At 29.0% G+C, this 71,253-nt stretch overlaps 2 protein-coding genes across 3 annotated transcripts in view; both read left to right on the forward strand.

Moving 5' to 3' along the window:
• LOC129976406 (alpha-tocopherol transfer protein-like) overlaps nucleotides 1-14,369 on the forward strand; it is a 21,532-nt gene extending 7,163 nt beyond the window's left edge. Inside the window, exons 3-6 of the mRNA XM_056089952.1 lie at nucleotides 2,540-2,782; nucleotides 4,766-4,959; nucleotides 12,947-13,057; nucleotides 14,149-14,369. Coding sequence (XP_055945927.1) covers nucleotides 2,540-2,782; nucleotides 4,766-4,959; nucleotides 12,947-13,057; nucleotides 14,149-14,316 — 716 coding nt within the window. The 3' untranslated portion in view covers nucleotides 14,317-14,369. The remainder of the gene's footprint in view (nucleotides 1-2,539; nucleotides 2,783-4,765; nucleotides 4,960-12,946; nucleotides 13,058-14,148) is intronic.
• A 15,465-nt stretch (nucleotides 14,370-29,834) lies between these two features.
• On the forward strand, nucleotides 29,835-60,537 carry LOC129975903 (alpha-tocopherol transfer protein-like). Of its 2 annotated transcripts, none has more exons than XM_056089184.1 (6): nucleotides 29,835-29,870; nucleotides 37,527-37,733; nucleotides 39,230-39,472; nucleotides 48,800-48,993; nucleotides 54,177-54,287; nucleotides 60,233-60,537. In XM_056089184.1, exons 2-6 carry the CDS (start codon nucleotides 37,568-37,570, stop codon nucleotides 60,398-60,400), a joined length of 882 nt encoding a protein of 293 aa, XP_055945159.1. In that variant the 5' UTR covers nucleotides 29,835-29,870; nucleotides 37,527-37,567; the 3' UTR covers nucleotides 60,401-60,537. The 2 variants fall into 2 exon arrangements, with proteins under 2 accessions (XP_055945159.1, XP_055945158.1); XM_056089183.1 differs by lacking the exon at nucleotides 29,835-29,870 and adding an exon at nucleotides 35,145-35,208.
• The last annotated feature ends 10,716 nt before the right edge of the window (nucleotides 60,538-71,253 follow it).

A 71,253-nucleotide genomic window follows, 5' to 3' on the forward strand; every position in this document is an offset into this window, starting at 1 on the left:
TATTCACTTGACGCAGCAGCACAAAGCCTTCAGACTCACTTGACGCAACAGCGACCACTCACCCATACACCCTCTCCATAACGCTTGGCGCTTCTCAAATGGGTACAGGCGCATTAGAATCAACAGCTAATACATCACCACTCAACAGCCATATCGTTCGTCTCACCTCCAACCCACTGGAGGGAGAGTACTGTGGTGAAAGCTTATAAGCCAGATAACAGCTACGAGCCATGAGTATTACTTTTATCTTGTGGTCTTGTTACTCGGCTGCTAACCACAAGGTCCCAAGTTCTATCCTAGCTCATACCAATCCGCTACAAGGCAAATTAATGAAATGTTGTACAAATTAACAATAAAGCATAATTTATTTAAAAATTGTACAAAATACAATGTATTTATAGATACAGAATATAATTATATCAAAAGAATGAGAGAGATGTTTTCTGAACAAAGAGAAATATGCATGTCTCACCAAGAAAGACTAACACGTCGTCTTTATTAAAAGATTAAAGATGTGCGCTATAAGACTGTCAGTACGATATTTGGTGAATGATTGATCATAAATTATCAGTGCTATCAGAGATATTTCTTGCTCTTATATGAGTTGCTATATGTCAAAGTGCGTGAAATATTGCAACCTGTTGATCCAGAATATCACTTGCATGGTCAAAGATTCTGTGGTGAAAAGTTTATAAGCCAGTTAACAGCTACGCTACATGAGCAATTGCTTTTGTATTGTGGTCATGTTGCTCGGCTGCGAACCACAAGGGCCCAGGTTTTATCCTCGATCATTTCAATTCGCCACATTGGTGACCTCGCATGATGAAACTTCAACCTTCGTACAGCTGTTGTGGTGCCATCTGCCTATATCAAACCTAAGTCGTCAGATTCACTTGACGCAGCAACACAAAATCGCCAGACTCACTTGGCGCAACAGCAACACTCATACACATGCTCACCAACTCAAATGGGTACAGGCGCATTAGACTCAACAGCTAAATACATCACCACTCAACAGCTATATCGTCCAACTCACTGGAGGGAAAGTCTGCCTTGAAAAGCTTATAAGCCAGTTAACAGCTACGCTACACGAGCAATTGCTTTTGTATTGTGGTCGTGTTACTCGGCTTCGAACACAAGGGTCCCGGTTCTATACTCTCGCCCATATCAATCCACCACAATTCACATCGGGAACAATAAATGCTACTTCAATAAGTTGATTTCCACTTCATTAAAGAATTTCGTTCAAAATCGTTTCAAGGCAAGGAATGGTTCTTCATGAACTTGAACTCGAAGCCAGTTACACTTCTGAACAAACGGAATGGTTCATGGTTCCGGGTAGAATACAAACATATCTTTGAGAATTCACGGTAGTGAGTCCTATTAGAAAAAGGCAGTGGACAATAATTCTATGATTCAGTTAGGTATTTTGAACACCATAAAATATTTTGAAGATATGGGTATCTGATATTTTCTGAACAAAAAGAAAAATCCATATCTCTCCAAGTAAATCTGTCTAACACTTCATCAGGTTTTTAAAAAATTATATATGTGTGTTACAAGACGATCATCAAAATGTTTCAGAATGCTTAGCAGTACATTATCAGAGGTATTTCTTGCTCTTGGGAAGTACTTTTTAAAGCTCTGGTATCTAGGAAGTGAGTGAAATATTGCAACCGGTTTGATCCAAAATGTACCTTGTATGCTCAAAGATTCAAATCAGAAAGAAAGACAGCATGATTTCCATAACAGGATGATTATCTTCGAGGAATCGCGCTCAAGATCTTTGCAAGGAATGGTTCTTCATAAAGATGAAATCGAATGTTTTTGCACTTCTGGAAAAACATAATGGTATCCAAATAAATCGAATTAATCAAGGTTTCGCTACTAAATATCAGCCTGAAATTTGGTATATATTTAGTTTATAATATTTGCTGAATGAAATAAATTGTATGATCAATGATTTAACATTGTAAAGTTTTGCATCTTTTAAACTTTAATAAAACATCAAAATTTGAAAAAAAAAATATTATTTCCAACTAAAATTTTTGTAATTTTTAAGGATTTTGAACTATTTTTTTAAACGTTTGCTATAGTTTCTGGTCATAGATTGTATATACGTCATAGATTGTATGCACACTTGATCTCAGCCAAAAGACAGAGAAGCGATAGATGGTATATACCAAAGTATCTATCATTCCAATCATTTGATTTTAATCGATTGTCTTTGAAATAAAAGGCAGATTTGAGGCAACAGAAAAAAAAATCTAAATCTTAACAAATATTTCAAATAATAATAAAATTAAAAAATATTTTTATTCTAAATAATTTTTTTACATAAAAGTCTTTTGAAAATAGAAAATGACTGCTTCAAATGTCATTATTCAGTAGAAAAAAAATCTCCGAAATAGTTGGACGCTTTAGAACACAGGCTGTAATTGCGGTTAGAAAAATTTTCTCAGCTTTCAGAGACGAAATATTTAATATCAAATTTCTATGAAGGTATTAACTATGATTTTCTCCTTATATTTTCAAGCAGAAGAGGAAGTATCCAGAGGCATAGAATTCGAGGACGACTTCTTAAGATTATATCTCATTTGTAACAATTACAAAATCGACAGAGCATTCTCCATGATTCTGAACTGTCTGCATTTGAGAAAAAACCACGACTACCTGTTCCGTAATATAAGTTTTGACTTTACACAAAATCCAGCCTACAAATTTATCAGTGTTCTGCCTCAACGACGAAAGGACGGCTCTGTAACAGTGGTTTTTAAAGTGGGTAAGTCGATTCTAGATAATCCCCTGGATTTAAAGTAATGCCAGTGAATATTTGTAAAATAATATTTTAGATTATATTGGTTCGAATTCCATTTGCTCAAATATATATATATATATATATATATATATATATATAAACATATGATTTCTGTGTATATAATTATATAATTTCTTTCGTGGCCGAAGAGAGAGAAGACACTTTCGAATTTTAAACTCCGCTTTATTCCATCCCGGAAGGTATTATTTACGTACAAGCAGAAGCGACTAGACATGTCAACACAGAACGACACAAGAGCGAAAAGGGAAAAAGCGAATCAAATATTTATCCCCATAAGTATATAGTATGAGATTTTCATAGGGATTCCTTTGCACGTGTCGATTTAAAATAGGAAATCTTGGTATCTTTTAAAAAGAATTCGCTAAGCTTGACAATTTATTATCCCTTCATTTGAAGCGTGGAAACCGCTGACTTAAGCAATTTTTTTAAAGAAATTATCCAACAGTCATCTTTTATTTTAATTAATTTTCTTATTTGAAAGCAGGTGACTTTCCTGTAAGTCTTTCATGGGAAATTATTTAACTGTCATCTTTCACTTGGATTAATTATCTTATCTGAAAACTGCAGACCTTTTTGTAAGTCTTTCATGGGAAATTATCCAATAGTCGTCTTTCACTTGGATTAATTATTTTATTTGAAAACCGGAAACTTTCCTGTAAGTCTTTCATGGGAAATTATCCAATAGTCGTCTTTCACTTGAATTAATTATCTTATTTGAAAACTGAAAACCTTCCTGTAAACCTTTCATGGGAAATTATCCAACATTCCTCTTTCACATGGATTTAATGATTGATTAGAAAACAGGTAGCCTTATTTGTAGAATTTCAATGAAAATTAATGAACGGTAATCTTTTACTTGAATTTATTCAAAAAGATTAAAGTTTTTATTGGATAGTTTCTTTGAGGTGGATCTCGTAATTGCCAGCCATTGTCTGAAGACAAGACGCCTGAGTTTGTTTTTTCCTATGACACGTTCTCACCACATAATAGCAAGTTTAATACTAGAAATAGAAGTCAGAATTATCTTGTACTGAACCCACAGACATTACAAATGTTCTGTAGAATCAAATTTCAAACATGAAGTGAAAAAAGCAATATCTTTTTGATAACTTTCGAGGTACACCATTAGAAATTGCATAAACATTACAGTAGACTTGATGTTATCAAAGGATGTTACAGGTTTGATTGAGTTATATATATGCCTTGGATTGAAATAAAGAGTAAAACTACCTTTTTCCTCTTTTGAAAAATATTTCTTACAAAAATGATCCAACCTGTTTTGATTGTATTAAGGTATACTGCAAATATCTGTGGTGTAGTCAACACAGACGTGAGACACGTTTAACAGATTCCTTTAGGCATGGCACGTGCTTTAGTTCTAGGTACCATCTGCCGCGTGCAAAGTGTTATCGTGGTTAAAGTAAATCAAGTAGAAAATTTGTGAAAGACAATAGAATGTCATTTCTGTTGTTTCTCTCTTGTTATCGCTGATTGCGTTTCATGCTATAAGTACTGTTCCAAAGCTATTTAGAGATTTTTTTCTATGGGAAACACATTCCAGTAAAAAAAAGTTGGTATTGCCATTAGAAAATCTTAAAATTCTGTCACTGAAACTGTAACTGTTAGAGCTTAACTGTTGTTTCTCAGATGATTCTTGAGTCCATATCCCAAAATACATTGAAAAGAAATTTTCTTCAGTTCCTGTCAACGGTATGATAGTTGCCGAAAGTTACCGAAGAATGAAGGTTTTGAAGTTTGAAGCCAAGTACCAAATATAAGCGAATTAAGATAAAAACTTTATTTTGTAATAATTCAATTAAAAATGCTGAATTATCATTATAAAAGAATTAAAATTTACTCTAAAAATTTGGCCTGCTTACTTATAGTCATGTTTCCTGTTATTGAAAGACTTTTTTCATGTTTCAGCGAAATGGAATCCGGACGAAGTTCCATTTGAGCATCTGAAACTAATAATGTTCATGATACCCATGCAGCAATTGCGTAATCCTGTGACTCAAGCGAGCGGTTTCAACTTAATTTATGACTTCGCGGAGGCTGGAATTCGATACATGAGGTACGGCACGCCTCAGAATGTGTATCTATTTCACCACGTGTCATTCGTAAGTGTCTTCCTATTTTGATTGTTCTGAGACGCTTTAACATGAACCAGGAAAATTATGATTGCACCATTCTTACTTTAAATTTGTCATTTACATTAAACTTCTGATTTATCATTTCCTCGAATGATATTTACTAATTTCTCATAAATTAATTGCTTATTTAACAATAGAGAAATAATTAAATAAGGTTTTTTTTCATTAAAAGCTTAACTGTTTTGCTCCTATGCCATATGTGCATTGATTTATCAACCTTTGATAGTTGTAAGAAAAAAATAAAATTTTCATAACGACTATAATTCAATATTAAAATTACATCGAATATATAGATAAGTCAAGTATTTAATGGATTTCCATTTGAATCAAAATAAGAAAATATTCCCAAAATAGAATGTGCCATCTTATTTTATAGTAAAGTAAATAAAACAGTTAAATGGTTGATTCTGAAACAACCGCTTCAAATTATTCAGATTATAACGGTTGTTCCTGAACTTTCTAAATTGGTGTTGACTTTGATAAAAAAAAAAAGATCTTTTAAATCCTAAGAATGATGTTAATTAACTATTCACAAGAAAATTGGATAAGCCAACAATGAAAAAAAGAACTAGACAAAAAGAACAATACAATGGTTTTTCATTAAATAAGAAACAACTACTCATTTCTTTAATCAGAGTAGAACGATTGTTTCTAGAAGTTCTATCCTATCTGTGGTCTTAAGAAAAGCAGATTTTTTTTTTTAATTTCTTGGAAAGATTTTTATTTATTTCTCTCAGGAAATGCGACTGATTCATAATTGAAAATCATTATATAAGGAAGAATGCAATGATTTTTCCTTACTTAGAAAATAATCACTTGTTATTTTCATCGGGATAGAGAGCTACTAATAAATACTTTATACTGCTTGAAGAAAAAAAAATACTGCTTTTATTTCTTAAAATGAATTGTATTAATTCCCCACAAGAGATGCGGTTGATTCGAACTTGAAAATTGTTAGATAAGGAAGAAGGCAATGATTTGTTCATTACTTAAAAAAGGACCACTTGTTATTTTCATAAGAGTAGAACGGTTATTTCTAAACGTTTTCTCCTGCCTTAAGAAAAACAAATATTGTTTTTATTTCTTAGAATGAGGCTTATTAATTTCCCACAAGACATGCGGTTAATTCCAACGTGAAAATTAGTAGATAAGGAAGAATGCAATGACTTTTCATTACTTAGAAAATAACAACTTGTTATTTTCATCAGAGTAGTGAGACTATTCCTAAACATTTTCTTCCGTCTTAAGAAAAGCATATATTGTTTCTAATTCTTAGAATGACTATTGATTCCCCATAAGAAATATGACTGACTTATATTTGAAAATTATTAAATAAGTAAGAATGCAATGCTTTTTCATTACTTAGAAAATAACCACTTGCTATTTTCATCAGAGTAGTGAGACTGTTCCTAAACGTTTTCTTCCGCCTTAAGAAAAGAATATATTGTTTCCATTTCTAGAATGATGTTTATTGATTTCCCACAAGAGATGCGGCTGATTAGCACTTGAAAATTATTAGATAAGAAAGAATGCAATGATTTTTTCATTACTTAAGAAATGACCACTTGTAATTTTCCTAAGAAAAGAACGGCTATTATTAAATGTTTCCTCCTGCCTTAAGAAAAACAAACATTGTTTTTATTTCTTAGAATGATGCTTATTAATTTCCCACAAGAGATGCGGTTAATTCCAACGTGAAAATTAGTAGATAAGGAAGAATGCAATGACTTTTCATTACTTAGAAAATAACAACTTGTTATTTTCATCAGAGTAGTGAGACTATTCCTAAACGTTTTCTTCCGTCTTAAGAAAAGCATATATTGTTTCTAATTCTTAGAATGACTATTGATTCCCCATAAGAAATATGGCTGACTTATATTTGAAAATTATTAAATAAGTAAGAATGCAATGCTTTTTCATTACTTAGAAAATAACCACTTGCTATTTTCATCAGAGTAGTGAGACTGTTAATAGACGTTTTTTTCCGCCTTAAGAAAAGAATATATTGTTTCCATTTCTAGAATGATGTTTATTGATTCCCCACAAGAGATGCGGCTGATTAGCACTTGAAAATTATTAGATAAGCAAGAATGCAATGATTTTTTCATTACTTAAGAAATGACCACTTGTAATTTTCCTAAGAAAAGAACGGCTATTATTAAATGTTTCCTCCGGCCTTAAGAAAAACAAACATTGTTTTTATTTCTTAGAATGATGCTTATTAATTTCCCACAAGAGATGCGGTTAATTCCAACGTGAAAATTTGTAGATAAGGAAGAATGCAATGATTTTTGTAACATGTTATTTGAGAAGAAAGTGTATATTCCAACGCATTTAATTTTTTCAATGATAATATATTTTGAAAAATTTCTAAAACATACAGTGGCTCAAAAAATTGAGAATACACCTTCTTTTACTTGATAAATCCGACTTTCAATATAAATAACAGATTACCGGGAAGTGCAAACGTGTTTTTATTTTTACCCATAAGAAATGGTTTAATTTAGAGTAAAAATAAAGAAAAATCAACGAAACACTTCTAAATTGAAAAGTTTCAGAAGCATTTTAAATAAACATACGCAGAATTTTGCTTGAAAAAAATTCAGAATACACCAATGAATTTTTTATAATATCACGCATAGAAACAAACTGTCATTATTAAGTTGCATGTCTTTTGGCTCTTATAAGGGCATCTAAACGTCGTGGTACCGTTCAACCTTTTGGTGGTATCTGAAGATATTTTACCCCATTCTTCATGCAAAATTTGTTTTAAAATGGGTTTTGTTTCTAATTTTGTATTTTTGGACCACTTTTTGGAGTGTGGCCCACAGATATTCAATGGTATTGATGTCGGTGTACTGTTGTGGTGTGTGTGTAATTGCTGTTTACAATGAAAAATACACCATATTTTGATGTTACGTCCAATCTATTTGGGATCATTGTCCTGCTGGAAAATGGAATTTCCGTCTAAACCCAAATTTTTAACCCTTTCCTTTAGATTGCTGTGACTTTATAGTTCATCCAACTTGTTTCAGATATTTTTCAAATCATAGGCTGAATCGTAAGTGCTGAAACTGTGCGAAATGCTATTAGACAAGCTGGATATAAAAGTCGCATTGTTAGAGAGAAACCGTTCACCAGCTTGCAAATTCAGAAAAACCATTTAAAGTTTGCAAAAACTCATCAATTGAAGACAAATAAACTTTGAGAGAAAGCTGTATTTAGTAATGGAAGAAAATTCAACCTTTTTGGCAGTGACAGCCATCGCACTGTATGGAGAAAGCCCAATGCTACTTTGGATCCAAAAAATGTACGTCCTACAGTTAAACATGATGGTGATTCCGTCATGATTTGAGGTTGCATGGCTTCATCCGGAGTAGGAAATTTAATTTTTATAGATGGCATTATAAACGATATGGTTTACTTGGATATACTTCGCAGTAATCTAAAGGAAAGTGCTAAAAATTTGGGTTTAGATGGAAATTCCATTTTCCAGCAGGACAATGATCCCAAACAGAATGTACGTAACGTCAAAATATGGTGTATTTTTCATTGTAAACAGCAGTTACACACACACCACAACAGTACACCGACATCAATACCATTGAATATCTGTGGGCCACACTCCAAAAAGTGGTCCAAAAATACAAAATTAGAAACAAAACCCATTTAAAGCAAGTGTTGCAAGAAGAATGGGATGAAATATCTTCAGATACCATCAAAAATTGGTTGAATCGGATTCACGATGTTAAGATGCCATTATAAGAGCCAAAAGACATGCAACTTAATAGTGACACTTTGTTTCTGTGCGTGATATAGCAAAAATTTCATTGGTGTATTCTCAATTTTTTTAGGCAAAATTCTGAGTATGTTTATTTAAAATGCTTCTAAAAGTTTTCAATTTAGAAGTTTTTTGTTGAGTTTTCTTTATTTCTATTCTAAATTTTACCATTTGTTATGCTATTATTTGTTTGTTAAAGACCGATTTATCAAGTAAAAGTAAGGTGTACTCTCAATTTTTTGAGCTACTGTATCTATATATTAAGAAAAATATCTGCAAAATATATTGGAAGTTTTTCATACTAATACATTCATTAGAAAATTTAATTTGAGTGTAAATGAAATGTGGTCTCATAGACCGCACCTCCCCTGTTAAGTTCTAAAATTTCAACTCCCAAATTAAGGGTTAAAATCATGACAATGTTTAATTTTTTTTATTTCAATAAATATAAATTATTTATAATAATTTAACGAAGCTTTGTTTATATCGGAAATGAAAGAGAGCAGCTGAAATAAATAAAATTATATCCGCAAATATTCAAAATGTTAATAATCAAAAATTAAAAGTAGAAAGCAGGTGTTAAGTAATGGAATGCATAGATAGATGATTCAAAATCTTTAGTAACAAACGATTTTCCTTTCGCGATTTTCTGAAGATAAATAAACATTTTTTAAAAGGAAATGATTTTTTTATTTACAAATTTGTTCAAGGTTTCTCTTGTGAATAATCAGTCTGGTTTGATATGTTTTTACGATAACTGCCATTCTGGCTCTTGCATGTAATAAAAAATTAATGAAATATTTTTATGATGTCAGTAATTCAATTAACATTTATCTTTATTTAAGTTATGTTTGTAACTATTCTTCCTGCTTAAAAATAAAATTATAATTTAAGTATTAAGTGAATAAATATTAATTTTTGATGGAAATTTATTTTTTTTAAATTCATTTTTGATTGATAAAAGGGTTAAATATTAATTAAAACTGTCTGCAATTTTATTTGAATACATTTTTAAAAGAAAAATGCTTTCATGACTTAATTTTCTTTAAATTATAATTCAAGTACTAAGAGAAAATGCATTTATTTTTCCATATAAAAATTAATATCATATAATTTGATACCGTATTTAGAATGTTAATTTCATTTAAGTAATTCTGATTATTTAAAAATTTGCATTCATTATTGTAATTATTTTTCTTCTAAAAAATAAATTTTAATCTAAGAACTAGGAGAACAAATATTTATTTTTCGATAAACAAACGAAAAACATATTAATTAAAGCTGTTTGTAAATTGTTAAATTAGTTTGAAATAAATTAGTTAAAAAGCAATGAAAAATATTACCCCAGAATTGAACCCTAGTCTCCTGAATGCTTCGCCAGAATCTTAGCCACCATACTATACACGTCTTGGTGACAGTGGCGCATTGTTAGTATATAAACCATGCAGAAAGTTTGAGGACCATTTTCTCGAAAATGAATGGCCATTGCGCTTTCATATTGTTACGAATCTGTGATGGCGATTATTTAACGACTTGGCGACGAACTTGGCGATTATATAACGACTTGGCGACGAACTTGGTGATTATTTGGCTACTTGGCGACGAATTTGGCGAATTTGGCGCCAAAATAGATTATACCCGAAACATCGGCAATTTTCCCGATCCGTCCATTGGGAACCGAGATACGCCTCGAAAGTTCCTGATTGTTTGAGAGGCTTCTAGCCCCGCCACCTGAAACCTATAAAAGGAGACAGTCTGCAGCTGCCGGAGGAGTAGTCGGAATCGACGGTGAAGAACGAGTCTTTCAGAGTATAGCAGAGCAGCGACGGAGTCAAGCTAGTGCTGAACTAAGCTGTGCGCTACTGTCTGCAGTAGAGTCTTGTAGTGTGCACGTCTCGGCTGAAGATAATTGTCTTCTCTATAGTGTATATAGTTGCCGTCCTTGTGCTGTCCTGTGTGTCTTCGTGTAAATAAACGTCGTTGTTTTATTTTCTACTGCCGACTGCTGATTGAGCGTTCTCCACACCATATAACTTCCACTATCCAAACGAACCCGGAAATTCCGTAGCAATATTTTAGTATATGAACGGTCGAAATGTATACTAACATTACGCTAAATCTCATACTGAACTGAATTTTCAACCTTGTACCCTCCCCTTGTAAGAAGAAATAAACAAATTTGACATTTTATTAGAGAACACAACGATGCGCTTACCTTCCAGAAGGTATGGAAGCTTCATCCGGAATGCCTTTCGTGTAAGACTAGTCACACATCTCCTTCTGACATTCTTGCTTGTTTAGGTCACCAAAGACGACGTTTTAAAGGACCCTATTTTATTCATTGACTTCCTGAAGGTTTAAAGAATAGAGGAGAATTTGAGGTTCTAATACAACTAGACCATCTAGGGTTAATAACATCAACATAAATACAAAACACCAATTTCATTGGTTTAAATTGCTGAAAAAACTATCTGAAACAGGCCTCTAATTTTTTAAAGCTCTAAGTATAAACTGCTTGCGTCCCTATAAGTATAACATAAGGCTTACAAATGTAACCTTAACCATTTATTCCGATCCACCCGAACAACACGGAAAAATCTAAATGACCGGCCGCCGCGCCAGGAACACTAGTGGGAACTATGGTTAAATCCAAAGGACTATCAGCGGTCACAATACAACTCTTCCCGTGAGAAGTCCGTCCTTCCATCGATAGGAGGTAAGCGACTCCTCATCATTTTTGCACCCACCAGAGCGGAGAGAACCAACCACCATACCGAAGGCTTCTCCTCATTTCTGAGATGCCCCCGGGTGGGAAAACTTACTAACTAAGTCAATACTCATCCGATAGCGGAAGGAAGTTTCAAATGTGGGGGAAATATAGGCACAAATGCAAATTAAAAAAACACAAATATAAAAATATATGCTCGCTTCTTGGGAAGTTAAGTGGAATTTCAAAAAATGTGACTGTATTTATAAGAAATGAAATAATTTTTCGAAATTTGATTTTAAGCAAATTAAATTATCATAATATTCGATAGCTCATTTTATAGATATTCATAATATTTAATTATTTTTATCCTTATTCGCACAAGATATTAATTGTAAGATATCTCCACAATATTGTCCGATATTCTGAATGCTTGTCAATATCGTGAACATTATTTTTGGTGAATTTTTTTTAAAACATTTAGTCGCTTTTAAATAAATAACTATCAATATAGAAAAGAAATGTTTCAACTAAAATTTTATAATATTAAAAATATATATAAAATGGGTATGGGTAAACATTATAATGGATTTATTATGCAAAGAATAATTTTTTTTAAAATTAAAAAATGATAAATGCTCTAAAAGTATGATTCTATGATTTCAAATAATATTATAATTATCGATTTTCAAAGAAAATGGTTGAAAATTTAATCTGAATTAGAAAACAGGAGGCTCTTGTTTGCTTTGTGGTAATTGATTGTTAAAAAAATCATTAACGAAAAGCGGAAAATGAATTCAGACTAAAAATTTAGGGCAAAATTTCAATTTAAAATTCGATTTTCATTATCTTTTAATATTGACCATTACACTTCTATTTGAAATTGTAAAATTGCACTATCAAAAAAGTATTATTTTTTAATTGAAAAAAATCCGGTTGAGAGAAAAATATTTTTATAGGAATTTTTCAACTACTCTTTTTTTTTTACAATGAATTTTGTACAGATAACAGTAAAATCAGTACAGATAAAGAATCGAAAACAGTACACATAAAACAGTACAGATAAAAGATCTATAAATTTTACCAATTATTTCCCTCTACATAATACATATTTAAGTTATTTTATAAGTGTTGTTGTTTAACATTCTTGTTTATAAGTTAACAGTTATAAAATTGTTTATAAAAAATTAAATGATTTTTTGAAATTTGCTTTTAACCAAATTAAATTACCATAATATTTGATAGTTCATTTTATATGCCTTCACAATACTTACAACCGTTTTGATCCTTCTTCATACAAGGTATTGTGCATTATCTTCACGACGTTTTTCGATATTCTGAGTACTAATCAATATCGTGAAGGTTATTTTAAGGTCATAATTTTATTTTCATTTTTAATAAAGTACTGCTTAAAGTATTAATACTATCACTCCAAAATCATTCAATAAATAAATGTGTACCTATAGGAAGTACTGCCAATGAGATTTCTTGGGTATCATCTAGTCAATGTCAACTTTATTGGAAATTTCCTGGTGTCACTGATAAGACCATTTTTGCCAAAAGACATTGAAAAAGTCGTAAGTATAAGCAAAAAACAGCTATTCCATTTCTTCAAAACATTTAATTTTTTCAAAATTGTTCTTTAAAAAAATTAAATGTTTTGAAGAAATGGAATAGCTGTTATAAGTTTTTATTTGTTTGTATGTTCAAAAGAAAAATTAAAATAGAAATTGAAGTTGTATTTAAATAATAATAAAGACATTATGGAGATTGATCAGTAAAAAAGACATTAAGAAAACTAAATCGGTTTTATAACAAAATAAAATAAGTGAAATAATCAATTTTATAACAAAATAAAATAAATGAAATAATTGAGTTTATAACAAAATGAAATAAGTGAAATAATTAATTTTATAACAAAATAAAATAAATGTAATAATCAATTTTATAATAAAATAAAATAAGTGAAATAATCGATTTTATAACAAAATGAAATAGAGAAATAATCGATTTTATACCAAAATGAAATAAATGAAATAATCGATTTTATAACGAAATAAAATATTGAAATGCGAATATAATCAACGCTTTTAAAATTTAGTTGTATAGATGTTGCTAATAAAACAATAATAAAAAAATTGTTTTTAATAAAAGAACTAAAAAATGAGAAAGAGAAAATAAAACATAGATGATTTTAAAAAAATTTATAAATTAAAAAATATTTCCAAAACAATAATAACTCATAACATAAATAACTGAAAACTTTTAAACTAAATTTTACATAAAATTCAATTTGCAAACGATTTTTTTAAGATATCTCGAGTTGCAAAGTTAGTTATAAAATGAATCTAAAATTACGACTTTTCAATGTTTTTCATCTTTGTTTTAGTCGAAGTAGAGTAAATCATTTTTGTTTTAAATGATAGAATGTCGAGAATTTATTACTAACTATGATTCATTGAAACAATGGTATATAAAAATTACCTTAACTTTATGAGTTATAGATTTATTCAAAAAATATATAAGATAATTTCATTTAAAACATTTTTAATTTGAATTATATATTTATTTCATGGTTCCGAAGTTAGCCACAGGACATTAAGATATAATATTTTCATATTTTCTTTCAAATTTTGTCTTTTAATGACTTTTTCTTTAATTATTTCAGTTTTACACGCATTCATCACTGAAAGAACTACTTGATTACTTCCCCAAATCAATGCTACCTGTAGAATACGGGGGAAGTTTAGAAGATTATTATACGGATGATTGGCTCAGGAAAGCAAATAAGGAACATGGAAACTTTCCGGCAGGCGGCTTAAAGAATATTTTCTGATGTAATTGTTTGTAATTTATAGCTCGAAATAAAATAATATCTTTTGACACTCATCTCCATGAAAATAAGAATATATTTTATTCGAAAATGTATATTAAATTATTAAATGATCGGTAATAAACAGTGAAAATTTTCAATTTTTGGAAGATCATTTAATCTCTAAAACAAGCAGGGTCACAGAAAAATGAAAAATAAATACTTAAATTAAATTTAAACTATTTTTGAAATAATTTTTGTGCAAAAAATTTTATTTAAAAATTAAAAACTTATCCTAAAATTTTCATAAATGAAACATTCTTGAATTTTTCATTTGCAAAAGATGAGTAAGCAGAGATTAAATAAATGTAGGAAAACTCTGTTTTTTATAATTCGTTTTTAATGACATAATTTATTTCAAAACTGAAGAAATTGTTTAAAATTCAATACATTGTAATATTGCTGAAATTATACAAAATTATTAATTTATTTAGTACAATTTTCTCATTTGAAGTTAAAAAATTATTTCACTTTAGGAGGAATGATCAAACTGCAAGTACAATGCTTGGCCCAAAAAGCAGTACTCTAAACTTTTCCTTTTACTTTGATTAGAGATGTTTTACTACTTTGACAGCGAGGGTTTTATAGTAGAGAAATACCAGCTGACCAATTGACAATAAGCAGAAGAATCTGCCATTACAATACTATAATATGAAAATTGGAAGGAATTCTAATTGGAACAGAAAGTCAACGCAACATGATAATATAAATTTTATCTTAAAATGCATTGCGATATTAAATATATTTATATTAATATTAAATTATTGATATATTTATATTAAATTATTGATTTGTTTGAAAGAATTTCTTATTTGAAGTGAAAGAGCTTCAAGCCCTGAAAAATAGTTAAGCTATGTGTACAATGCTTGGTCAAAAATGCACCCGAAAACATTTATTTTTACTTCAGCCAGAGATATTTTGCTGCTTTGATGGCGAGCGTTTTAGAGTAGAGAAATATCAACTGACCAATTAACAATAAGCAGAAGAAATCACCATCACAATATCATATAATGAAAATTTGAAGGAATTGTAATTGGGTCAGAAATTCAAAGCAACATGATAATATAAATTTTACCTTAAAATACATTGTGAAATTATGTAAAATTATTGATTTGATTGGGGAAATTTCTCATTTGAAGTGAAAAATGCAAGTCCTGAGCACTTTTCTAACTATGTGTACAATGCTTGGAAGAAAAAACACTATACATTTTTCTTTTGCTTTAATCAGAGATATTTTGATACTTTGATAGATAAAGTTTTAGATTATTGAAATATCAGCTAACCGAATTAAGAATCTGCCATTTTAATACAATATATTAAAATCTGAAGGAATTATAATTGTCAATTGATATAATTAACTTTGCGACAGAAATTGATAGTATAAACTTTGACCTTTATAATTATGGACAACCTGATAATATAAACCTTATGCTTTATAATTATGAACAACTTGGTAATATAAACTTTTATCTTTATAATTATGAACAACCTGATAGTATAAACTTTGACCTTTATAATTATGGACAACCTGATAATATAAACCTTATGCTTTATAATTATGAACAACTTGGTAATATAAACTTTTATCTTTATAATTATGAACAACCTGATAGTATAAACTTTGACCTTTATAATTATGGACAACCTGATAATATAAACCTTATGATTTATAATTATGAACAACTTGGAAATATAAACTTTTATCTTTATAATTATGAACAACCTGATAGTATAAACTTTGACCTTTATAATTATGGACAACCTGATAATATAAACCTTATGCTTTATAATTATGGACAACTTGGTAATATAAACTTTTATCTTTATAATTATGAACAACCTGATAGTATAAACTTTGACATTTATAATTATGGACAACCTGATAATATAAACCTTATGCTTTATAATTAGGAACAACTTGGTAATATAAACTTTTATCTTTATAATTATGAACAACCTGATAGTATAAACTTTGACCTTTATAATTATGGACAACCTGATAATATAAACCTTATGCTTTATAATTATGAACAACTTGGTAATATAAACTTTTATCTTTATAATTATGAACAACCTGATAGTATAAACTTTGACCTTTATAATTATGGGCAACCTGATAATATAAACCTTATGCTTTATAATTATGGACAACTTGGTAATATAAACTTTTATCTTTATAATTATGAACAACCTGATAGTATAAACTTTGACCTTTATAATTATGGACAACCTGATTATATAAACCTTATGCTTTATAATTATGGACAACTTGGTAATATAAACTTTTATCTTTATAATTATGAACAACCTGATAGTATAAACTTTGACATTTATAATTATGGACAACCTGATAATATAAACCTTATGCTTTATAATTATGAACAACTTGGTAATATAAACTTTTATCTTTATAATTATGAACAACCTGATAGTATAAACTTTGACCTTTATAATTATGGACAACCTGATAATATAAACCTTATGCTTTATAATTATGAACAACTTGGTAATATAAACTTTTATCTTTATAATTATGAACAACCTGATAGTATAAACTTTGACCTTTATAATTATGGACAACCTGATAATATAAACCTTATGCTTTATAATTATGAACAACTTGGTAATATAAACTTTTATCTTTATAATTATGAACAACCTGATAGTATAAACTTTTAGATTTATAATTTATATTCAACGGGATGAATTACAGAATATTTTACAAACTCTTCTACATTTAGGGAAAATGTTTTATATCAGTGAAATACAGACTGATCCATTAGAAACTGACTTAAGAATCTGCCATCCCACCAAATTCTAAATGTGTGAAGACACTTATCCCCGACAGAAAATTAAACAAGCATGACGAAATTAAAATCTGATCTATATCCTTGCGACGAAATTACTGCACTAAAGAACTGAATTATCAATTATATTCACAGAATATAATACAAAATTTAATGGGGGTACAAAAAATAATTTACAGGTCAGTATCATTTTATGAAAATAAAGAGCTTCCCTTACCTTTTCCTTAATGTCAATCTATACTTATATAAAGCTCAATGTGCGTGTGTGTGTTGGCGCTCTACAGGCCCGACCGTTTGACCTACAACTACCAAATTTGGTACATGTATACCTTGGAGGTCGGGAATGAGCACCTGTGGTCCCTTTTTTTGAATTTTTAATTAGAATTTTAATTATTAATTAAAAACTAACTTTCCCGCTAAAAAAATCTTCCATCTTCCCCACTCCAAATGAGCACGGCTTCAGTTAATTTTTTCTTCCCACGCTAAAGAGGATAGGCTTAAGAAATTTTCGGCATATTATTTCAAAGGATTCTGTTTATTTTTTTAAGGTTTGATACATTTAAAGTTAAACATTGTTAATTAATCGATCTTTCAGATTCATTCTGAAGTACTTTTGAATTAAAATAAAACAGAATGAAGGAAATAAAAAATTTCTAATCTGCATAGCGTTACCCCAACTGGAGTAGAAAAATTCACTCATATGCGTTACCGTAACTGGCGATGCAAATTCACGCATGCGCATTGTGTTCTGATTGTTTACAACTATTATCAGCCGATGCGGATTTGATTTAAATTATTTTTAGGTTAGTTGCATGCGTTTCTAATTAAATTGTATTTATGTTAGTTATATATTTTTTGTATATGATTATAATTTTATGTACATTGTTTTTTAAGTAGTTTTTTTCAACCAATTATTTTAAACGATTCGTTTTATCTTCTTATTGCTTGATGCATTTCAAATTAAACATTGTTAATGAATCGATCTGCTCATGATGAATTTGAGACAATTTTGTTGATAAATTCTTGAGATATTACACAAATTAAGAAAGATATTCTTTAGTACCGCTAAAGTTTAAACGCTCAGTGACTCTGTTTTTTCAGTAATCATATTATAAAAAAAGGCTTTGTTTCAGTAAAAAATATTATTATATAAAATGCAGATTAATCCTTTCCACTTTAATTTGAGGCATAAATTCTACGGGAGCTAACAGAAAATTAGAGATATTCATATTACGTTATGACTGAAGGCCTTTATAATGTTATAAATGAATTATATGACAATCAAAATTTGAAGTTTCAATATATTTTGATGAAGAAGCTATTAATGTAGGAATTGCGTAAAATATTTAATTATTAAAATTTTTACGAACATTAAGATAGGGGAACCGGATGGTCGCTAAAGGCGGCTAGTAGAATAATAAGTGAACATTTAGAGATTGAAGAAACAACAAAGGAAATATTTATATAACGTAGAAATTTTTTTATATAAACCCTTGTATGAAATGCAAATAATTTTTTCGTTTAAATACTTTGCTTATATTCTTATATGAATTATGCAAAAATGAATCAATTCTTATCTAAGCATCACATGATTTTTCTAAAATATAGAAAATTTCTGTAATCTCAATAAATGAACCAACATCATGAGGGGAAAATATTTCTTGTTATTAATTTTAGCTCAATATTTCCCCAAAAAATTAATTCAATATAAAATTGCAGCTAAAATAAAAGCTATATCAAAATATTTTAAACTGGAAGTCACAAACATTTTTCACTCATATGCATATTACTCAAGCATTTCTTTAAAAAAATTCTCCTTTCCGCGAATCGTTTACTTTTTATTTCATAAATAGCAATGTAACCAAAAACAAAAATTTTAAAAATTGTTAATTGCTATCTTCAATTTTTGAATTATTTCATTTCATTATCAAACATAAAGACTCGAAATTCTAAGGAGAAAAACTTTTTCTTAATTATTTAAAAATGATCAAAAATAGTATAATACAAAATGTTAATGGATTTGTAAATACTACACTATTTCAAATTCAAATTACATTTCAATATAAACAATATTTCCGTTAATTTAATCCATTAAAATATCATATTAAGACTAGTTTATGAATTCAAGAAATTTATGAGAAATGCATTTATATGTGACAGTTGAAAAGTAAATTTAAATTATTTAAATAGGCAATTTAACAGAAGCAACTTTAATTAATTATCTAAAAAGTTTATTAAAAATTAAAAACTTAATTAAATTCATTACTGGAATTCAGCAGAATTGATTCCATTAAGTTTTAAATCAATTAAATAAAGAGCGATATAAAGAAGAATTTATATGCATCCATTAAATTTATATTTCGTGTAAAAATCAAAAGAAATCACTATCCATTTTTTAAAATTTCCGATAATGTTATTTGTCATTTTTAATATTATAGATTTAATTTATTCTTCCATAAACAAGTATATATCAATAATTGGAATATATTCTAAATATATTTACACATATTTTAATTTTATCAAGAACTTCTTGAGAGAAAAGATACTAACATTAAAATCTCACAAAAAATTATTTAAAAAAATTTTATTACTATTTATAGATTTGTATTTCCCAGCATTAAATCTTATCGAAGTCAAAATAAAATGCTTAAACTACAGGAAAAGTTCTTTTAAAAATTAACAGAACTAAATTTTATGAAAAAAATCTTAATAAATTTGTTGCTTGATTGCTTTCCATTTGAAATTTAAATTTATAATTTCTTTTAAAATTAAATAAATTAATAAATTTTGTATAATAGATATTCTACACAATTTGTTGGTTATTTTACAACTTAATCTGGTGTTGCGCTTTTGCCGTTATAGAAATTAGTCGCTTGTCTGAGAGTTAAATTTTCTTTGTCTTTTAATCTATACTTATATATAAAGCTCAATGTATGTGTGTCTGTTGGCGCTCTACAGGAAAGACCATTTGACCTACAGCTACCAAATTTGGTACGTCTATACGTTGGAGGTCGGGAATCTGCACCTGAGGTCCCTTTTTTTTGAAATTTTAATTAGAATTTTAATTATTAATTAAAAACTAACTTTCCCGCCAAAAAAGTCCTTTCATTTTCCCCACCGCCAAATGAGTAAAGTTTCAGCTTTTTTTCCAACAGCAATGAGGCTAGGGCTAACATTTTTTGGCCGATTATTTCAAACGATTCTGCTTATTTTCTTAAAGTTTGATGCATTTAAAATTAAACATTGTTAATTAATCGATCTTTCAGATACATTCTGAAGTACTTTTGAATTAAAATAAAACAGAATAAAGGAATATAAAAATTTCTGATCTACATAGCGTTACCCCAACTGGCGTAGACGAATTCACGCATTTGCGTTACAGTAACTGGCGTTGAAAATTCACTCATGCGCATTGTATTCTGATTGTTTACCTTTCAACGGAATCGGACTCAATTTAAATTATTTTTAGGTTAGTTGTATGCTTTTGTAATTAAATTGTATTTATGTTAGTTTAAGTTCATCGTTTTTTAAGTAATTTTTTAATCTGTTTTCGACCGATTATTTTAAATGATTCTGTTTATTTTCTTAGCGTTTGATGCATTTAAAATGAAACATTGTTAATTAATGTACCTGCTCAAGATGAATCTGAAAAAATTTTGTTGACAAATTCTTGAGATATTACATAAATAAAGAAAGATATTCTTTAGTGTCCATACAGTTTAAATGCTCAGAGACTCTGTTTTCAGTAATCATATAACAAAAAAAAAATGCTTTGTTTCATTAAAAAGTATTATTATAATAATTGCAGATTAATCATTTCCACTTTAATCTAAAGCATAAATTCTACGGGAGCTAACAGAAAATTGGAGAGATACAGATTACGTCATGACTGAAGCCCTTTATAATATTCTGAGTGAATTGAAATTTGAAGTTTTAAAATATTTTAATGAAGATGCTATTAAAGTAGGAATTACATAAGATAGTTAATTATTAAAATTTTAACGAGCATTAAGATTGGCGAACCGGTTTTTCTCCAAAGGCGGCTAGTTATAAATAAAACTTCTCTCTTACCCCTCCCATTTGTCACCAAAATATTTTTTGTATCAAATGCCAAAATGTGTACATTACATTTGGTGATTTTGAAAGTATCCATTTGAAATTAAAGCAATTTCCAATTTTAATTGTAAAATAATGGTACATTATCACATATTAATGAAAAAGAGATATAAACTAGTTAAGTGTTTCAGAAAAGTTAAAAAATGAATATATACTTAATATAGCATCCATTATGTTTCATTGTTAATTCGTCGAGAGAGAAAAATTATTCAATCATATAAAAAATAATCTGCAATAAAACTTTTATATCAAGCATTCCAAAAATATTTTTATCGTCTGCTTTAAAATCTCATTTTCAGATAAAAAGTTTATTTCTGTATTTAATAAAGTAAAATTCATTTAAATATTATCATAATTTAAAAGAATTGTAGTTTAAATTCTTTGTTGTTTTTAACTATCAAAAGCACTTTAATGTAAATGGATAAAAGTAGTAACAAAGAAGTTAAGATTCTTTTATGGAGAACAAATTTGCAACATTTAAATAAAAAATTATAGCAAATAACAATAAACGTTAGAAAATCATACAAATCTTTTTTTGTGATTTCAAAGCATATAATAATATCTAATGAATCCTTTGATGTCTCATTTTTTTTTAAATTTAAAAGAATATCATTCTTTTCTAAACATAATGTTTCTAAACATAATTTTTTAAACATAATTGAGGCGAAATAAAAACGGTTAATGGTAAAAATATTATAAAACTCAAATTGTGCATGCAAGAAATGCCATGAATATATAAAACAAAATCCAAATTTGATTTTTTTCAATGACTTTGCAATCATTCTTTAAATTGTTGAATGTTAAAAAAATGAAACATCTTACGAACATTAAAGATATTTCCGGGAGTTCTCTTTTTCTGTTGTTCTTGTTCAGTTTTCGCTTTGTTTTAAGCGCTGCAAATTTTTATTATATGTTAATTCCAGTTTTTTATTTTTTATGTTAGCAATTTTACTTTTTTCTTTCTTCAGGTTTAGTTATCCCATTAATTTATTCTGCGATAATTGAAGTTTGTGTCAAATGTTGTTTTTGTACAATTATTGTTGTAAACAACAGTTGTAAAGTGCAACTATTAAAATTATAAGGACTATTACACTAACAACAAAAGTACAAGACAAACGATTGTTAATAAATTCTATTAAAACACTGATATTGAAACAATATTTCGAAAAACAATTTTATATTCGTATCTTATGTAATTAGAAGCAATCAGATTAGAACATTATTAAAAGTTAAACTAAAAAAAATTATTCATTCAGTTGTATGCTAGGACGCCTTTTTTCATCGAAACTTAAAAGCTTAGAGAATTCGAAATTACCTTTGAAATTAAAAACCTACTGTCATATGATTTTATATATAAGTCAAACGACTTAATTAGTGGCGATATGTAGTCGAATTTTTAGTTATTTTAGAATTTACTTTTTAATTATAGCCTATAAAAGATTGTTCGAAGAATGAATTCTTCTTTAAAAATTTTTCAAAGATATTTTCTGGAGATTTATTTTGCACATAAACGATATTTTACACACATATTAGAGTAATTCTTATAATAAAGAAGTGTTTTAATTTGCAATAAAAGGGATTTAATTTTTTAAGTCAATTGTTCTTTCTTTAAGGAAATTAAAGGATTATTTAACTTCTTAAGGATTATTTAAGTTCTTATCTTTAAGTCAATTGTTCTTTCTTTAAGGAAATTAAAGGATTATTTATTATGTTTCTCTTGGTTTGTAATTCCAGGTTAAAATAATTTTCCTTTCGTTCCAACTGGACAAAAAATATTTCCTTTTAAATCAAATAAAATTTTGAAAGAAAAAGCCTTTTTTCCATATTTTTTTTTCTTATCGCATAGGATAAATAAAAAAAAAATAATAAGTTTAAAAGAAAAAAAAACTGAAGAATAAAACATGACACTTTTGAGTCGAATTTTACAAAGCAAGAACATTTAATAGTGAATGATTTTTTGAACTTTAATAAATTTTCCTCTAAAATCTAATGAAATTAATTTTACCACTCACTAACTAACTAAGAATATTTTTGGAAATAGTTTATAAAGAATTCGAAACAACCTTTTTATAAATGACATGCAATTTTTATTGAACTGAATTTGATTATCTGGAATTTCATATTAAGATATCGTCTGACTATTAAAATGAACATAATAAAATAATTAAATTTATCAAAGTTCGTTCAATTTCTTTAATATTACTTAATCTACTTTATTTTACTACTTCAGAGTCTATGAAACATTTCTCTTACATTTATAAATTTAATTATACGTTAATTTCAATTTTTTTTCTACCGATATTTGATAAAGAATTATAATCATCGATTTTTTGCATATGTTATAAAGATATTTCTCCATTTTCAAAATAAATTTGAGATTAATCTTGTGATTTAAAATAAATAATATTTAAAAATGACTTACTAAATGCTGGAAGAATGTATATTCTATAAATTTAAATGTCTCTAATGATTCTGAAGTACTTAATAAAAAACACGAATCTATTCAGTCCCTTCAAATGGAAGCAACTTGTAATCAGATGTAAATTTATAGAACAAACAGTGAAATTTTAAAGAATATGACTTTATTAAAATGTCTATCATAACAAAAACTGCTAATCCTTTTCCACAATTGTCATTTCAAAGTTTTTTTTTTTATATTATTGGGAAATACAATACTATATGTTCTTTGATAATTAGAAAAGATATTCGTTTATTTATAAATCCACATGCCAACAAGGTATAATCTAAATCCATCAAAAGCGATAATTATAAGAATTCATATAAATCCAGCTGGAATGATTCCCCGAAATCTTTCTCGCATACTTTGTAATGAAGTTGCCCCCCTCCTCCCTTCCAATCATAAAATTATGGACCTTATAATTCAGGACTTCATAAAATTATCGACCTTATAAAATTATAAAAATTGCGAAATATAGAGCTTTTAATTGAATCTAGCTTTTTTTATTGACTTTAGAGTGTGGTACAAAAGAATCAGGAAGCGTCTGAAATTAAATATATACACATGAGAGGTTGCATTTTATATTCCAATCCTGACACCAATTGACACCAAAATTTGACATAGGACCAGAATTATATTCACAAGATCACATGCAAATTCCATTTGTTGAAAATCAATTCAGTTTTAAATTATTGCGTTTTCATGCATGACAAAGTACAGAATTACAGACGATCTACCCTTTCACAGATTTGGTTAAAAATTTTTTAAAAATCTACTTTTTAGTTTCTAAACATGTGTACCAAATTTTATCTTGATGCCTCTTTATGTTATATAGCTGTTGAATGACCTTGTATTCAAATAGCCGGGCAGTCAGATTTCCTCAGAATAGATTTTATTCGAAATTTTATGGGCATTTACAAATTCGATTTGAAGTCCCTGTTCTAAATTCCTTTTATCTAGTTCGCATTTACTGACAGACATAATTCGAAAAATGTGGCTTTGAGACTCAGATTAGAATAATTCGAATAAATCTCCAGTTCCAATATTTTGGCAATTGTAATGCTTTCTCTTGAAATACTTCATATATGAGAAAATATACAAGTAATCTTTTTATTCATTTCATGCATAAAAACTGCAATTCCTTATTTAATCCTGAGTCTTTATTAACGCATGCCGGAATTTCTACTTACTTATGCCTTAATCCTTACTAGTTATGCCTTTTTTTTCCTTACTTATAAATTGAAGCTCGGATATTTCGACATTTGCACTATTTTTTCTTGCTGCATTTCGTGTATGAGAACGTAAAAATTCTAATTATTTTTGTCTGTTGCTTGAATAAGAATTGCAGTTCATTACTTACTTATGCTTGAATCTTTACTTATTTATTCCTGAATGTTTACTTACTTATGTTTTAATTCTTTCTTACTTATGTTTTAATTCTTTCTTACTTATGTTTTAATTCTTTCTTACTTATTTATGTCTTAATTCTTTCTTAGTTATGTCTTAATTCTTTCTTTCTTATGTCTTAATTCTTACTTACTTATTCCTGAATCTTTACTTACTTATTCCTGAATCTTTAATTACTTATGACTTAATTCCTACTTACTTATGTCTTAATTCTTTCTTACTTATTCCTGAATCCTTACTTACTTATGTCTTAATTCTTACTTACTTATGTCTTAATTCTTACTTACTTATTCCTAAATCCTTACTTATTTATGCCTGAATTCTTACTTACTTATGTCTTTTTTATTTATTAACATTTGAAATTTGAATTCTTTGACGAATGTACTATTTTTTTCTTTGTGCGTGTTATAGATGAGAAAGTAAAATTTATCTTTTTTATACATTTCATGCATAAAAATTGCAATTCTTTATTTATGTGCTAATTTATTGACTGAATCAATCTACCACACTTAGAATAATGCAAATGTTCAAAATAGACATTAAAAATAGACATATTTGTTTCCAGAGAGTAGTGTATATCTGAGTAGTGTATTTACGCCATAAAAATCAGCTTTTAACCAGACTCTCTTTTAGTGTATGCAATATGTTACGCGAAATAGTCTTGTGGGTTTGCGAAGATAATTTCGATATAGGATGATGATGCTTTATGCCTCGAGGAAACTTGAAGCACAGGTAGCAAAACACAGTGATATACAGTATTTGCAGGACTCATCAATACATTAACAGATCATTATAAAATTAACCACAACAGAATTTTAAAAAAATTGATTCTTTAAAAAAAAGTTCACCTTTTGATAAATGTTTAAAAGAAGTAATTATCTCATTTGATGCGTGTGTGTGCCATTGCTTATTAAACTCCTGTGTCAGAAGATTTCTAGTTCTTGAATTCTAATTAAGATATCAATGAAATTCCTGTATTTTCAAGAGCTTTAGATTTGTTTTGCCAAAATCACCGAATCGCTAACTGCTCACCGTTTTTTTTCCAAGACAGACTCATTGACATTACATACCTTCAGCTTCCATTAAAAAATTTATAAATCACTATTCCTTAATATGGAACTAATGCTCCATGTTGCAGGTTCCTACTAGTGTGTATGTGTTTATAAAGTGGAAAGTGTTCATTAATCAGATTCGCTTTAAAATAATACGAGCTCAATATTCAAATAAATTAATTGGCATTATATGTATGTCCGATTTTAAGTTTCTTGTTTAGAATGGGGAATTAAGAAACGCAAATAATTAAAGGTGGTAATAATTCATATACTTAGTTGAACAAAGTTTTTCCTGGTGAAGACATTTAATTGTCTACTAAAAATTCTATAGATAAAATTATATATTATGCATTCCAAATCAATATAGTGCTCAAGCACATGAAAGCGTAGCACAACGTACCACCAATACTTTCGTACGTGCTACTTTCCACCAATTAAACTGAAGCCATAAGTTTAATTGTGAAAAATCGCTAAGATTTCATTTTTTTGTCAATTTTACTTTCGTCTTAGTTTAGATCAAATCGAATCAAAGACGTATAACTATTCAAAATCGTTTACACCTTCATAGAGCGCACCCTCTGTAGTGTACTGCGCATGTTTACAAGTTACGTTATTAAAAAGTATAAATGTTAAGAAATAATTATTAAAATTAGATAGTAAATAGGTAAGTGTTAAAAAGTATAATTAATTCAAACATATGTTTTTTAATGAAATGGAAGCGGACTAATTATAAAAATACAAAAATAATATAAAATGACCAAAAAATTAGACAAATATTTTAAAATGAAACTAATGAATTTGCATACGCTCCAGTTGAAATATTTATAGTTAGTTGCAACATGCGAAAATTCAAAATTTTTTTTGTTTCTTATAGCACTTTCCATAGACAATTGCGCTGACAAGGTCAGCGATTTTAAGCCGAGATTTTTATCGTCTCTTGTTTCAATAGCTCCATTTAGGATCAAAAGTACGACTTAGCTACATATGCGTCATAACCCGTTATAAAGGGTGGACTTCATTCATACATTTCATTCACGGATCGCAATTTAGACCTGAATTAGAGAACGATCACCGAACAACAAACGAACCAATACCCACAGTGGCACTGTCTCGATTTGGAGGGATTTGTGACCGCGACAGATTTATACATGCACCAGCCACCTTATACACGAAGAGTCTTGGAGCCGGTGGGTTTCAAACTCACTACTCAAGGAATGCGAGTCCCAACGTCCTACAAAACAGGCTATCCCGGAATTCACAATTTTAAAAAACAATATGTAAATTAAAAAACAATAGAATCTCGGATAACAGGAAAGGTAGAATTCATTTTTTTATTCACTTCATTATATTATTGTTGTCCACTGAATGCTCCAATGAGATGAATTTCTGGCAAACTTCACAGATAAATCTCGTGTTTTTAATATCTTAATATTTCGGCAGATTATTTATTTTTCACTTCACCTAACACTGTTCACTTCTTCAATACTTATACCTGCATTTCTTTTCAACCTTTTTAGTTTTAGCTCACTTGGTAACAGAGGCAGGCTATATTCGCTCAACTATTTCTGTCTTAAGAGAGTTTGCCTGTTGCCATAGATGCTTCCTTTTAAGTAGTTTTCCCTTATTTTTTGTCGAATGAATAAAATTGCTGATGATTGTAGCTATATTATTATTAAAGCAATTTAGGAAAAAAGATAAAGTAAAAACTTACCACAGCGAACATTCAATTAACTTAAGACTCAAAATGTTATCTTCTTAATGATATTAATTTTATTTCCGCACAATTTCCCCCTTATTTTATTAATAATTTTATTCAATTTGATACATTATCTGTGACAATATTTTGAGAATTCAAATTCATCCATCAGCAACTGGAAATGCGTGTTATTTCCAATTATTAATTCTTTTTCTGCGATTTTCACTTCTGTTTTTATTCCATAATATATACATTTTTTTCAATTTCCGAAACCTGATTCAAATGAATTCACATTTTCCAGTCGTATTAAATAATAAGGTAAAATGCTTTTTTAAATATACTTCACCCATATTAATTATATAATATACTTAAATTAAAAAAATATTCTTAAATAATATTACTAACCCTTAACTGGGGACGTGCGGTCTGTGAGACCGCTAGCGAAGGATTTTCTGTCACCCCTATTCTATTTTTAGCTCAATTGAATGGATTGGCCCTGTAGCTTACTGTTTTGTGACCTTCAATACACGTGCATTTTTTCAACCCCTATTTCAGCAGATGCTTTTTAAAATAATTCTGTTATCTCTTCGAGTGCAGTCTCTGAGACCGCATCTCCCTGTTAGTGTCCCAGTGATAAACAAGGCTTAGCAGATGGCGCTAAAACTTCGGCCCCGAAATATCATCCAGTTTACTGATCCTATTATGAAAAGCAGTGCTCCAGACACTTTTAAATAAAGAATAAAGTGATTTTAGTGATAAGGATAATTGTACAGAAGAGTTTTTCGATGAAAGTTCGCATTCAATTGATTTTGATATGTATGTTCAAACATAATTAATTTTACTAGTGATAATGTATTTTGAAAAATTTATAAAATATATTAATGTACCAAGAGATATATATGCAGAATTTATAGGTTGATTTTTATACTAGTTCTTAACCTGTATGTTTAAAATGCTCTAGAAAACCGTGCTATGAAAGTCACACAAGCCGATAAAAAAAGGGCCAATTTTACCCATTGTCATTTTTTTTATTTTTCATATCAATGTTAAATTTTACATTATATTGTCTTCTATATACCTTCATATACTATAAAAATAAATATGATATAAAAAGTAACAAGTAATATGCTTTTTCAAGAATATTATTTATTGTAACATGTCATTTGAGAAGAAAATATATGTTATAACGCATTTACTTTTTTCAATGGTAATATATTTTGAAAAAATTCTAAAACATATCTATATATCAAGAAAAATATCTGCAGAATATATTGGCAGTTTTTCATACTAATACATTCATTAGAATATTTAATTTGACTGTAAATGAAATGCGGTCTCGTAGACCGAACCTCTCCAGTTAAGTCCCAAAATTTCACCTCCCCAGTTAATTGTTAAATAATAAATAATTAAATAATATTCTTAAAAAAATCTTAATTATATAATATTCTCAATCAGGAAGGCAAAGAAACTGGTCACAAAGGCTGCTAGTTTATATTAATTTTCTGGCATCATCAAAATTGTATTCCTCTGTTTCAACTGATGAGTATTAATTGAATGATCCTGGAAAATAAAACAACATCATCGAAGTTTATACTTTTAATGTGAAAATTCACAGTACATAATAAGTATAGCAAAAATAACAGGAGTTGAAAATGTTCCATTCTATTTTTTTTCAAAATGACAAATTTAAAATGTTTAATAATGGCATATGCCAACTCAGTTACTTTAGAAATAAATCACTTGAGCTCATTGTATAAATTATACTCGGAATTCCACTCTCCCTTCCAAAGAAACTAAACTGGATAAACAAATATCAGACAGACAGCTGAAAAAATATCATACAGACAGCTGCGTACACGTCATGCATCATAAGTAGATGCATAAATGTGGAGTTGCAGCTGCAGAATTAACATTCAGATACGTTTGCATCAGAAAGGCAGAAATAGCAACTACTTGCATTCGATGAGATTCAGAATTCCAAGGTATTTAAGAAATTTTATTTTCATACTTCCTTTTATTTCACCGAAATATTGATTGGGTTTCTTTTACAGTTAAATCTCTTATGCTAATGCTTGTTCCCTTTCATGTGCGTCATTTTAATGCCATTCAAATAACATTGAAAGATGAACTTTTTGTTTGATTTGTCTCTATTCTGCAAATTATCTTAAACACCAAATTAATTCGAATTTCTAATTCTCAACAAGCGGTAACCACCTTGTTTGTTGGTATTGAGGGTTGCTAACATTTCAAATTAAAAAATATACAGTGGCTCCCAAAAGTGTTCGTACACTAAAGAAATTTGCAGAAATTGTGTTCTATACTTCTTAATAAAGCATTTTATTAGTTGGTTTTTTTTTTATTAGCATCTTTAAATAGTTCTTACTAAAACTGAACAAATATTTTTATAAAAAATCAAGTAGTATTGTTCTAAAAAATAAATAAATAAAAAATGTCACAAAATTAGAACACAAAAGTCTTTGTACATCCAAACATTATTTATTTAAATTCATCATAAAAATATCTTTTGCGGTTTATTTTTCTTCTAATTGAAAAATACATTAAAATCGTTTGATTTCAGTATTTAATATCACAATTATTTATTCTATTTACTTGATTCTTAGGTATGACGCGCATTCGTAAAGAAACGAGTTTAGACGTACGACAATTAATTATATTTCATTTTAAAGCTGGAAAAATCAATTAGAGACATTGCAAATATAACTAATCTACCTCATCCAACGGTGCAAAGCATAATAAAACGTTACAGAGAGGGAAAAAGGATTGCAAACAAGCCTCGTAATGGTCGCCCTCAAATTCTGTCAGCTAGAAGTCAAAGAAATATTGTGAGTAAATTTCTAAAAAATCCATGTCTGAGTGCAATAAAGTTTACTTCACAATATAATGAATGAAATGGAACTTCTAATTCCTGTGAAACTATTCGTAGAATTCTTCGGAATGCTGGTATACATGGCCGCTCTGCACGAAGAAAATTCTTTGTAAGTCAGAATTGCTAGGCTTAAATTTGCCAAATCTATGATAAACCAGCCAGAGAGCTATTGGAATCGTGTCTTATTTGCAGATAAAAGTAAGTTTAACATCTTTGGGTCGGATGGGAGAATCATTGTATGGAGAAAAAAAAAAAAAAAAAAAAAAAAAACGAAGAACTTAATCTCAAGAATTTAGTTGGAACAGTAAAACATGGCGGTGGAGGTGTCATGGTTTGGGGTTGTATGTAAGCGGCTGGAGTAGGCAATTTAGTATTCATTGATGGTATAATGAATCATAGAGTTTATATAAATATTCTCAATAATAATTTAAAAGTGTCAGCACAAAAATTGGGCATTTTAAACAACTTTGTGTATTACCAAGACAACGATCCTAAGCACACGGCCATGAATGTTCGCCTTTTTTGCCTCTATCATTGCCCTCAAACTCTTAAAACACCAGCTCAATCACCGAATTTAAACCCTATAGAACATATTTGGAAAGAATTAGAGGTGCGAATAAGAAGTCACGACATTAAATCGAAAATTCAACTGAAAGCAGTAATGATCGAAGAATGGAACAAGATCGGTGCAGAAGTAACCAACCGTTTAGTTAAATCGATGCCCAAACGTTTAAAAGCTGTTATAAAGAATAAAGGATATCCTACTAAATACTAAGCATTTATAAAAATTTAGAAAATTTCATATTTAGTGATGTTTTTTTAAAGTGTATGATCACTTTTGTGTCCTATTTTTGTGCAATTTTATTTATTGTCATTTTTTAAAAAATAATTTGCATCGTAATTAAAATTTATTCTTCACTGCTTTATTAAGAACTGTAAAAATATGCTATGAAAAAATTTTCATGTAAAAATAAGAATATATAATGGTAAATAATGAGGTTTTTAATTGATTCTTGTTGGTGTACGAACACTTTTGGGAGCCACTGTATATATTGATGCAAAATAATCTATTAATGGTTTCTTCATTTAAAAAAAGAATTTTTTAACTACAAATTTAATTTTTATATTGTATTAATTCATAATTTTACACTTTTCTGTACATTGTGCTTTGTATCGTTTTAAGTGTTTTTGTTATCTGGCATAAGATTTAAATTAAAATGGAAATCATTAAACTTCATCTAATAAAAAACTTTCCTACGGAAAGTATTTAAAAACTGAAAAAACCTTAAAAAAATGACTCATTACCAACTTCTGAAATTAAATCTTAATTAAAAGTATAACAAACGCTTTAAATAAAAGCACAATTTAAACAGAAACCTATACATCACTAAAAACAATCTATACCGTCTTAATTTTACCCTTAAAAATAGAAGAAAAAGTCCAAAATAAAATGTTTGTTGTTGTAACAATAAAACGTACTTCAGATTCTTTACATAAGTGAAATATACAAACTCATGTAAAATAAGCTCAAAATGTTTGTAAAATGTCTAATTGAATCCGTGATTTTGATGAAAAAATTATTAAAAAAATTTTAACAAATAAATTTTAAGCATACAGCTTCGATATATTTTAATTGCACAGTTTTAGAACCATCCAATTTTTAAATGAGATAATTATAAAACGCAAGTATAACTGTCCTAGCAAGTCTTAGATGGGATTACATATATATTATTACAAATTGGTAAAACGTATCCCTGACATGTCAATCTTGGCGACAAAAGTTGGCGACCTTGGTGACAAAAGGAATCTTCTAGAAGAATCCAGATGGTCTGAACATTATATCAACCGAGACCAGTTTTTCCCTGAAGCTTGGAGAAAGTTCTGGAACTTTCCCAAGATTACATCACTTCCTGTGAAGAGACGATAAAAAAATCAAGACCAAAAATAAATTGGAGTATTGGACAGCAAGCAAGCTGCAGAGCTAGTGATTAAATGCACTGTGTTATTACGATTGATTAGCGATATTTGTTGATATTGATATTTATGTTGCTTCGGTGCTACTTTAGAGTTTTCCTGTTAGACTTCGTGAAAATAAAGAGCTTTATTTTTGTAAGATCTTACGTATTGGATTGATTCCAAATACAGCCACAAAGAAAATTTTATAACAATATATATATAGCCTTGACAAAAATAATATCTTTCGTTTTCGTTTTATTTGAATAAAGACATATATACTTGTGTTTTGAAGAAAACAACAAAAAGTATAAAATTAGTCTATCTAAGATCTCAAAAATCAGCAGGTATATATCTATAACCTCAACATATACATCGCCATGCAAAAACCTCTAAATTTGGAATTGTAAATAAAGAATATTTCCTTGCAATTAAATGTAAATAAATTTATTATGTATATAAATACTGTATTTTTTATTAACTTGATGATTAATTTAATTCATTTTTTAATTTGATGTCATAATCGACAAGTTAATAACAACAAATCATTTAGGCTCAGAAAAATGAATTTTGAAGGAATACACTCCAAAATTGACTTAATATATAAGAAAAAGTTTAGCTATTACACTTATTTTTATTTCATGTATTTTAGCATATTTCAAATAAATATTTTTTTAAAAGTCTTGTACGTCATGCAGTCTTAAAATATGAGAAATACATGACATTTTTCTTTATAAATAGCCTATATCATAGATATAGCCTATATCATAGACATAGCCTATATAAATAGCCTATATCATAGACAGAAATAAATAAGTTTAACAGATAAAAAAAATTGTTTTATAAGATTGAAATAAAAATAATTTTAAATAAGCATATTTAAATAATACTCATATATTGAGATAAAGGCTAAAAATCTTTTTTTATAATAGGAGCATTAATTATATTGTTAAAGATTAATTCATGAGGTTTATGTTATCCTAAATATTCCTATTATAAATTTGGATAATCATTGGATTGCTCCTTAATTTCTGAGATTAAAAATAGGAAACTCGATTTTTAAATTACTGACCGCTTTGTTTTAATTATGCTGTTGTATAAATTTAAATTTTGAAATATTCGCAACGAAAACTGTATTTAAAGAGAGATAAAGAGAAACTGTCAGTTTTAAGAACTAATAAAATGTGTCATTAATTTCGGTTTTTATTATGTATTCAAGAGAATTTGATAATCCTTAAATGACAACACGATTAAGGTATGAAGTAATAATCAATAAATAATTAATAATTATTTCCTTAATAAATTTAATATTTGTTTTAATTGATGTGAAAACATAAGGTTGCTTTGGTTTGAGGTTTTTGAAGCCACAAAATGCACTGGCAGAAATTTGGCGGTTTATCGCTTTTGAGGAATCCATTTTTCACTTTTAGGGTTATTAGAAGATAGAATATGAGGTTATCACATTTGGCGATATATATATATATATGGCGAAAAAAAACTCTGGCTTCGAGAATTTTAAAACTCGCTTGATTTTGGGATGGTCAAAAACCATCGCTTTTCTAAATTTTAATGATTGCGAAATATGAGTCATATGAGAACATGATGTTTTTCTGTCGGATTGATACCAAATAGAAATACTAAAAAGAAAGAATGTTCCTACATGACTTAAAATTTGCAATAGTAGATTTCAAGTTTTTTTGTTTTTTTTAAATTACATCTTGCTTTCAACACGTGATGTTTAATATGTTAATGGCGACTCTGAATGATTTTTAGTTTTCATTTTTGGGACGTAATTACATATTTTTTAAATTTTATTTATTATTTTTTTCCTAATAAATAATAATGTGGTGCAGCAAGGTTGATTAAAATTCTCGCATTATTTACATCGATTTTCTTTATAAATTCTCTTTCTAGGTCAAGGGTAGGAGAAATTTATTTTAAAATTTCTAAACAGGCGAAGATATAAAAAATTAATTCAATCAATCATACGCATCTTCAATTAAATAAATACAAACCAGCAACGATTTTTAGAGAAAAATTAAACATAACAAACATTATTTGCTGTCTTGGCAATACATCATTGATATACAAACAGCCTTACCGAAAGTAATCAAATTTCCTTACAAATTAAGTTACTTATAGTTCATTTTCCCTTTAAACAATTTCCTTTCCATTGTACTTCAAAAATAAAGCTATTTGGGAAATAAAACGAAGAATATCAATGCAAGATAAACATTCTTTTGTTTCTGTTTAATTGAAGAGGAAGTCAGATGAAAACAATCACAATGTATTGCGTAATGGCTTTTAAAATGATCGCAGAGATAATTACGTGTTCTAGGAAGAACGACTTACTACTCGAATAACAGGTTTTATTTTTTTACTAAACATTCGAAAGGGAAGTTTTGTCTCTTCCCTGTTTTATTTCATTCATGTTACTACGTTTGCAGCTGATCGATTCCAACTGCTGCTTCTTAGAAAGGGTAATTAATTATTTGTTATATGTAATTTTGTGTAGGTTATTATTAAAGCAGCTTGTTAAGTATATTGCACGTCTGCAGTTATCACTGATATTATACATTATTTTGTTTTATTAATCCAATCAGTTGCGTCAAAGTTCACTTTGCACAAACTGGCAATATTTAAACGGCATACGAATAAAACATTCTATTTATATTTACGTTTGCTGTTGTATTGTTTGAAATGATGTTTGATGTATTCTGATGTTATATTCTACAATAAGATTTCTCATGATATAAATAGTTTTTTTATTGCTTAATCTTGGAAATAAATTGAAAGTTATCTGGTGTTTCTAACAGTAATCCATCAAGCAAATTAAACTAAAATGTCAGTATACAGACTATTTTTTTTTAACATTTAAACATATTTTATAAATGATTTTCAAATGATTGCTAGTGTCCCTATAAATTTTGAAGTTCGGACTGGATTTTGAGGAAATATGTCAGAATATAAATAGTCTTTTACTGCTCAATCTTGGGAAATTAATTGAAACTTTATCTGATATCGCTAAAAGCAATCAATCAAACTAGTTAAAATCAACTACCGTTATACAGCCCATTTTTACCCTTTCATAATATTTCTTAAGTGATTTTCAAATGATTGCCATACTCTTTGTAAAGTCTAAAGATCGCAAGTAGATATCCATCCTTCATTTATAAATTTATTAGCTTACAATGTGTGAATAAGAAACGTTAATTAGTATGCATTATTTTAACCATCTATAAATAATTAAGTAATCTCACAAATTATGATAAATAAAATTTCTTTCATAAATTTTACTGAACCGTATAATTAGAAAATATTTTTCATTTAGTTCTGTTAATAATAGATTTTTAATTAGTAAAATCCTAACTTTTTATTTAAAGTCAAATGAAATAAAAATTGAATTGCAATATTGTAATGATGTTGGAGTTCATTTTTTTTATTATTTTTTTTTAGTTTCATATAAAATTGGAAAATTCACATCTCTTTTGTAAATCCATTGAAATTTTTTTTAAATTATTTTCTGCCATAATTAAGTCTTGTATTATTATTTATTATTTTAATACTGATATTAATAAAAACATTGTTTTTTGTAAATTTGTAAGTAACTTATGAAGTATAAATATTATTAAAAAAGTAAAGTTTATAAGTAAAAATGTAATGAAAATTTTTAATATTATAAAAATAAAATAAATTATAAGTAAATTAATTAATTAACTTTGAAGGAAATTTATAAGTATAAATATGAAATTTATTCTTGGTGTTATAGTAAATATTTGTTATGGAAATGCATTATGTAGCTATGCAATACAATATGCACATATGCAATGTATATCCAGTTCTTGTATCTACATTGATATATGTGCTTTAATTTTTTAAATGTTAATTTACTTGTTTCAAAGAAATAGTGATCTCCAAATATTATATAATGGTAAATCATTTTAATTTTTCCACAAAAATTTCGTGTGCAGTTTTAATTAGTTTAATTAATTAATATTAAAATTAATATTAAAAGTTTCTTTTTTCTTATGCATTTCATTATGCAGACAAATTGTCATTTTAAATATTTTATAAAATATTCAACGAATTTTCCAAAGAACATGATATTTTTAATTTTTTTTATTTAATGCTTTTAAAACCAAACTTTTAAATTCTTAATATATTTTTTAAAACTTTTAGAATTCAATGCATTCAATATTGAAAAATGTAAAATGAATTTATTGTTTTTATTTTTAACTGACATTCGAAATTTTGCTGTTTTTAAAATTAGCTATACTCGATTTTCAACATCATAATTTATTAATTTTTTCAGACTGAATATATTTAAGTTTTAGATCTCTAGTAAATACTTATTGTTTTTAGGATTTAGACTTCGAAATTTTTAATTCTTAAGATTTTCTTAATGTTTTTAGGTTGATTTTATTCATACGTTAAATATCTTATAAGTTGTATAATGATCTTCTTATTCACTAATTATACATTTTAATTTTTGTATGCTTGTTTTTTGTTTATTTTGTAATGCAATCTCTAAGTAAAGTTTACAAATTTGAAAAATGAATTTTTTCTTTATAAATAAATATTAAAAAAATCGGTTTCTATTTTTCCCCCATTTATCTAATGAATTTTCTTTCATAAAATGAATTTTCTTTTTATAAATAAATATAAAATATCGGTTTCTATTTTTTTTCCTAATTTTCTGCTTTCTATTTAATAAATTAAATTATAAGTATAATTTATATTTTGTAAAACATAAACTATCCCCATTATTTTGCACTTATTTTTAAATTTATAATTTCAGGAAAAAATTTACATTATTGACACTTTGACACAGTTTAATCTATGGAAGGCAAAAATTCATTCTCTAAACATCTGCAAGATGCTGACGTGTTACCTTTAGAAATTACTTATATTCCGGAATGCGTCTTAGTAAAAAGTGATCAAGAATTAAATCTGCCACAAGAAGAAAGAAACAGTCGGCTTTTGGAGTTGATTAAACTGTTGGAAGGTACAATTTATATATTTTTGTTACTGCAAATATTAGTATTAAAAATATCGAAATATGAGAACGAAAAGATTCTTTTGAAAAAATTATCTTTATCTGAATAAAGTTCCACTCTCGTATTAATTTTGTTTTCTAATTTCAGAAATATTCTTTACAGTGCAAAATAATAAAATATTCAAAAGCTAAAATTCGCTCATAGTCTGATCATATTCAATTAATCATATTTTAAATAATTAAGTGAAATTTTAATTTTAATATTTGTTAGAAATGGAAAATTTATTTAATTTTATTCAATCGTGTATATTTATTAATGGTAATTTTGGCTTCATAGTTAGAAAATTGTGGTGTGATTTCCCTAAAACTTATCTTATATTTTTGAAGATAAATATTATATTGTTTCGGAATTATAGAATAATTAATCTATTCATTTCCGATGATTTTATAATTGTTTTAATGAATTTAGGTTAAATATTTTTGTTTTCTGATTATTTTTTCCAATCTTATTTAAGCAAAAATTCAAAAATGTGTTATTTTATAAGTTTTTTAGAAAAAAAATTATCCTGAGCAGAGTCATAGACCTTAAGAATATTTATTATAAATATTTTGTTATGATACTATAATGCCCAATAAAGAGTGATCATAAATTCATAAAATATAATTATAGGTATAGTTTTCAAATTCTGATTGTCAGAGCACTTTTCGATAACACGCAATGGTTCATTTCACATATTTGAGTCTTTAAATGCATACAGCGAGTTGCTTTTTGACAATCCTTTCAAAACTACCACTGTAGTTTTTGCTACCATCACTATAACGGAAGTGTCACCTTATTGGTGTTTCTTCAAATTTGTAAAACTAAACAAAAAAAAACGCATGGTGCTAAATCAGGACTATAAGTAATAGAATAGAGAACAGATGTGATGTTGAATTTTGAAAGATAACAATACACATTTTCCGAACACATTGCGAAAAAAATGGGTAATGAGACGTTCATTCTTATTTCCCATAGTTTGATTCGATATCTTAGTCCACCATTGTATACTGGTGTTGATTTTTAGTTCCTTTAAAGCAGTTACTAGAGCACCGGTATCACCTTCCGTTGAAATGGATTGTATTCCATTTTAAACATTTCAAGCATGTTTTAACTGCGCTATAGCAAATTACAGACTCCTGAGGCATGTATAAGTTATTGTGACAATGTTCTAAAACAAAAACAAAATCATATAGGATTTGCCGCGTATCACATCGATTTCTTTTATAGACAAAAGTGAAATAATACGTTAGCTTCCAAGTCTGTAACAATGACGTCATGGTCATGAAATGTCAGCAATCTTTTCTTCTCCTATTGCACTGTGCATGCAATATTAAGTTAATTTTCCTTGATTTTAAGAAATCCCTTTTTTTCATTCTTTACTGAACAACCTTCGGAAAAGAAAATTTGAACCTTTCACATTTCTGCTTTGTTATCTATCTTACAATTTGTTTTTCTTTGCTTTCAGGAAATAAAGTATCCAAAGGCATTGTTTTCCAGCAGGATTTCCTTCACCGTTATCTAATACATAGCAGATACGACGTTAACAGGGCATTTTCAAGAGTTCGAAACTACCTGTCTTTGAATAAACATCACAATTATTTTTTTCAAAGTATCAAGTATGACTTTACAGCACATCATTCCTGTAAATTTATTACCATGTTACCTCATCGCTGTTCAGATGGCACCATTACCCTTTTGTATGAAATGGGTAAGTCTAAACTATTTATTTCATGGCAAACACATGCTAATGTTAATGGTCAGCAAATGCCGACATTCTCATGCGAATGTTAATGCGTGTCGAATGCCGGAAAGGAAATTAGATGTATTTGATAAATACCATTATCATCACTTAGACCAACAAATGACGACATTTAACATGCTCTAACGGTAAAACAAATGTCGACATTTAACGTGCTCTAACGATAAAACAAATGTCGACATTGAACGTGCTCTAACGATAAAACAAATGTCGACATTTAACATGCTCTAACGATAAATATTGAATAAAAAAATTTAGTTTTTTTATTGCAGCTTTTCAATTATGCTTAGTTGTTAAAACATAATATATTTCAAAACTGGAAAGAATTAACACCTAATAAATTGTATAACTTTTATTTAACTATTTGCGTGTAAATAAATAGGTTAACAAAATTGAACAGGGCAGTATAAATTTCTACTAATAATAAAGTTGAATGTGTGTGTATGTGTCTTTGTGAGTTGGCGTTTTCAATACCAGACCGTTTGACAAAGAGATACTTAACTTGGCACAGATATATTTTGGAATACGTTTGTGAACATGGAAGCACAGTTTTTTGAAATTTTAATTAATTAAAAAATTAAGTGAATTTTTGGCATTTATTCTGCAATAATTTTGAAAATTCCGAAATTAATTTATTATTGCACAAAAATAAATTTTACAGAATTTCAAAAATTAAATAATTGTCTTTTTTAATGATGCCAATTGAATAGTTGTATAGACTGTTTCTAAAATTTGTCAATTTTTTAAAAATATTTTTTCTATCTAATTTTTATCAATAGATTATATTTGTTTCATTTATGTTATAAATGTTCAAAGCTATAATGTAATGAAATTGGTCTTCATTAGAAATATCCATGTATACAATAAGCAAAACAGAAGTAAGACAATTAAAATAACACAGAGTTAACATCAGACAATTTAGTGTAATCATGGACACGAAGTTATATCTAAGTGCTTTTTCTGATATCATATTTATCCAATATTGCCGGCCAACCAGTTAGTCGCCTAAGACAAATTTTGAGAGTATAAACTAATATCAATAATAAACTAGAAAACAGCTGTTATGTATTGGGTTGGCAACTAAGTAATTGCGGATTTCACTCATAGATGGCTTCAGTTGAATTTTTAGGTTTGCAGACGTAGTACAAATGTAAAACACATTTTGTTATTTGATAGTTGGCAATTCGGCTGTCAATCAGTAAAAAAGGTTTTTTTGATCGGTTGCGTAGTTTTCGTTTGGCGTTCGTTGAAAAATGGAAAATCAAAAGGAACATTTTCGTCATATTTTGCTTTTTTATTTCCGCAAAGGGAAAAACGCATCGCAAGCTCATAAAAAGTTATGTGCTGTTTATGTTGACGAAGCCTTAAAAGAACGACAGTGTCTAAATTGGTTTGCCAAATTTCGTTCTGGTGATTTTTCACTCAAAGATGAAAAACGCTCTGGTCGTCCAGTTGAAGTTGATGACGACCTAATCAAAGCAATAATCGATTCGGATCGTCACAGTACAACACGTGAGATTGCAGAGAAGCTTCATGTATCACATACATGCATTGAAAATCACTGAAAACAACTTGGCTATGTTCAAAAACTCGATACATGGGTTCCTCACGAACTGAAAGAAACGCATTTAACGCAACGCATTCACAGCTGCAATTTGCTAAAGAAACGTAATGAAAATGATCCATTTTTAAAACGACTGATAACTGGCGATGAAAAATGGGTTGTTTACAACAATATCAAGCAGAAAAGATCGTGGAGCAGGCCAGGTGAACCAACTCAAACAACATCAAAAGCTGATATTCATCAAAAGAAGGTTTTGTTATCAGTTTGGTGGGATTACAAAGGAATTGTCTACTTTGAACTCTTACCACCCAACCGAACGATCAATTCTGATGTCTACATTGAACAACTAACGAAATTAAACAATGCAGTTGAAGAAAAGTGGCCCGAATTGACAAATCGAAAAGGTGTTGTATTCCATCATGACAATGCAAATCCACACACATCTTTGGTCACTCGGCAAAAATTATTGGAGCTTGGTTGGGATGTTTTGCCACATCCACCATATAGTCCTGACCTTGCACCATCTGATTACTTTTTGTTTCGATCTTTACAAAACTCCTTGAATGGTGAAAATTTCAATAATGATGATGATGTCAAATCGTACCTGATTCAGTTTTTTGCTAATAAAAACCAGAAGTTTTATGAACGTGGGATTATGATGCTGCCTGAAAGATGGCAAAAGGTCATTGATCAAAATGGGCAATACATTACAGAATAAAATTTTTTAGTTCCATGAAAAAATTGTTTTTGATTTTCTAAAAGAAATCCGCAATTACTTAGTTGCCAACCCAATAGTTACTCTTATTTAATGTCATATGCTATTTGATTGTATAGTTAATGCCAGATAGCTTATAAAAACTAGATATTTCTACACCAACAACGAATGTCAACATATTTCGATCATTTGAGCAACCAGAATCAGGAATTTTTTTATTACTATACTACTTTTAAAATTTCATTTGCACTGTTATATTTTTTCTCTTCAGAGCAATCCAAATCACAGAAGTTCAGAAAATTGATTTTTTTTTTATTTATTATTTTTGAGTAACTGAAAAACTTCATATATATTTTTTTTCAATTTCTACACTCCTCTTTCAACAATTTTTGTTATCTTCGTAAGGTCATGTTTTTTTAATTTTGTTTTCTATGATCCCCTGTCCTCCACCACCCTCCATTTCCAAAAGAAATTTTTAAAAACACTACTTCATTCTATATAGTCTCTGTTAAAAACTGTTGGCAGTTCCAACCACACCCACTGTACAGCTGCCTGCCTCCTGGGATAAGGGTAGCGCGTCTTCCCCGTGATCTGGGCGTCCTGGGTTCGAGTCCCGGTTTGGGTATGGTTGTTCTTCCGTTGTTCTATCTATGAGATATGTAAATGTACCCTCTAGTAAAAAGGGGTTGTGCAAAGCGAATGAGTGATGCGTGAGTGGCAAAGTCGTACTCTTGGCCCTAGTTGGCGCTACTATAAAAACAAGAAACGCTCCCCCACCGGCGTAAATCGCTGTCTTCGTAACAGCGGGCTTGTCCATGGCAAGTGCCATAAGAAACAACAACAACGATACTGCTTTTGATATTTTTTTTATTTTATGTGAACGCGTTTGATTCTTAAGTGACGTCATTAAATATCGGCAGCCTCCTACGAGTTTTAAAAGTTTGAGATGTATCGCAAAACAAACAATTTGCAAGTTCTTCACTCCTGATACCTAAAAATATTCCATCAATTTTATTAATCCTCTTGCAGAACCAATCTGAATGTTTTGTTTAGTGTTTAAATTTAGATATCTAGAAAATCGGTTACGTTCGGAAGTTTTATTTTTTTATTTATTTTATTTTATTTATTTATTTTTGTAAAATCGTGTTTTTTTTTTTCATAGAAAATGTTTAGATATGAATCGCGCGTAGATTATATATGAATATCAGTTTATCTATCATCTATACTACTATTATAAATGTGAAAGTTTGGATGGATGAATGGATGTTTGTTAGTCAATCACGTCAGAACGGTTGAACGGAATTGGGTGAAATTTTGCACGGAGAAAGATTATAGTCTGGTATAGGACATAGGCTACTAATTATTCCGATTAATTGAGTGGTTAATTTTTTATTAATTAAAAACTAACTTTCCCGCCAAAAATCTGAGGCCAAATCCCGCCAAAAATGAAAAAGGTTTCAGTTTTTTCCCTACACTAATGAGGTTAGGCTTAATATATTTTTAACCGATTATTTCAAAGGATTCTGTTTATTTTCTTGGTGTTTGAGGCATTTAAAATTAAACATTGTTAATGAATCGATCTTTCGGATTCATTCTGAAGTATTTTTAAATTAAAATAAAACAGATTAAAGGAAATTATAAATTTCTAATCTGCATTGCGTTAACCCAACTGGCGTAGAAATTTCTTGCATTTGCATTACCCCAACTGTCGTTGAAAATTCACGCATGCGCAGTGTGTTCTGATTGTTGACAACTGTGTTTTCATTTTAATTAAAAGTGAAAAACTTATGTGTATTATATTGTTATAGCTATCTCAATCTCGATCGATAAATAAAATAGACTTGACTTGATTTTAAATAAATACGGACTTGCTGTTTTGTTTTATTTCAGGTTACGATGTAAATCAATTGTTTTTAGGTTAGTTGTGTGTTTTTGTAACTAAATTGTATTTATGTTAATTATATATTTTTCACATATGCTTATAGTTTTAAGTGCATCGGTTTTTAGGTTAGTTTTAATTTTTTTTGATTTGTTATTATTTGATAGTTTTTCGAAATGCCCAGAAAACGCAAATCTAATCTTTCGAAGAGGAGTAATAAAGCTCGGGCTATGAAAGTAGCTAGAAAACCTGTTTGCAATTTTAATGAGCACTTGCGAACTTCAAGCCCCCTCCAGCTGTGGGATAAATAGAAGGACGCTTTATCAAAAGATATCGTGCATAGGCTGGATGGCACTCATAATAACCTAATCATTAACGAAGCTTTGGTATTCATTGAGGATAAAATGATTTCCATATCTGGAAAATGTCTCACTGATTTTGGCCTACCCCCACCACAGTGAAAAGGGGAATTATCAAGCGCAGTTGTGAAGGAGCTAAACAATGAAATGATACCACGATTACTTTCCGAGCAGCGTCAAATCTACGAAACGATTCTGAACCAACTAAATAGTGGAGAGGAGGGATTATTCTTTCTTGACACACCAGAGGATGCGGGTAAGACGTTTGTGCTGAATCTCTTGCTAGCCCAACTCCGCAAGGACCGTAATATAGCTCTGGCTGTATCTTCCACGGGCATTGCTGCAACTTTGCTTAACAGTGGCCATATTGAACATTCCGTTTTCAAATTGCAGCTTAATCTTGCAAGCGAACATGCCCAAACATGCAGCATCACCAAAAACAACGACCGGGGAGTCCTGCAGGACATCCGTGGCAATCAGGTGGCGATGGGCGGATTTGCCGTTTTGCTCGCAGGCGATTTTAGACAGACACTGCCGAGTGTTGATCAGACCGTCAGTTCTCTTACATACACGTCAAAATTTCCACACGAACGAAGTCGCGGGTAAAATCTAGTTACTTATATTTTTTGAACTTGCACTCAGATTTACCATGGTGAAATCGGGTCCGAGATGGCCCTATATGACATTATCAGCATGCGAGCAGATCGAAATAGGTTATAAAAAATAAAAATAGTTATAAAAATGTTTTTTGTGTAAAATCGCATTTTTTCAGGAAAGACACATATATTGATAAACCTAAAAAGCAAAACTATTAAATATAAATACATAAGTAAAGAAATAAAGCAGAACGCGTGACACGAACCGATAACCCACAACACATGCGCCATTCATATTGTTCTGACCGCTAAACTACACTGCCCAGTCTTAGAAGTGGAATTTAAATAAATTTATTCTAATAATAAGTTATGAAAAAATGTTTTTGTGTGTTTAAAATCGGGTTATTTCAGGAAAGACAACTATATAGATAAACTTAAGAGGAAAAACCTAATCTAAATAAATTATAAGATTTAAAATATAATTTTCATTTATCGTGACAAAGTGTAGTATTTTGAAGTTTCTCGACATGATTAGAAAAATATTATTAAAATGATTGACTAACAGCTAGTGGACGAAGGAAGCTAGTATTAATATTTTGAGATCTGGGAACTTTTTCTATTTTTAAATTATTAATAAGTATACAGGAAGAAAATCGTAAATGGTTTTATAATGAATTAGAAAAATTTTTAATAGAAAAGAACAATTTTCTGAATTTAGGACTTTAATTATTAATGAGCTAAGTTGATAGCTAACTTAATTTATAATTAATTAATAGTTATTTAGTTATTAATGAACTATCTATCATTAACTAACTTTTAATAATTTATATGCCTGGCGACAACAATCCTCTAGTTGCAGTTGGACATTATTCGAAAATGTTGGTTTATGATTATGTTGGTTTAAGACTCCTAGATTCGTTTCAATAATTGTCTGTGTCCTATTATCCTAGAGTTATTCCACCACGAAAGATTGCAACCAGATACAATTACTGTACCGATTTCAACGTTTTTTATTTCATTTGTAAGCTTATGACGTTTAGATATGCTATCAAATGACACTTTCCCACATCAGTCTTCTATTTTCGAGAAATATCGCAAAATAAAAATATAATCCAGCCTCTAGTCTCAATAACTGGACCGATTTCGCCAATTAATTTCAACACTTTGAATGCATATCAAAATAATTAGAATGTTATATGTTAATGGAGCAGATTCAATTTAAAATAATGTTTTAATTTCGTTTGTTAACATTTAGGTCACCAAAATTGATTTATATTAGTAATTTAATTTTACTTATTTTATAAGTGAATAGTTAGCTCATCGGAGAAGGTGACTAGTTGCAAACATATACAAATTTTTTTTAAATATATTAAATTTTTAAAAACATCTTTGTTTATACATATTTTTACTTTTATTTTCATGAAAAATTTCTAGTAAGCATTGTAAGTAGTAATTTTTTTAACCATTCATAATTTAAGGAATTTGCATTTGGTTTATGATTTAAAGAAGTTGTTGATCTAAATTATTAAACAAGAATATTTATCAGATTTCAAAACATTTTCTCTGAAATTCAATAAAATGCATTTTATTTCATCATTGAGACGCACATTTTGGCCTTATGCCAACGACGCAGAACACTTTTCAGTAAATAGACTTCTGCCAAACGAATTCATTTGAATATAAATGTTTAAACGAATTTAAATCGGTACAGGAACTAAGTTTATTCAGGTGTTATTGCAAAGGCTATTAACTACAGAGATGAGTGTTTAATAACGCAATTAGTCTGGTAAATTTTATAGCATAAAAGCTTCATATGCTTTATTCTTAATTGTACAATAAGACGATAAAGATCATATTAGATTCAGAAATTTTATAAGAGATTTCGAAAAGTCTGAGAGAAACCAGACATTTCTAATTGGCATTTAAATGCACTGAAATCGGAATATTTAAATTGAATCCACGAAGCTAAAATTCCAGACAGTATTGTATGTGGTCAAATTCCGTGATTAATTCTAAATTAAATGTTTACGTTAATCGTATTTTACAACAGCTTTAATAACGTTCAAACTATTAAAGAACTATTAGAGGATAAAATTGCTTGTATGAAATTTCCACTTCCTATTAAACTTCTCTTAAATTTTATGCATATGAAATTACAGATAAATGTTATATCATGTAATAAGATATAGATAATTATATATAAATGAGATATAGATAATAATATATAGATAAGATATAGATAATAATATGTAGATAAGATATAGATAATAATATATAAATAAGATATAGATAATGTAAAATTCAAATTAAACCCAAACTTCGATTATTTAAGCAAAATCTAAAACATGAATAATGCAAGTGATACAAAAAGAAATTCGTAAGATCCATATAAAATTATTAAAAAAATATTTAATATTGAAAAAAACTTGTGCGAATGAATGAATGGGTGACCAGCTTTGGAATACAGGTAGTCCTAATAATGATAGAATATATCTTGAAGTCTGAAATTAAAATTCAAATTTTTGAAATTTTTATTCAATATTTTGTATTGTTTTGGACGATTTTACGCTCGCATTTGTCTGTAGTACCGTTTCTAAAAAAAATTAGGAAAAATTAATGCACCAACGAAGAGCAGAAATGGTTTACAGTTAAAAAATATTTTATCTTAATTAATTGAATAATAAAGTAATTTTAAGAAGAAAAGAAAATCATTCATTTTTCTGAAATATTCATGAGTTGAATTAAGATTCTATTCTATTTAAGTTATCCTTTTCACGTATTATAAAATCCTTAACTGAACAATTTGCCATTATTTAAAATAAAAAACGACCAAAATATGTATTTTCTTTTATTTTTTATTAATCGCTTTCCTAATAAATTTCATATTTTTCTTTTCTTTGTGAAATTGATTGTCTTCTTTCTGAAAATTTGTGAGAGAAAGGAAATTACAGCTCTTTGGCTATTTGGCTAAGTGCCAAATTAAACAGTATGCAAATAAAATTATTTTTATTTCATTTAACACCATAGCATCGTTTGTTTAATTATTCTAGCTTCAGTCTCCTTGTCAATGTTTTACGAATTCTTATTTTCAGCTGTTTATTCCATTTATTTATTATTATTATTTTAATTTTTTTAGTTATTTGTATCAGACGATATTGTCGTCTGATACTTCATTAGATGGTATTATCTTCACAAAATAAAACTTGCAATATCAATATTCTTTTTTTTTAACTTTATTTTCACAAAATTATTTCATGATATTGAGGTTTTATATTTTAACATTCATCAAGTTAAGGGAAAAAAGTATGAGCTCTTCAGGATTTTTTTTTTAAATTTTTGAATAATGTTTGAAATCATCTCTACGTTTGAAGTGAACAATTTTCTTTTTAACACTCGTAACTTGAATTTAAACATAAATTCTTAAAATGCATTTTCTCTTCAAACAGGGAAGTACAATATGTATTATTATAGATTGCATCATAACACAGATATTAATGCAACATTATATAATGCAACATCTATAATAATGCAACATTATTACATATTCGCGACAATATATACATATGATGATTAAACCTCTTATACCCTTTAGAAGCCATTAAACGTTATGCAACCATTATTACAGATTCGTAACGGGTATTATTCTCATGTCCATTAAACTTTATTAATTAAAAAAGTAAAAAAACTTCATTAAAAGTAAAATTATTACTATTAATTATTAACTATTAATTAAATTATTAATTATGCAAATTAATTTAAAAGTCTCTTCAAAAAATAATATGTCCATCAAAAAACATTTAAAAAATTAAAGAAATTGAAAATCATTTCAAAAATTTTTATGTTCATTTAAGTTGATATATTAAGTTCATATAAGTTGAAGGAGTGTCCCTGCAATCATTGAAATATATTTTGAAAATTCTTTTATATATATTTTAAAGATTACTGAATTTTTTTAAAAATTCATTTTCAATCATTTGACAGAACTTATTTTACATTTTCATGAAATAACATAATCTTCCCTTATTCATTAAAAAATTATCTCTAATAAGATTCATCACAATTTATATTATCATAATAGAATTGCCAATAAATTCCTCTTTAGAACATAGAAATTATTTACTTAATGTATATTTAACTATCTAAATCAGACTTTAATGTTTCAGGTAATTGGAACCCCACAGAAACACCTTTCGAAGTTGTTAAGCAATTGACATTTATGACATACATGCAGGAGCTTCGAAATCCTGTAACCCAACTAGCTGGAGTCAACGCCATTTTTGATTTCACCCACACAGGCTTTCAACATCTCAAGTGCTGCACGCCGTACAATATTTATCTATTGAATCATGTGTCGTTTGTAAGTATATCTTATGGCAATTTTTCTTTCTTATTATTACAAAAGTTTTCTGATGAAACTGATATGCTAATTTACATTGCAACTCGTCTTTCTAGTTTAAGAGGACATGTTGTCTAAATGAGTGGCTGCAATTTCCAGTTCCCATGTGTTTTTTATTGATGCCTTTTTACTTTTACATTAAAAAAACATAGAAACAGGAAGTACTGTAATAGTCAAAAGATTCGAACTCTTGGCTTTGATATGCCTCTAAGTTTCAGACCTTTAATATCGAAAATGGTATTAAATGGTAAGATATTAATGGCTTTAATATCTAATGAGGTATCAAATTTTAAATCACCTCCGTCGCGTTGTAGACTATTTATCAGTCAGTTCATTTAAACACGATCACTCAATGACGCAATGCCTTAAATATCGGGTGATTCAAAAGTCAATTAACATTTGAAACTCAATAATTCAGGCTGTAATATAAGTAGAGATATAAAAATTGACAAGCATGCTTGAAATGAAATGGGGTTTTATTAAAACAAACAAACGAGTATTGCATGGCGTTCAACATGCCCAATGCATAATTGACTTCATCTAGAATCCATTTAAGTTTGCCATCGAATTAATTAAAATATATTTGAATTACATTAAATTAATATTATTTCAGTAGGAAATTCTAATAATATGGCATATGGCCTTATATGAATATATAAGGCAGGAGCAAATTATTTGCAAATATTTCAAAGCAGACTCAGTAGCATAAAGCAGTTTACGATTGTAGGTAAATCTATAATAGTTATTCCGTTAAGAACACGAAATTCTGCCATGGCACGAGTTACCATCGAGATATTGTAGCTTCTAGAATTACTTCTTGTCGTCATTATTTTCTTAATTGTGGTTTTAAAATGCATGCAATATTCTGGCTAATTATTTTTTCTATTAAGGTCCATTTTCATTAGTCAAAAATAAAAATCAGTAAGTGATTTATTCCAAGTAATAATTCATAATTATTTCGATTTTTTTAATTAAAAAACAGTAATTGAACATTTATATTTGTGAATGTATTCATCTGAAAAATCTTGTTCTAAAGTAGGAAATATAAGGACAAAATGATGCGGTATTGTTTTGCCCGTGAAGTTAAGCAATCTCTTTTCCTTGCTAAGTAAATATAATATCTGAAAAAATAAGAATCCAGCCTTTTGGCTAAGGATAACAACTCTAAGATTACTCATAATAATGTTTTTTGAGTGCCTGAGTTTGTGTCTGAGCTTTAAAGTCTAGATAATTTGAACTAGAGATATCAAATTTGGCATAAATATTATTTTGGGAGAAAAAAAATGTTCGATTGATATATTTAAAAAATTTTAATTAATGAATATTAAACGAGAATCTGTGTTTTACAGGTTGAACCTTCATAAATTTTATAAGATTTTATTTCTAAACTCCTCAAATTTCCAAGAAGTACTGTTCTATTACAGCCAAAGACAACCTTCGAATCCTATACCTTAGTGCATATTTCCTATACCTTGGATATAGAAAATATGCACCTGGAGTGCCTTTTTTGTATTTTTAATTAGAATTTCAATTAATAATTAAAAAACTAACTTTCCCGCCAAAAAAATCTCTTTATTTTTCCCACCACCAAATGAGTAAGGCTTCAGTTTTTTTTCCAGGCTAATGACGCTAGGTTTAACATTTTTCGACTGATTATTTCAAACGATTCTGTTTATTTTCTTAATGTTTGATGCATTTAAAATTAAACATTGTTAATGAATCGCTAAAATATAATCGCTTCAAAATTGTTGTAATTTATTAATATTAAGTTAATCTAATTTCTAACCACAATACTGGAAGATATATTTATTTTTTCAATTCATTCAATCCGTGCAAGTTAGGTTGGTTTATCTATATCTATACTTATAAATAAAGCTCAATGTGTGTGTTGGCGCTCTACAGGCCAGGTCATTTGACATACAGCTATCAAATTTGGTACATGTATACCTTAGAGGTCGGGAATGTGCACCTGGGGTCCCTTTTTTGAAATTTTAATTACAATTTTAATTATTAATTAAAAACTAACTTTCCCGCCAAAAAAATCTTCCATTTTCCCCACCGCCAACTTTTCCGCCAAAAAAATCTTCCATTTTCCCCACCGCAAAATGAGTAAGACTTCAATTTTTTTTTCTCCCAACAGTAATGAGGCTAGGGTTAACATTTTTCGGCGGATTATTTCAATCGGTTCTGTTTATTTTCTTAATGTTTGATGCATTTAAAATTAAACATTGTTAATGAATCAATCTGTCAGGTTCATTCTGAAGTACTTTTGAATTAAAATAAAACAGAATAAAGGAAATTAAAAATTTCTAATCTGCATAGCGTTACCCCAACTGGAGTAGAAAATTCACACATGCGCATTATGTTCTGACTGTTGACAACTATTTTCAACGGATACGGACTTGGTTTTGAAGGCTTAATATGTCTTCGACAAATTATTTCAAACGATTCTGTTTATTTTTTTAGTGTTTGCTGCATTTAAAACTAAACATTGTTAATTAATTGATATGTTCATGATAAATCTGAGAAACTTTTGTTGAAAACTTCTTGATATATTATATAAATTAAGAAAAATATTCTTTAGTGCCCATAAGGTTTAAATACTCAGCGACTCTGTTTTCAGTACTCATATTTAAAAAAAAATGCTTCGTTTCAGTAAAAAAAAATATTATTATATTAATTGCAGTTTAATCACTTCCACTAAAGCATAAATTCTACGGGAGCGAACAGAAAATTAGAGAGATACATATTACGTTATGACTGAAGGCCTTCATAATAGTATGAGTGAATTATATGAATATTAAAATTTGAAGTTTTAAAATATTTTAATGAAGAAGCAATTAAAATGGGAGTTCCATAAAATATTTAATTATTAAAATTTTAACGTGCATTAAGATTGGCGAACCGGCTGGTCGCCAAAGGCTGTTAGTGTGTAATAAATTATCGTCTCGTTCAAAATAAAATAAATATTCTTCTTTAATACGATGCAGTTAATTATGTTGTTAAATATACAATTAAATGAATTCACTGTAATTGTTTTTCTCTAGTGCCAGGAATTCTGATTATTTTCATTCACATTAATCATATCTTACTCTGCAGTAGCACATGTCGATTGGTTTAAAAATCAATGAAAATATAAATCAAATATTATAAAATCTGATACAACATTTCTACACTGTCCCCTCAAACCCGGAGCACTTAATCTCCAACAATGCTTATCGGCAGGAATGGAGTCAAAATTTTAAGTAAATTACAATGCACTTGTGTTGAATAGCTTATAACTCAGTTTACAGCTACGCTACCCGAACAATTGCTTTTGTATCATGGTCATGGTACTGGACTACGAACCACAAGGTACCAGATTCTATCCTTGATCATTCCAATCCGCCACACGCTCAACTATTTTATTTATTTATGGAATATTACGTAGTTATCACAAACGAATCATTTCCTTTTTCCCCTGAAAATAAGGGCGTGTCTCAGTCAATGCAAGAAGTAATTTCAGGTCCTAGATAGCAACTACTTTATGAGAAACACGTGGGGACTTTTTAGGCAGAGGTATGACCTATTAAAACTTATGGTCTCGTTAATCAGGTGCCATCACTGTTATTGAATTCCTTAGAGAAGTACGACTGTATTTATTGAAACAGAAAACTTCTGGTGCTGGAAAGGAGTTCAGAAAACTTCTGGTACCACTCTCCAGGCAATCTCTACGGAACTATCTTAACCCTGCTTAAGCATACGATGTAAAATGATTGATTCTCAACTTTTAATATGGGAGACGGGGATTGTTAAGCTAAATTCAAATAACTAACACCGGCTACGGAGCATCTCTAGTCTTAGAATTCACTGAGTGGGATTAAGTTTATCCCACATACTTAATCTACTCCTCAGGAGTACTAAAATCCCATATCTGAAACATTCCAGTAAGATAGCACTTGAACGTCCGGATTTCGATTACCCTTAAACGACCGCCGCTGTCGTTTCGACACCAGAATATAAAATATATTAAATAATTGTAGTAACTAAATAATTGCAGGTCTACTGTTCAGTAGGATTTAATTTGAAGATTTTTTAATATTATTTCATGTAATTTTCATATATTAAGATCCTTTATATCATAAAAAAACTATAACAAAACAAATTACTTCTTCATTTTTCGCAGTCACTTTCACACAATCTTATGTCTTCATCGGAATCTAAATTAGAACAAGACACCATCATTCTATTCATTCTCAAAAAACTCTCGCAACAAATTAGTAATTTCATAAGGGCTTACACCTTTTCTACGAGTCATCGTATCAGGGTATCTACTCTGCAAGGTTCGAAAATCGAATGAATTTTTTTATGCGCAGATAAGCAAATACTGTGTAACGAAACTCTTAGACACAAAAATTTTAGAATAATTGATTCGTTTCCGCTGTGAACCCAATACCACTGCATTCAAGGTCAAACAATCGTGCCATAGTACTGTTCAGCAACGGATTGTAAAACCCTCCGCACTTTTGCGCATGCGTTTGGATAGGTTTAATCCGTCGAAATAGGGATGAAAGGAAAGGTGAAAGAAGGAGATGTTTACATTTAGTAGTATCTAATAGGGGAAATCCAAAGTCAAAAGGAATACCGGAAATGCACTCATTGTTTCGCGTCTTCACCCCTTAATGAGATGGAGTCGTTGAAATGTGGTCGTTTCAGAATCTGTTGACAAACAGTACTTTGATAAGTTTGTTTTACTTAGTGAACTTTCATTTGTTTATAATGATAAATTTCCTTGGTGTTGAAACGACACCAGCGAACGTTCTAGGTATATTCAGTTGTAAAATCTCTACTAATTAATCAGAAACCCCAAAACGTTTTCTATGTAATCACCAGAGAAAATGATTAAAAGTCAAAAAATATTTTTAAATCCCCTACTAAAATGCAAAAAGGAGAAAGTAGAACAAAACTAAACAGGCTCTGGTATCCAATTGACACCAACGGAGATTCTAGTGATAAGAATACAGGAATAAATATTAATATTTGTATCTAAGGGTAAATTTTTAGTCATTTATTCATTTTTTTTTCGGATTCATATTCATGTACAATTTTTTCCAACTTTATAAAATGAATTTTTTTTATATCTAATGTATTTTATTTATTGACAGGAAGTTGTACCGGTTATCTACAGAAAATATCACCTAATTAATGGAAATGCTGCCATGAACACTCTTCTGGCATTAATCAAACCTTTCATGCCATCATTCATGAAAAAAATTGTAAGTGTTGCATTCAATTTGAATTCTAATTTGGTGTTATTGCTGAAGAATAGAGGTTTATTGAGTTACCTTAAGATTATTCACCAAAAGCAAATTTTAGTAGCATATAATTAACAGAGTTTTGGTCTAAGGTTAGATGCAGTTATCAGTGAAAAAAACTCAAAGATCATTTAGCTGCCATTATTTCTAATTGTTGTTGTTTCTTATGGCACTTGCCATGGACAAGCCCGCTATTACGAAGACAGCGATGTAAGCCGGTGGGGGAGCGTCTCTTGTTTTTTAGTAGCGCCACCTAGGGTCAAGAGTACGACTTAACTACTCACGCATCACATTCGCTTGTACAACCCCTTTTTACAGGGGGGCACATTCACACATCTAACAGATAGAACAACCATGCCAGAACCGGGACTGGAACCCAGGACGCCCAGATCACGAGGAAGACGCGTTACCCCTATGCCAGGACGCAGGCATTTCTAATAGTAGAACTGGTACTTGGAATTTCTGTTATCATAAAATCGAAGTACCATCTGAAAAGTATTATCCAGAATGAAATGAAAGTAATTCGACCCAGTTCAATAACTAGATTTATTAATTCCACAGCTTACAAGACATTTGTTGAATAATTCATCAAACCCTGTTTTATTTTAACATAGCAATAAATTTAAGAAAATACATATTTTTAACAAAATACAAAATTATAGAACCAGCCGTACAGCACCAGCCATTGCATTGATTTTGCGAATTTTTATTTCTTAAGAAAGCTAATGAAACTTAGATGAACTACAAATGATTACTTGTCCACGATCAACCACCATATTTAAAAAGAAATTTAAAAAACTGTACATCTTTGCACATTAACCTTAACTGTAAAACTGCGCATTAACCTTAGTGAAAAAATATTCTAATGGAGTCCATGAGTGTCGGTGATGCCAAATATTTCGCCACATTTTATTTCATTTGGCTATTTGTAAAATTAAGATAAATTGGTAATAATCGCTTGCACCCCCCACCCCCCATGCTATAATTCAAGAGATATTGCAAAATTCTATTCATTCTCGGATTCCGAAACCGCTGCGCGTTTGCGCAGGCGTCAGAAGGCATTTACTTCGCCGAAAAAGGTTGAAAGGAAAGATGAAAGGATGATTTGTTTACATTTACAAATAGGGTGAACTCGGATTATTTGCAGCATTAAGAGGCGTAATAACCACTAATCCTTCTTAGTACCAATCAGGTAGCGAATCACAATCGCCTGAAAGTGCTAATTTCAGGATTGGTAAAATATTGACACATACCCCAGGTTCAAAACATCGTGATTTGATCGCCAATTTTATTCGTAAATTAACTCCGGCACTTCATAAATATAATTGGGCAATCAAAATAATCTATGTTTATTATACAAATGTTATAGAAAGTTGAACTGATAAGAGACAGTTTATCAAAGTTTATCGGTTAGAATTGATAAATTCGAGATTTTAATATCGTTTTCAAAGATGTGAAGGTAGCAGGCGACTTATTCTTTAAAAAAAAACGTTTATCTATTTATTTCGAATTTTATATACGGTATCTTGGAAAAATCGAGAAGCAACAACGCATATAGAGTCGGAAATGTTACACTAATATTTCCGATTGTCTAGTGTGAAACACTAGTTGAAAAGTTCGAGTTTTGATTGTTCTCATCGTAAAATCAAAGCAACGGGAAAAAAAAATACAAAACATTGAAAAAATGTAATAAAATCACTCGAACGAAAATATGTTAAAAATGAAAACAAACTATAACTAGTTTAATTTTATAATTTTTAGTAATGTTACATGCTATATTATATTTATTAAAATCTGTTATATAATTTTTATGTAGCGGAAAATAATTTTAAATTAAATCTGAGCTACTTTATTTACAAAATATTGATTATGCCGCCGAAAATAAGTTTTGTTCTGCTTTTCTTAGTGCAGAAAATTTTTAAAAAATTGCAATTTTTGTTTTAAAAAATGAAAAAAAAAAAATAATGAATTTTGAAGAAAAAATACATTATATTTTTTTGAAAATGTAAAATGATTTGCAAAACATATTAGAAATATTTCAAGATTGATGCCCATTTATGAAGGGAATATAATTATTTAAGTGCTTTAAAATTGCTATTCGAAAAATATTTCATTAATTTATATTTTGTGATTCAAAACAAACGAGTTGCTTTTGGTTTATTTACTAATTGCTTGGTGTACTTAAGAAAACAAATAATTAAAAAAACTGAATAATTTTTGAAATGTTTTCTCAGAGCTATTCGAAAATTATCTCTTTATTTTATGTGATGGGATTCAATTGAAAAAGAATTTATTATTTTTAAATTTATTAATTGTTTGAAATGAAAAGAAAATTAAACTCTGGTAGCTTTCAAATACATTGAGGATTTGGGTGATATTTAAATAATTTCAAATTGCTTTTAAGTAAGGCATAAACAAAAAGGGATAAACATTAATTAAACATTTTCGCTTTCAATCCATCGATTTTATTCTTTTTTATTAAATCGCTTATCTTTATAATAATTCCATCATTCAAATACCATAAGTATCTTGATAAGACTAAAAAAAGTGTTTTCGTCTTTAGGTTTTCAAGGTTATTTTTTTTCCTTCACTTGGATAGTAAATTGTTTTTAACAGGATTAATACTTTTGTTTTAATATAAAAATTTAAATATACCCTTCTCTAGCTTAAACTCTATCTCAACATAATTTCCATACAAATGTTTTTTTGAATTATCTATCATATTATTATTACATATTTCGCTCCAGAGTATAAATTAACAAAAATTATTTGTGGTGGATAAAAACTAATGCTGAATTTTTTACAGAAATGAATTTCAGAAATAATCAATAGTCCAAGCATATTAAAAAAGTCAATATGAGAAACGATAGTGAAGAAAAAAAAACTTTTTTTAAGATTGGCTGATTTCATTTGAAGGATGGTGAAATAAAATATTCCGTTCTATCGAAAATGAATTGAATGTTGCAAAAATGCATAGAAATGAAAATTGAAAGTTTCAAAACTTATAGCTATGGCAATGATCTTGCCAAACATTTTCGCATATTTCCTAATCACCTTTCCTTCCAGCAAATAATTTAGGGATCTTGTTCACGATCACGAACATCATAAGTACTCAAATTTTTATTTTCACAGTCCCGCACATGAGTTTTTTAAATACATTTAAGACCTATTCAACCCAATTTTTTTTTACGAATGTACGAACTTACACACCAAATTTCTTTATTTCAGTAACTGCCTTTTTGAGCGGTCAGTGTTGTAAGCATCCAAAAATCTTTACTATTTTGGCACATGTTCTTCAAACTTTGGTATTGATCTATTCTTTAATGCAGCAAGCAAGTTAATGTACATTATGCTGAACATAAAATAAATGGGCTTGAGAAAAACCAGAATTTATCTTTAACATAACACAAACGAAAACGTTGATGACCCATTTTGCAGCCCAAGGCGGCAAGTTTCTAATTAATTGGATTTGAAGTAAATAAGAAAGAAAGACGAAATATAAATTGAAACGTCAAAATAATAAAATGTTGTTTCTTAAAGAAGAAAGCTAAGTTTATTTAGGTGGTATATGCGAAGAAGAAAAACGGAAGTTGAACTAATACAATGTATAAACTGTCATGCTTTAGTTCATGTACCATCTGCGAATGGAAATGTGACAATGAATGAATAATTGCTTTCTTAAAACATGAAGTATATAGAAAACATTGCAATTATCAAAAGATTCGAAGTCGAGATTTTAAATCTCAAATCTCCACGTTTCAGACTCAGACAGCCTGATTTCGAAAAAAAAAAAAAACATTATGCCACAACGTCTGTCTGTCTAGGACGATTTTAGGTATAGTGAGAAAATTTAATATATGGATTTTCTATCAAATTTTTAGATTTCTGATAAATTCTATTAAAAGGAAGTCTTTCTGTCTGTCAGTTCTAGCATAAGCGAACTCGATAACTACAAAACGTAAAGAGTTACATTAGTAAAATTAAGTGCATAATTTAAGATCGATTGTCGCTTTGTGTTTTCGAAAGTATGTAAAGATAATGATTTAAACCAAAGAAATACAGTGTATGATTTTATGACTACAACTGCAGATTCAAATGGTCAGAAACCAGCCTGAGTTGTGTCCTGAAAACTCTCTCGTGCACTCTTTCATAAACTTAGTAATAGCATAGCAATGGCGTGCAATAGTTACGAAATATTAACTTTTGGCGTAAATTTAGCATTCTTATTGAATCCATCTTGTCGTCCTTGGTGAGTTATTTGGCAATTCAACTTTGGCATTGAAACAGAAATCCAGCACAAAAGTACACTTGTAGTCTCAAAATCTCATACCTAACTTAATATATTTAAGTCATTTTGTTGTTGTTTCTTATGGCACTTGCCACGGACAAGCCCGCTGTTACGAGCGTCTCTTGTTTTTATAGTAGCGCCAACTAGGGCCAAGAGTACGACTTTGCTACTCACGCATCACTCATTCTCTTGCACAACCCCTTTTTGCAGGAGGGCACATTCAGACATCTCACAGATAGAACAACCATACCCAAACCAGGACTCGAACCCGGGACGCCCAGACCACGGGGAAGACGCGCTACCCTAATGCCAGGACGCCGGCAGTGATTTTGTTTTTGGATTATCGCGTTTGCATGCTTCTGAAACTATAATCAGACACAGAGTCAGCCCTTAGAGGGATTTGGCTCAAATTGTGGCAGGCGTCTACACTATACATGGTAAACCTGTGTGCCAAATTTCATCTATTTAGCTTTCTTCATTTTGTAATTATCGTGTTAACTTATATTTGAACAGCCTCAGAGACGGACTTCCTCTGAGAAGATTTCATTTAAAAAAATCATAAATATCTGCAAATTTAGTGTAACAACCGTATACCAAATTTCAATCATCTAGTTCAAAGCGTTTTTGAGTTATCTTTGTTACAGTCAGGCAAACACAAGGACATTTTCCAAAAATTTGTTTTTCCGAACTCAATGAGGTCTAAGTCATGGAGATTCTTCAAAATCTCGAGATTGAACTTTTTCAACTTATATTAAAACAGCCGGAGAGATAGACTTCCTCTGAACGGAGTTTGCTTAAAATGTAATCGAAATCTACAAATTTGATTAGAAATCTGTGTTCCAAATTTTATCCGCCTAGGCCACAGCGTTTTGAGTTTACTTTGTTTCAGACAGACAGACGAACGTTTTCTATAAATGTGTTTTCGAACTCATGGAGGTCTAAAACATGGAGATTCATGCAAAACTCGAGTTCAACTTTTTTGACCATTACTATGCCTTCTCTATACTTCGTATATGATTACTGTACAAATGATTCGTATATTCTGTACATATGATACATATACTTCGTATATGATTCGTATAGGATTACTGTACATATAATTCGTATATTCTGTACATATGATACATATACTTCGTATATGATTCGTATAGGATTACTGTACATATGATTCGTATATTCTGTACATATGATACATATACTTCGTATATGATTCGTATAGGATTACTGTACATATGATTCGTATATTCTGTACATATGATTCGTATATTCTGTACATATGATACATATACTTCGTATATGATTCGTACAGGATTACTGTACAATTTGTATAGGCGAAAATAAATAAATAAATGAAAATATATATTAAAAACACATTATAAATAATAAATTACATTATTGTAAATTTTTTGATTACATTTTTCTGAATGAAACTTATTATCCTATTTTACATGGTTTCTTAAAGAAAACAATTACTTCGCTTAACGTGAAAGATTCAGGAACGAATAACACTGCAAATTGCAAGGAAAAGGAAAATTCTTTAAGAGAACTATCATTATTCTTATCAAATATCCTTTGTCCTTTTTTTATCCATTATCCTTAATTTTTTCCCTCATTTCAGCTCACTATTCATTCGTCATCTGAGGAGTTGCTGAAATATTATCCGCGTTCGATGTTGCCAACAAAATATGGAGGAAGCTTATCAGAATATTACATGGCTGACAGACTGAAAAAAATAAATGAAGAACACGATAATTATATTGTTGAAGGTCAAAGAAATACTTTCTGACTTGAAATTTGTGTTTATCAGTTTATGTAAATTTATTTTGCAAACCCTTTGCATGTAAAAAAAATGGCTGTGATACTATTTGTGTAAATGAATGCTATGATATTATTTAAAATAAAAGTATGAATTGTTTGATGTCAGACGATATTTTTATTGGAAAAAATTGTAATTTATATTTTAGAGAAATTATAGCTGCAATCGCTAATTTTGTATTTTCCCGCTTTAGATAAATTGTAACTGTAATTGCCAATGTTATAATTTCACGAAATTAGTAACAAAGCAGAAAAATAATTGCAAATTAATAGAAAGGTATCTAAATTTTGACATTTTTGATTGTTTTCTCAAAATATAATACACATGTTTGCAATTTGTATTAATGGATGATTAAAATACAGGTTGGTTATAATTTAAGCTACACTTTGAAATGGTCATAAAAATATCTTCTCGACCAAATACTAGCAAATTTGGTAATAGTTTAAAGGATCAGTTTATTACCAATTACCAGTTTAAAGTTTTACTTTTTTCTTTTACGGCAAAAAAGTTCAAAAACTCACCACCAGAGGAGAAATGGCGTTGTATGCAATTTTGTTAAACAAAATACGACCTGAAGACATCAGTTTAAAACATGTTTAATCGTTTCTGAAATACATGTTTAATCGTTCGTGCTTATAAACATGTTCAGTGCGTGTTATCTCAGAAAGCACTGTTTATTTTGATAATCTGAACAATTTGGCTGAACTGAAAGATGCGATACACCAACATGTGTGTAGCATTCTTCCTGATAAGACTACTGTTGAGAATGCTGTAGTGCGATTTAACTTGCTTTCAGAAAATGGTGGACGCCAGCTTGAACATTCTTTGTAACACGTATTAGAAACGATTAAACATATTTTAAATCGATATCTTCATGACCAATTTTGTTTACCAATATTGCATACAGAACCATTTCACACCTGGTGGTGAGCTTTTGAACATTTTTTTGGCAGAGAAGAAATTCCCATGACTTCCTTTAACTATTACTAAGTTTGATAACAGTTCGTCCAGTAGTTTTCCTTTTAAGACCATTTCAAAGTGGAACTTTAATTATAACCACCATCCTGATATACTTTTGGTGTTCGTATTGTTTTCAAATAAGTGTATTTTGCATATTAAGTTAACTAATCTGTTGTACTTTGAGATAAATAGCATGTTATAGTTTGAATTAACTTGATGTGCTTCAGAACATCCAAACATTCACCAAATTATGTATGAAATGTTACATTTCTTTTGAAATGCATTAACTGATCCATTTCATTATACATGGGTTTTCTTCATAACTTTCAAAACCATTTTGTTTAGAAAAAATTAAAAAAAAAAAAAACTAATGTATTCTTTACGTCGTCAAAACAACAAATAATAATAATGCTTATTTTTATTAATTAATAAAAATTGAAAATGAATACTCTCTTGCTCTTCTATAGCCTTTTTCAGGACGAAGGCCTCTACCCTAGACGAATGCATTGGACGAATCGTACGCGGAAGGAATCATCCCACAGGGCGTGGGTTTCAGTCGCTAAGCCTAACTTTGAAAAAAAATTCACAAAATATAAAGTTTAAGTCTTATTGTCGCCATTTTTGCTGCCTTTTAAGATTATTAACTTATACATAATACGAGCACATTCTTCCTGTCAGCCATTTTCTAACCTTAATAAACCGAAACTAAGGCTTTCCGTAATAAAAAGAAAAGCGCAGGAAATACATCCTAAAGCTACACAGAATACAACAGAACTGCCGGTAAAATCCGAAAAGACTACAGTTACAAAGTAATAGCAAAAAAATAAAGAAAAAGAAGAAACGTGAATGATTTTATCGTGGAAAGTTACACCCCCCAGTTATGTTTATTTATATTGCTCTTATCTCCCTTCCCCCGAAACTGCTGATTAGTAAAATACCAAGGTCAGGTTGATTATGAGCAAACTGAAGGTCAGGATACTAAAACTATATTTATTTCAAAAGTAATTGACACAGGGAGCCATCTAGTGGCGATTAAAAATTATTCCAGTTTAAAATGCACGTATGCATCACCTTCCCATGAGTTCAATTTCCAGAAATGCACGGGTGGCAGGCCCGGATGTGAGAGACTGCATACATGTCACGCCCGTCACGAAAGGGTTAAGTTTTACATTACTTCTGTTTTCTGTTCCAAGACTTGTTTGAAACTTTGGACACTTACCGTTGTGTTTATTCACTGGACACCAATGGGACAAAAATTTTTTTATAGTATCTAGAAATATTTTAGAGGATTTACGTAAATTCCACACTGCGTCTGTCAAAAAGTTTTAAATTTTCAAGTAAATTATTATGGAATAAAATAATGAAGTAATTATGAAGTATCTGTATCGGTTTCTTTTACTATTTCAACCAGAAGAAGTGGTCACCCCCAAACTTTCTCGTATACTCTCTAATGAACTTGTAATGCCAAGAAACGCTTTTCATGCCATTGTCGGGCAGTACTTACGAAATATTAACATTTGGCATGAAATTAACATTTTTTCTCAGCCTATCGCGTCATTCTTGGCGAGTTTTGGAAATTTATATCTCTCAAGCGCCTTAATAGTATCTGAGAATCGAATTTCTGTTGTAGCCATGTTTTTCTCAATCGATTGAAACAAAAATGTGATACAACTTTAGTTACAAATCACATACCTAATTTGATGTATAGTATGCGCCAAAGTATACAGTACTGAAATGAAAAGACGAACAAAATTACATTATTGTCATCTGTGAGTTTATTTTTTTCTCAAAAGAAATTAACATACATATATACACACTATTAGAGTGGTGATTTATCACGGGTGTGCATAATGTTAGTGTTCAAAGTGTGCACCGTCTCGCTGTAGACAGTGTTCATATCGTTCACGCAGATTTTCAAACATATCCTCAAACAAAAATTGCTGCAGACTCCCGCAAAACGAGATGATTTTCTCACGTAATGCAGGCACCGCTCATGGTAGATCTTCACAGTTGAACACACTTTCCTTTCCCTTCCGTTGACACAGTACGCTACCAGAGCGGCGAAATTTCCTAACAATGGACAGAATAATTGTGTTACTTGGTACCGTCTTATTAAAATTAGATTTGATAGTATTTGCGAGACCGAATAAGAATTTCAGAAGACTAAATGGCACGCTGTTGAAGTTCTGAATAGAATTGCATCTCATTCTGATAGAATGAGATGCAAACAGCCGTGTGATATTTTTAACGCTTTTCTTCGCACCTGAAAATATAAAAAAGAACGATTTTCCCAAAGTAATTCTTATGATTTTTGATCTTAAAAGAACATTTAATGTCTGTAATATCACTCTCTAAAATCACTGATTTAAAAAAAAAATTATGTGATTGTTTTAGAATATGTTATGGAAAGGAGGTTATCTAAAATATATCATAGCAGCTTATTATTAGATTAGCAGATTGTTGTGGGTCATCACAGCAAGGAAAAAACGCAGTTATCTGTAAGGAAAGAATGAATATTATGATTATGCTAAACAATGCAATATGGATTCAAGGGCATTCAGCTCGAATTGTTTTCAAATTCATGATAAAATATCTATTTTCCAAAAAAACTATCAAATAACATGTGCCAATATGATACATTTTAGAAGTATACAGATGGTTAAAATTATAAAAAATATTGTCTAATAGTAAAACACATTCTAATATATCGAAAATGTACTAATTAATGATTTTTTACTATAAGACTCCTGTTTTTCTTATCCTGTTTTTTTACTATAAAAGTCCTGTTACACAAATACTATTTTATTATGTTAATTGTGTTAAAGTTAATATATTTATTCATGAAATATAAAATAAACAATTATCTTCATAATATAATTTTATATTATTGTTTAAAATCTGAATATAAACTTAAAGAGAAAACAGTATTTGGTGCAGGTGCTCGCTATGACGTCACATCATGACAGATTTTGATCACTGTTAAACTTCATTTTAAGTCACAATGTTTGTCATCATAAAGAATAAAAATTAGAAAAAAAAAATGAATTATTTATAAAAAAAATCTGGAAATCAAAACATAAATCTTTAATCGTGGAGCGCAGCAAAAATCAAATATAAAATAATAAGTATCAAGAAATTTTTTAGCACACACACACACACACACACACACACACACACACACACGCACACACATATATATATAAGAAGTAATCAAAAATACAAACTTTATGAAATTTCACTTAAAATTTATTTCTGAATTAAACTAAAAAAATTATTTCTGAATCAAACTAAAAAGATACAATTGTATTTAGAGAGCGCAAATGCTGCTATTACTAAAACACAAATGAACTTTACCAAATAAGTTAAAATATTAAATTAATATAAGCAAAAAGAATAAAAAAGAAATTAAGAATCCGGCCTGAAGACTTTTATAAGGGTCACCCTCAGGTAGGAATTTAAGGAACAGGGATTGCTGTACGAAAGTCAGACCCCTCACAGAAAAAATCCCTTGTTTAAGTCCCTGCCTGAGGGTTTTAAATTCAATCTTAAATTGTGTTTTTCTTGCCAATACTTATTATGTATGTGATAAAATGCTTTTATTAAAAGCAGCAATTCGATCTATAATTTGTATTCCTCTGTTCTCAATTTTAAAATTTTAGAATGGTGTAAAAATTAAATTTGTGCTGTATTATTTGCGGAACTTATCACGAAGGAATTTCAAGATACTACAATATTTTTAATTAATTTAAATTTAAAATACTCTTTGAAGCGCCCATTTGTTTTGTTTTTTATGTAAAAAAATAATTTTACCAGGTACCGAGAGCACTAAAGCTATTCGTATTTTATTCTGTAAAATGTCTAAGCAAATTGACATATAAGCCCTTACTTTTATATTTATAAAGTCTAGGATGCAATATGCATTTATATTTATAATATAGAATATTTCAAAGACGTAAAAGTATAGTTGAGATTAGTTATGGCTGAACGAGAACCTCGTAAGTGAGCGGAAACCTTTTGAAACATCTTTAATGTAGTATTTGAATTTATTATACATGAATTATTTTCGAAAGAATGCGCACAAGACATTTTAGAGAAAACACTGTTTGAACATATGTATAAGGATACAGTAGGAACATTCGTATATATTTTGACATTTCATATCTTTTTCATATATTAATATGAATATGTATTCTATATGTATACACACATGTATATAGAATATTTTAATAAATTATAATGAATCAAAAGCGATAAGTCACAAAGATTGCCTTGTAGATCAAAATACTTAGTATAAAATTTTTGATTCCCCTTACATTAGAGTACATATGCATAGAATCATCAAAGCAGACCTGTTATTTCTATATGCTATATATATTTATAAAATGAATATGAATCTAAAATTCTATACTAATTATACGTTTTATACAATATATCTTGAGTTGTTCTTCAGATTAAACTATTTTTAAACCTTAGAAATGAAAATAAAAAGCCATTTTTAACGCTATATAAATACAAACAATTAAACATTTTTTAATGCTATATAAATACAAACATTTCAACACATTTTTAACGCTATATAAATTAAACATATTTTTAACGCTATACAAACAATTGAGCACATTTTTTCAAAGATTGTTTTTAAATATTAAGATGCATACAGTAAGTATAGCGCTCGTACCAAATAACTAAATAGATAATTTTTTATTAATTAAAAATTAAGTTTCCATTGTGAACGTTAGATATTGAGCATTCTAAAGACACGACGTCTCTTGAGATGTGTATAGTAAATTAAATTTATAATATCCAAATGATAAGAAAAAGAGACATTTAAATAAAACTTCATTTACTTTATTTATATTTTTTTTTTTAAAAAAACATTCTTTGACTTGAAAATTATTTTCAAATTTCTGGATTAAAAAAATTCAAATCTAAACTACTTGTTTACTAGTTTAAGAAAACTTCTTTGAAGTTCCATTCAGTAACAGCAGATAGAAATTGTCTCTCATAATGTTCAACTAAATATTGTAGTGGTTACATAACTTTACTAATTTCTCTTTTGATACAACAGATGGCGTTACCTTATTAGCATCAAAGTACATTTCCCATTATTTGATTGTATTCTAATTGTGTGGTGTATTTTTTGTGTTCGTATTTGTTTTTACTGTGAAATGTGGAAGAAAAATTTTAATAATTGTTTCTGAAACTCCTCCATTATTTTTATCTACCTCATAATGAAATTATAAAGAGAACCCTCTACAAGATAATTTTTATGTAATTGTGCAAAAATAATTAATAACTTGTGAAAAAATATTTTTATGACATTTAAGTTATTTTTGGAACAATCCGTGATTTTTCAAAATGATAAATGATTTTAATCTTTGGCTTAGCAGATTATTTTTATTTTAATTTTAAATAAAGTTGCAAACGATAAACAATTTTTGTGTTTGGGGTTAATTTTAATAAAATATTCTTAAATCAAATAATAAAACATTTTAGACGTGTTTCATTGCAGAAATATTGAAATTCCATCTAGTGCTAATATTAAATATATTCTTATATTCTTGAGTTCAGTTATTAAGGAATAAATGGAATGTACCTTAATGGCATAAAATATCCAACAAAACCGTAAGGGCATCTACAATATATTGCCTAGCATTTAAAACATCTAATAACATTGTGGAAATACAGTACGATATCTTGTGCTGATAAGGTAAAGTCAATAAACATTTTTCATTTGATGACTTTGAACAGTTATGCTATTTTCAGATGGCTCGAAATTATATTCATATTATAATTTTAATTTCTTCAAAAACATTTATTCTAATCACAGCACTAAAAGATCAATTAATACGAAACGCTGCACATTTCTAGCATTTATTTGAGGAAGCGCTTCAGACTAAGCAGAGTTACAGAGATTTTTTCTTTATAATCCACAAATAAATTTATTTTTAAGTTATTGAAAACATTAATTACATGAAAACACCATATATAAATTACAATAAAATAATTTTCAATTAAATATCACATTTATTATTTCATATTTTAAAATGTTTGAGGTATTAAGTTTTGAAAAGAATTTTAATAATTCTTTCACTTTTTTTATTTGAAAAAAAAAAAAAACGTAATACACTAATTGAAATTGTTAGTTATTGACAATGAAATAAAATGATAATATTAAATTCGAAATAATATTTATTTGCGGCTTTTTACTTGCGGCCTTTTACTGAGTAATCCAAGACATAAATATAAACGCTTTGAAAGCTCGGATATCGGCTTTCGATGATAAGAAATAGAAAGATTCCAAAATGCTAATCGTCAGCTTCAAATGACCTTGAATGCAGTTATTCTAAAATTAGAGTTTTTTTCACTCAATAATCGAATTTTTGTGATACATTTTGAAAGCTCTCTGACCTTGGACGTTGTTTTTTCAGGTTAAAAAAGGAGAAAATAATAATAACCCTGTGTATAACTAAAATCTAATTTGAAAAATGAAACTTAATTTGAAATTTAATTTAAATATTATTTACCAAATATTTATCAGTTTTAAGAAAAAAATAAATATTAAATTATTTTTTAATCATTCAATATTTATTAACTGAGTAAATAATGAAAAATATGACGGAATTAAACAGTTTTTTCATAATTTTCGTTTATTACAGCTGTCAATCATGGTGATGTCAATTGTTGTACGACTTCTCAAATTCGGGTATAAATAATCTATATAACAATACAATGTGCGTTATTATTAACCGGCCCTTATTTCATTGAAAACAGCATAAAAACCATACGTTTCTATTAACAATACATATAACGGACTAACATCAATAAGAAAATTGCAATACTTCCTGCCATAAATCAACTGTCCATTCCTTGGCAAAATACCATTTATCGAAAAATCGCTCAATATTGTTTTCGCTTCCCTTTCTTATTTTCTTGAGAAGGAGTGTCCGATTGATACTAAGTTACCACCTATGGAATCAGCTGGAAGCTACCGCATATGTCATAAAATCCAATTAATATAATAATGCTTGATTTACAATTATATTTTAATATTTACAGAATTTTGAGGCACACTTACAATATCTTAAAAATGAGGATAATATCTTAAAAGAGCGGATATAAAGTATTCAAAAAGTCGTTGAAAAATAAACATATAATGAATATTACAAGAATGCGATAATTAAACTGAAAACGATTTCGAAATCGCCAAACGATATTCTCGCGATTCTTGATTGTATGTGATAATTTATTTAAAAGCGATGAACTATAAACAAACTAGTAGCGTCATCCGAAGGTGACGCCATTTTATACAAACGCCGAACAATATGCATCTTTATATATTGCATTTTTCTTAGCAACATACCCTCTGGTAGATAGATAGGGAATTAATTTTTTTATACATGTAAAGCGTCGACATTCCTTTAACAAAACATTCAAATTTTCACATTTTAATGATGAATTATTATTGCTGTAGGCAAATCTAAATAGGAGAAATTTCATTATGAATAACATACTTAATTTTCACTGCTTAAAAATGACCAATAATTTAAAATAAACTATGAGATTTCCATCATATAAAGCCCATGGCAAAAGAGTTTGAAACAATTTGTATTGTATGAAATAAATAAGCCTATATTATTGCGAAAATCATTTGGTGTGTGCAGTGTGAATAATCCGAATTCGAATATAAAATATTTAATAAATTCGATAAAGACAATAAACACATTTTTCTACAATTTTGACAATATTATTTCCCAAATATTTCAGAAAACACACAAGTTCAGTTAACCCCGAACTTGGCTACTCCGACCCGCCATCAAGGCATCCCGACCAAATCTGACAGATCGGGCAGGCTCAACAGCATTGGCTGGAAATAAGATTGAGTCCATAGGACATTATCGGCCATAGTACAACCCTTGACATAAGAAGCACGTCCCTTCAGCGGTAGAAGGTAGCTGACTCCCCATCATTTCTGTACCCACATGGGCAGTGAGAACCAGCCACCATGCCTGAAGCTTCTCATCCTCATATTTGTGGTGCCTCCCGTTCTAAGAAAAGTACTGGTACGAATTCATAATCAATTAGACAATAACTCGCTAATTAAACAAAAGCAATAGTGATCAACATCCATACGTCAAATTATTTTGGATACACTCTAAATAATAACACAGATAGAAAGAGAGTGATTGATTCGTTTAAGCGCCCAGCATTTATATAGTTCTTCGATAGGGTAGAACATTGCATGGAATACATCCGAAAATCTCGAAATCACTATTCTTAAGAGAGATAAGGTTGTGATCTTGAATATTCCAGAACCTTTATTTTTGATGTTTAATTGAAGGTCTATGCCTGCTCAGCTGTTAAAAATATCTGTCATTTTCTCTTTCGAACTATGTGATTAATATGGCTCAGAAAAATATGACAGATTAGCAACTTAATTGTACTGATTAGTTCAGGTAATATCAGCACACATTTTTAAATCAAATCTTGGTCTATTATGAAAAGAATTTCATAGTTTTCAGTTATGATTGCAGATTGGGGATCAATCGAACTTTTACCCTTTCTATAACGTATCAAGGTGCTTATGTATTTGTTAGCAGATTTGTTCATGAATTGCTCGAGCAACCATTTTTGAGAAATTACTTTCTGAGAGAATTTTCAGTTCGCAATTTCTCTTAGAAATTTTTGAGTTTCTTTGTTTCGGATTTTTTAATACATGGAAAAGGGAAGAATCTGACGAATTTGCTACGTATATATTGCTCTTCCTAAAAACGTAAGTGATTGCGTAAGAAAATAATGAATAGCAACCTGAAGTTACTGATATAAAATATATTATATAAAATATTATTAAGGATATGCGTTATTTTATTTATTTCAATCAACAATTCAGGAGAAAGAATGTGTGTATTTTTGTGAGCATTGGCAACCAACAGGCCAGTCCTAGATTTAATAAATTTGTCACAGCCTCCCTTTGGACGCCAGGAAAGTGCGCTTATCATTATTTTTTTATCACAATTAAGCACTAGTTTGGTAATTTTTGACACTTAATTCCGAAAACAATTATATCAGCAAAATTATTTATACACAGTTCTAAAATTTAAATTATTGCATTTGACAATGATACCAATTAAAGATGGCGAAAAATATTTTTTTTTTTTGAAGTTTGCAAATTTTTCAATAATATTCTTTGTAAAAGATTTAATTGTACAAGTTAAACTTCTTGCAATATTCCATCAAATGTTTAACCTTTCAACTGGCTGAAACGTTGAAATTATCCTCAATGAATCTCTCTATATAACGGACTAACGTAGAAATTCGTTCTTCAATTATTTCCCTAAAAACGATTAAAACGTTGAAAATTGTTTTCTGAAAATTATCCTAAGACTGGCTCCGACGTTAAAAATCCTCACTATCTTCCCCTTTTACAGCATTAAAAAAATCATATGATTTATTTCATCATTAAGAATTAAGGAAATAAAATTCTGCATATTATTTAAGAAATTCGTAGAATGGATCAGACAATGATACTATAGCACTGCAAAAGGCAAATTAGATGTACCATGCAATTCAGTTTGTATTGGCACAATTATTTCATGGAATTTCATTTTTTACAATAGGCACAACAAATGAAAGGCTTTTAAAATCCGATTTTAAAATATATGTGTGGCAAATCTGGAGCTCTGGAAGAAATAATGCAGCCTTATTTATTGCTAAGAAATAATTCTCTACGCTTAAATTTATAAATGTATCGTTGATAAATTACGGAATAAACATATATTTATTATAGAATTTTTCCTTGATATAAATTATTTCTACATACATTTACTTCAAACTATCAAGCTTTGGCGTTCAGTGGTTCTCTT

Source organism: Argiope bruennichi, chromosome 7 (genome assembly GCF_947563725.1).
Source record: "Argiope bruennichi chromosome 7, qqArgBrue1.1, whole genome shotgun sequence".
NCBI classification, from domain to species: Eukaryota; Metazoa; Arthropoda; class Arachnida; order Araneae; family Araneidae; genus Argiope; species Argiope bruennichi.

Coding starts and splice junctions, on each gene's coding strand:
- LOC129975903 (XM_056089184.1), top strand. CDS start 37,568: ATGGAAGGCAAAAATTCATTCTCTAAACATCTGCAAGATGCTGACGTG. Junction 37,734..39,229: donor GTTGATTAAACTGTTGGAAG/GTACAATTTATA, acceptor CTTTGCTTTCAG/GAAATAAAGTATCCAAAGGC. Junction 39,473..48,799: donor TACCCTTTTGTATGAAATGG/GTAAGTCTAAAC, acceptor TTAATGTTTCAG/GTAATTGGAACCCCACAGAA.